This window comes from Telopea speciosissima, chromosome 6 (assembly GCF_018873765.1).
Source record: "Telopea speciosissima isolate NSW1024214 ecotype Mountain lineage chromosome 6, Tspe_v1, whole genome shotgun sequence".
NCBI classification, from domain to species: domain Eukaryota; kingdom Viridiplantae; phylum Streptophyta; class Magnoliopsida; order Proteales; family Proteaceae; genus Telopea; species Telopea speciosissima.
In genome coordinates this window covers 19,281,383-19,353,471 of record NC_057921.1, presented here as the reverse complement: position 1 = coordinate 19,353,471, position 72,089 = coordinate 19,281,383, and the positions used below count along the sequence as shown (strand labels likewise).

Sequence of the window (72,089 nt, the reverse complement as noted above, 5' to 3'; positions counted from 1 at the left end):
GATTACTCGGGAATATCCCTTATGATCTTGTGATATGATGCAATCCTACCATAGATCCTTTGTCATTCAATAGTTCTCAGAGATCAAATTTGAATCATCACAAGGAGACATAATCGAGGACCTCTCAACGATCTACCTTTTTTCTTAATACAGAGTACCTATTGGGAAAATATTTTCCTCTCTCCATAAATGTTTTGATGATAACTAACGAGTTGGCACAAGCCATTATGTTCTATGTCAATAGGTTTGATGGAATAGCAAAGAAGAATAAGTTAAGGCATAAAACACGAGGAAGCTCAACACAAAGCCTGGAGAGATCACTACCTTGAAGACTTTCAAAGATACTACGGCAAAGTAGATCTTGAAGAAAAGATTAATTGAAGATTGAAGAACATCACTTGAAGAAATCAAGTCGAAGACTTAAATGAAGATGCTCGTATGCACACACACATACACACTTACATAATCGTAACTGTAATTGCATACATATAAATGAAATTGCATTTGCACCATATAGAGACTCTAGGAAGGTACTTAAAGATCCTAGAAGTCCATAGCATTCGTTGGGAAAAGATTGGACCAAAGACCGTCAGAGACAGGCTGGCAAAATACCCTAAAAATCTAAACGTTTGGGCAACCGATCGACCGGTTATAGAACCAAACCGACCGCTAGAAATAGTAAGCAATCGGTTTCAGCCGGTTCCCCTAAACAGTCGCACAATCGGTCGACAGGCTATCGACCGCTTGGACAAGTAATGTCCTAACGGATCTATTTTTCCCCAACGGTTATATTTAGCGGCCGACTGGCAGAACCTAGTGGTCGACCGGTTGGGCTAAAAACTAGTTATTTTATAGCCGTTAGAGCAATTTTGACACATGATTTTTGAGCATTAAATGATGCCTATAAATTCTAAACGTGTCAGACCTTTTTACCATCGCTGTAATCCAAAAAGATTACTTTATTGTGAGGTAAAAAAGTCAAATCAAGCTCTTAGTGTTATTATTTCAAGTCAAGAAGAAAGTTTAGTTACTCAAACTTTACATCATTACTCAAGGTCAAGCATCTTCATACTATTTATTGCATATTCAGAATTGCATTGCGAGAAGTAAGTTGGAACACTTCTTGCTATGTAATATTTCTTTTCAATCTCTCTTGTTAATTAATTTTTTACTCTTGAGTCGGGTTGACTCTAGACGAGTAAGGTGTGCTTATATTTTCCTAGACTGTACTTTGATTTTGTAAGGGATTCTCTTATCCTTAAAAGATTGTCGGATACTCTTATCTTTAAAAGATTATAGGATCCTTTTATCCTAGTACAAAGATTTGTAAATGTGTTTTCCCCACCTATTGTATTGAAAAGGAAAAGATTAGTGGAATTCTCTCAACGTTGAGAGAAGCGGATCTAGACTCAAGGTTGAGTAGAACCACTATAAATGCTTGTGTCTCTTTTATTTTAATTTATTTTATATTACACTATCATGAAACTCTAGAATAATTTTAAAAGAGCATAAATTCCACTAAGGTAACCTATTGATCCCCCCTCTAGATTATCCAACATTTGGTATCAGAGCGGGAGCTCATTTTAAGAGTTTAAAAGATCAATGCGATTACATCACCCTATTGCACTTGAAAGACTGAATGTATTAAGGCCACCGTTGTTCAATGGAGATAATTTTTTATACTGAAAAATTAGATTCAAGAATTTCACATGTGCCCACAATCTTGAAGTATGGCATGTGATTGAAAATGGACCACATCTATTCTCTAAAATAGTAGATGGTGAAAGTGTGCCAAAAGACACATCTAAACTAACGCCCTTAGAAAAGGAAAAAATTCAACATAATTATAAAGCTATCACCTTTTTGTAATATGCATTAAATGATTCTGAATTCAATAAGATAGTTATGCATGAGATGACAAAGAAAATTTAAGATACACTTGTGATTTCATATGAAGGAACCTCACAAGTAAAAGAATCCAAAATAGACAAGCTTGTCCATAAATATGAACTGTTCAAAATGTTAAAAAATGATAATATTGCTAGCATATTTTTAAGATTTACTAACATTATTAATAAGCTAGGGTCTTGAAAAATCTTACACCAAATCAGAAAATGTTCGAAAGATCCTCAGATCACTACCCCCAAAGTGAGACCAAAGGTAACTGCAATTAAGGAAGCCAAAGACCTTGAAAAGGTAAGTATAGATGAATTATTAAGTTCTTTACTAACTCATGAAGTTGAGTTGAATGAAGATGAGAAATACGTTAAGACAAAGGAACCTAAGAAGAAAGTCATCGCACTCAAAATATAAAATATATTTGATGACGAAAGTGAAGAGGAAGACAACATCACCTTCTCTAATAAAGAAATGTCCTTGATAACCAAAAAATTCAAAAAAAATTTCAAAAGAAGAGGAGGAAGATCATCCAACAAAGGAAGTTCTTCCAAGGAACAAAAAAAAAAATTCTCATCCAAAGATAAAACTGTATCTACTAACAAAAAGGATATTGTTTGCTTTGAATGTCGAAAGCTAGGCCATTTCAGAACTGAATGTCCAAAGACTAGAGAAAAGAAGAAAACCTATGCTGCAGAAATTTCTTGGGACTCTAGCGAAGAAGAATAAGAAGAGGAGTCCGATGATGAACAAAGTAATCTAGCACTTATGGCACGTACTCAAGTAGAAGACAATGATGAGGTAACTTCTGGATATATCACAGCATCTAAATATAGTGATTTATATGATGATATAGATACTAATAACATTGATAAAAATGACATTGAGAAAGGCTTTGAAACACTATGTGAAACTAGTCAATGACTAGAGATAATCAAAACCAATCTTGAAAAAAAGGTTATGTTATTACATAATAAAGTAGATGACTTACACTCCTATATTGCAAAGCTTGAAGAGGAAACTGAGAAATTGACGATTGCTCTACATATCTTTACCAAACGACAAAAGTCTTTAGATGCTCTTCTTGGTACACCACAAAAAGGACCTCAAGACAAAGAGGGACTACGATATAATGGGAGAATCTCATATCAAGCCAAAGGCAAAGAAAAAATTGTGTATCAAGAAGACAAAAGATTCAATCAAGATCAGACATCAACTTCTCATGATCCCCATTTGAGAAATAGATAAAGGAATCAAAGGTATGAAAAATAGAACAATTATGCCTTTCAATATGCATTTCAAAGAAGGGATAGACCCCAAAGGAACTATGCATCTCAAAGAATCCAAAAGCAATACCACCAACCTCAAGCTTCATACATTATGGAAAAAAGGCCTAGACCTCAACATACTCACTAGTCAGATATAACTTATCATCCTGAATAATACAATTATTATAGACCAAATGCATATCAAAGAACTCAAAGAGGAAGGAGGCCTCAAAGATATTTTGATCATCAAAAGTCACAAAGACAAGTAAGGACATCTTCTCCATTTAATATCTGTGATCCTAGGTATCAACGACCTAAAGGTTATGTTCCAGATAAGAACAATAACTATAAAAAGGTTTGGGTACCTAAAAGAAGATTTGATCCTAACACCGATGTACCTATGAAGCTATGGGGACCAAGTTATAATTTACTTTATTTTGTAGGTATGCTTGAAGAGCAAAAGTGAAATTGAATGGCACATCGACAGTGGTTGCTCCAAGCATATGACGACAAACTCCAAATTATTCACCGAACTAAAGAAGCAAGATGGTGGATGGGTGACTTTTAGAGACAATGCAAAAGAAAAAATCATTGGTATTGGGAACATTAAAATTAGAGGTATAATTATTTCAAATGTTTGTTCAGTAACTAAATTAGCATACAATTTGCTTAGTATTAGTCAACTATGTAGTGTGGGATATAAAGTAAACTTTGATGCATCACACTGTTTGGTAATTAATTCTGAAAATCAACTACTGTTGAAAGAAATTGGAAGAAATAATATTTATACATGCTTGATTGATGAATCTAACCTTAATAATACGTACCTTCTTTCTAGCTCTAAATCTAGTGTATGGTATAGGAAGCTTGGTCATATAAATATAAAACTAATCAAAACTATTGCTTCCAAAAAATTGGTTAGAAATATTTTAAAACTAAATTTTGATACAGATCATTTTGTGATGCATCTCAAAGAGGTAAATAGACCAAGGTATCTCACAAGACTAAAAATACAGTTTCAATCGATAGACCTTTGAAACTATTGCATCTAGACTTATTTGGACCAATCACAATACCTAGTCTTGGTGAAAAATACTATACCTTTGTGATAGTTGATGACTATTCATGATTTACATGGACTTTATTTTGAGTCATAAAAATAATGCCTTTAATGAATGTGCATCCTTGTGCAAAAAAATTCAAAATCAAAAGGGCTATATGATTTCAACTATCCAAAGCGACCATGGAGGGGAATTTGATAACCAAAATCAATTTAAATAGTTTTGTGATGATCAAGAGATTACATATAACTTCTTTGCTCCTAGAACTCTCCAGTCAAAAGGAGTAGTTGAAACGAAAAATAGATCTCTTCAAGAGACTGCTAGAATAATGTTGAATGAATACTCATTACCCGAATACTTCTGGGCTGAAACTGTAAGTACAGTTTGTTATGTACTGAACCGTGTTTCTATTAGAAAAATTCTCTCAAAGACACCATATGAGGTGTATGTTTGAGTTTAAAAATAACCGCAAGCGTACGGGTCAATCGTAGCTAAGGGTCGAACACGAGGAGGTCAACCTTGAATAAATTTCCACTTTTAATTAACGCGAAGTGTACAACTTACCAAATATGGAAACAACCTATATATAGAAACTACTAATTATGGAAACTAACAAATATAGAAGCAACTAAATTACCAAGAGAACAAATTAAAAATAGAAACTAGGGCAACTGCTAAGGGAATGGATGAATTAAAAATAAGAAAGTCACTTGGGAATGAGTTCCACCATGAGAATTAGGGCAGATCAATGACTAGCATATTAGGGCAAAGCATGCATACGGCCTAAGTCTATAAGATATGCGGCACGGCTCATATACGGCTAACATATCCTATGAAAATAGTGCTCATACAACATACAATGTAAACAAAAAAAAATACATGAACATAATGGTGTCACAATGGATACGGCTAACGAACATGTATATAGTTCCCCTTGGAATGACATACAAGCTGTGGGCGGTCATCCATCGTAAATCCAATATTGATCATGTCCATTAATCACATAGACAATGTTAGCCATCAATTCTTCCTTCTCTCATTGTTTCACCCACTCCCAAAAGGAGAGGTTTAGCTAGCCATGAAAGTAATGAAGAGGGAAAGAAGGATTGATGGAGAAAAAGACATAAAAATTATTAAAACTAAAATTTATAAGAAGAAGAACTTAGCTGATTCGAATAACTCCAATGAAGATGATTCCGTCACTTGAATCCCATCACTTGAAGCCGCATCCAATATTGAAGAACAAATTACCAAAGTGCATAATGAAGATTACACATATGATCGAAGGGATGGGGAAATAAAATTTATTCTAACAATGATTCTAAAAAAAAATAAAATTACATATGATAACCTAATTACATAAGATCTAAAAACTAAAAATAAAAAGAAGAGGATGAAAGATCGGGTATAACGAAGAGGAACGGTACTACTGCTATTATCATTCTAGAATAGAAAATTAAAAATGAAAAAAAAAAAACGAAGGACTGAAGGGAGAGAGCCGTTGGAGTGCGGTCAAGATGGGTTTTATATCGGGGGAGAGAGCTCGTGAAAGGGAGATGGGAAGGAGATAGGAGAGATGAGGAAATTTAAGAGGAAGTGGGAGAGAGAAGATATAGAAACCGAATTTACCAAAATAAAAGAAATACAATCCGAGAGAGAATCCGAAAGAGTTAGGAGAGAGATTAGAGAGAAAAGATAATTTTTTCATTTTTTTTATTATATTTTTTTATCTTAAATTCCAACTTCACTAAGAATCGTTTTTGGGCTATATCTTTTTATCCTAGGTCCAGATGGAACTAACCCGAGAATTAAAGTTACACCATTTTAAATTCCAAACAATATGATCCCAATATCCGATATCTTTTGAAAGATTCTTGATTCTCCAAAATTATCGTTATGCCCCTATGCTTGATTTTTCTCTCTTCTTCTTCTTCTAAACTCGAATCGGCTCTAATCAAGTGACTTCTGATGTTGCGCATTGGAAAGCTAACCCGACTGAAGTCTTCAACCTTGTAATCTAGCGTTTGGCGGTCCAATTAGACATGTATTCTCCACTTTGATCAAAATGCCCCTAAACCTGAAAAATGATAAAAAATACCCAAATAGCACTGTTCAATGTGGTAAAATGAATGCTTTATATCCTAAGATTTCACACATAAATGTGCTCATCAGATTCCCCCACACTTGAATGTTACTTGTCCTCAAGTAAACAAAACAAAAACTAATCTAGAATGCAAAAATCCTAACTCACTTTCGTAGGAATCACGGTTGCACTTAGCATGTGCAACAAGCCTTTAAACCCCTAGGTTACCCCTAGTGGACGAGTTGTGTCTCGTGAGTGTTTGCAGTGAATATACACACAAAATTCAATTTGTAAATCCATACTATAGCCAAGATAAGGAATGCAACCCCAAGATAATTTACTTTGAGATTTTCTAGATATTCCCCCACACTTGAACTTTATTATCCCACTCTGAGTTGGAGAATTATCATACATCTAACTTAGGGAGGTTTGGGGTCGGGTGAGTCACACTGTTTTTCCTTGAGATTAGATCGAGTAGGTCATCAAGGCTACAAAAGATTTCAGCTCGGAACCTTGGTAGAACCTTTAAACATATGCACACTTTCAATTTCACTTCGATTTCACTTTGCCATACATTTTCAAGTATTGAACTCAAGTTTCCCTCCACTACAATTGGCTTGAATGACATGCAGGGCTTGCACCAGACACCCAAGTTACTAAGTAGTGTTGGAATAGATTCTCAGTGCATATATCATTTGATTGCCACATTGTGGCTTTAGACATTGATGCAGTATGAGTTCAAACTTCTTTTTTTTTTTTTTCCAGCACATATTACTCCAATCCGTGCAATGTCTTGACTTCTTAAGCTTTCTAGGTGGCTCTTGTAGCGAGCTTTAGGCCAATTACTCTCAAACCAGACGGCTTTAAGGAATTAGGTGTAAAACACCCCTCGGGCTTACTTACTCAAACCAAATAGGCTACAAGCCAAGACTGGATCAAAGAGTAAATAATTTTTTTTTCTTGGCAATCAACTATATCATGCAAGTATATCATGGTTCAACCTTAGCACCTAGCCAAAACTCGTGTAAACAGGATGACTAACAAAATCGGCTCTCTCAGTAGACAGCGTACTTTCAAAGAATTTAAAATCCCTTTGATCGATATATTTTAATTCCCTCCTCAGTGCGGAATTTTTTATTACTTCAAAGTGTAGGGTATTTTGGATGCTCTCAAAGTCTTTTAGAAAAATAAACTAAAGAGGCTACACACTCGCACTCAAACCAAAGTAAAGACTACAATTCAATGAAATCCCCCCATACTTAAATGATGCAGTGTCCTCAATGCATGAAAAAAAAATAAAAATAAGGACAAAGAAGAGGGGGCGTACCGGATATGATCATGGTGGCTCAAAATAAGGAGGTGCATGGAAATCCATGACCTCGTAAGAATGTGGTGAAGAAAGTGGTATGAGAGAGGAATTAAAAGATGTGCTAGAGATTGTAGAGTATGTACCCTTACCTGGATCAAATATTACAGAGCCTCCATTGTGTTGTTGGGACAACACCTCTTGTTCCTTTTCAGGCGGTTCCACTGGTGGTGACTTGGGAAGAGAAGTAGACAGATTACCATCTGGCTCAACAGGTGGTGGCTTGGTCCACAATTTAGAAGGTTCTCCCCCATACTTGGATTGAGGCAAATCCTTTAGACATTAATTAATACCTGTGTTAACAGCAGTTGTAACCAAATCAGGTGGTTCAAAAATTAGATGCACGTCTTCATCTAAGCATGGTTGCTTTCCCAATCGAAAGACATTAAAATCACGAGATGCATTCCCAAAAGACAGCCTCATCAGACCATTCCTACAATTGATCAGAGTATTGCTAGTAGCTAAGAAAGGTCTACCAAGGATAATTGGGATTTGACCTTTGATATTGGTCACATGTTGGGTATCTAGGACTATGAAATCCACGGAAAAAAGAAATTCCCCAACCTTTAAAAACACATCCTCAATTACTCCCTTGGGAGTCTTGACTGATCTATCTGCCAATTGTAATGTGACAGATGTAGGCTTAAGGTCTCCTAACCCTAATTGTTGGTACACTGAATATGGCAATAAATTGACACTAGCTCCTAGATCAAGAAGGGCCTGGTCAATTCTAGTGTTACCAATCATACATGAGATAGTTGGGCAACCAGGATCCTTATACTTAGCCACTATCTGTTGTGACAGAACTGAGCTCACATTGGCAGTCAGGAAGACTTTCTTAGGTACATTGATTTTCCTTTTCTGAGTACACAAGTCCTTCAGGACCTTTGCATAGGTGGGTACCTAGGAAATAGCATCTAAAAGAGGGATGTTAACTTGCACACTTTTTAAGACATTTAAAACTTTTTCAGTTATTGCATCCTTCTTGTTGCTTTTAAGCCTATTGGAAAATGGAGCCTTAGAGACATAATTCTTCTCAGGTGGCTCTTCATGTTTCTCTTCACTAACCACTATAGATTCATCAGACGAACCTTGGACAGGGGGCTGGTCATTCACAACTATGGGAGGGTCATGTGGGGCACTGACAATGGGTGATGGATGGAGAACATTCACAGCATCAATAGGAGGCTCAGAAGTTAAAGGAGTTGGTTGAATTGGAGTCTCTTGTTGGTTCTCACATCCACTCCTCAGAGCATGTATGGCATTACATTGACTAGAGGGTTCTGAGTGGTGTGGACTCTGATGGATAGAGTTCAACTGAGTGTGAGGTGGATAGGGCATAGAGGTCCCAGGGTTTGGATCTGGTTGACTCGCCACCTTACCCTTTTCCCTTTCATGGAGAGTATTGGCCAGTTGAGAGATTTGCCTCTCCATGTTATGTTGGCTGGTTAGGAATGTGCTCATGAGGAGCTCCATACTCTTCTCAAGGGAATTTAACCTGGTAGACTCATCACTATTTTTCAAAAATTTAGGTGGTTGCTGATTCATCATTGGGGTTAGATTATTGGGAGGGGAGACAAATCTAGGGTTAGTCTGCTGGGGAGCAAACTGACCTTGGATTGGAGGCTGGAATGTAGATGAACCAACTTGATTGGGATCTTGGTTCCATGAGAAGTTAGGGTGATTTCTCCACCCAGGATTATAGGTTCCACTATAAGTATTGTTCATTAAATACACACTCTCATAGCTTCCATGCCCACTACACCTATTATGGCACTCATCCATCACATGTGATGAGGATTGGTATCCACTACACAAAGGGGTGGTCTGACAAACCTAATTTATCGGGGAAGGTCCCTTGGTCACTATGGCTTCCAGTCTTCTAATAAGACTATCCAACTGAGCCTCTTTGGCTACAGTTCCCTCTACCAAAAATCCCTCACCGGAGTTTTTATTTTCTTGAGTGGATTCCCACTCTCTGGTCTTGTCCGCTAAGTCAACCAAAAACTCCCAAGCTTGATTTTCATCGGTGAATGATGTGAATCCAGTTGGGCACATGGATTCCACCAACTGCTTGGTTTGATAATCTATACCCTCATAGATGATTTGGCACAGATGCCAAGTATCTAGGCCATGGTGAGGACACTCTTGAAGAAGGTTGTTGAATCTCTCCATGAATTTAGAGAAGGATTCGTTTGGCCTGTGTCTGAACTGCAGAATATCATTCCTAATCCTATTGGTCTTATGCAAGGGAAAGAACTTCTTTAGGAAGACAACTATAAATTGATCCCATGTAGTTATTGAGTCTCTAGGCAAACCATAGAGCCACTTTTCAGCTTGATCCTTAAGTACAAAGGGGATGAATCTTAACTTAACCGCATTATCAGTCAATTGTTGCATTTTAATGAGCACACATACCTCCTCAAACTCCCTAAGAAACAAATATGCATCTTCGTTAGCTACCCCATGAAAGTGAGGCAACATACTAATGAAATTAGATTTAAGCTCATAATTGTTTCCTTGGGCTGCGGGTAAGCGAATGCATGAGGGTTGTGCAGCCCGTGCGGGATAAAAGCGGTCCCTAAGGGTCATAGGTTGCCTCTCTCCTTCCTCACCCATAGTTGGAATCTCAACTCGTTCTATCCGGTTCTTAAAATTCCTCTCCCAAACAAGCATACAAAAGTCACAATCCGAAATTTAAAGCACAAAGCTCTTTTTTTTTTTTTCTTTTGGATTTTTTTTTTTAAATTTTTTTTTTTTTTTTTGAAAACACTACGAATCAATTAAAATTGGAAACTAAACAAGCATCACCTCCCCGGCAACGGCGCCAAAAACTTGTTTGAGTTTAAAAATAACCGCAAGCGTACGAGTCAATCGTAGCTACGGGTCGAACACGAGGAGGTCAACCTTGAATAAATTTCCACTTTTAATTAACGCGAAGTATACAACTTACCAAATATGGAAACAACCTATATATAGAAACTACTAATTATGGAAACTAGCAAATATAGAAGCAACTAAATTACCAAGAGAACAAATTAAAAATAGAAACTAGGGCAACTGCTAAGGGAATGGATGAATTAAAAATAAGAAAGTCACTTGGGAATGCGTTCCACCATGAGAATTAGGGCAGATCAATGACTAGCATATTAGGGCAAAGCATGCATACGGCCTAAGTCTATAAGATATGCGGCACAGCTCATATACGGCTAACATATCCTATGAAAACAGTGCTCATACAACATACAATGTAAACAAAAAAAAATACATGAACATAATGGTGTCACAATGGATATGGCTAACGAACATGTATATAGTTCCCCTTGGAATGACATACAAGCTGTGGGCGGTCATCCATCGTAAATTCAATATTGATCATGTCCATTAATCACATAGACAATGCTAGCCATCAATTCTTCCTTCTCTCATTGTTTCACCCACTCCCAAAAGGAGAGGTTTAGCTAGCCATGAAAGCAATGAAGAGGGAAGGAAGGATTGATGGAGAAAAAGATATAAAAATTATTAAAACTAAAATTTATAAGAAGAAGAACTTAGCTGATTCGAATAACTCCAAAGAAGATGATTCCGTCACTTGAATCCCATCACTTGAAGCCGCATCCAATATTGAAGAACAAATTACCAAAGTGTATAATGAAGATTACACATATGATCGAAGGGATGGGGAAATAAAATTTATTCTAACAATGATTCTAAAAAAAAATAAAATTACATATGATAACCTAATTACATAAGATCTAACAACTAAAAATAAAAAGAAGAGGATGAAAGATCGGGTATAACGAAGAGGAACGGTACTACTGCTATTATCATTCTAGAATAGAAAATTAAAAATGAAAAAAAAAAAACGAAGGACTGAAGGGAGAGAGCCGCTGGAGTGCGGTCAAGATGGGTTTTATATCGGGGGAGAGAGCTCGTGAAAGGGAGATGGTAAGGAGATAGGAGAGATGAGGAAATTTAAGAGGAAGTGGGAGAGAGAAGATATAGAAACCGAATTTACCAAAATAAAAGAAATACAATCCGAGAGAGAATCCGAGAGAGTTAGGAGAGAGATTAGAGAGAAAAGATATTTTTTTCATTTTTTTTATTATATTTTTTTATCTTAAATTCCAACTTCACTAAGAATCGTTTTTGGGCTATATCTTTTTATCCTAGGTCCAGATGGAACTAACCCGAGAATTAAAGTTACACCATTTTAAATTCCAGACAATATGATCCCAATATCCGATATCTTTTGAAAGATTCTTGATTCTCCAAAATTACTGTTATGCCCCTATGCTTGATTTTTCTCTCTTCTTCTTCTAAACTCGAATCGGCTCTAATCAAGTGACTTCCGATGTTGCGCATTGGAAAGCTAACCCGACTGAAGTCTTCAACCTTGTAATCTAGCGTTTGGCGGTCCAATTAGACATGTATTCTCCACTTTGACCAAAATGCCCCTAAACCTGAAAAATGACAAAAAATACCCGAATAGCACTGTTCAATGTGGTAAAATGAATGCTTTATATCCTAAGATTTCACACATAAATGTGCTCATCAGTGTATCATGGAAAAGTTCCCAAAGTTGACTATTTTTAAATTTTTGGCTGTAAATATAATACATTGAATACTAAAGACAAGCATGGGAAATTTGATGAAAAGTCAGACAAAGGCATATTTCTTGGATACTTTTTAAATAGTCGTGCCTATAGGGTATTTAATAGGAGAAACTTGGTTGTTGAAGGATCCATGAATGTTAAATTTGATATTTCTCCACCAAAAGAGAAGTATAGGCCTCTAGATGATGATGATGAAGACTTACTAGTAGAAATCAATAAGAAAACTAAAAATACATATCTTGACAAGCCAAAAGGCCAAACTCAAGAATTGCCTAAAGAAATTATTTCTATAAAAGACTACCCTTTGGAACCAATTATTGAAAATCTTGATATAGGTGTACAAGCTAGATCTAATATCTAGAACACCTGCAATTTCGCTGTTTTTCTATCCAAAATAGAACCCAAAAACATAAAAGAAGCACTCAGTGATAATGATTGGATTTTAGCTATGCAAGAAGAACTACATCAATTCGAAAGAAATGATGTTTGAGAACTAGTATCAAAACCCAAAAGTAAAACAATTATTAGCACTAAGTGGATTTTTAAAAATAAACTTGACGAGGATGGAACAATAGTAAGGAATAAAGCCTAGTTGGTTGCCTAAAGATATAATCAGCAAGAGGGAATAGATTTTGATGAAACCTATGCCCCTGTTGCTAGACTTGAATCCATTAGAATATTACTAGTTTTTGCTTGTCACAATTTAAATTATTTCAAATGGATATCAAAAGTGCATTCTTGAATGGATTCATAACGGAAGAAGTATATGTGGCACATCTCCTGGATTTGAAGATTCAAAATTTTTGTCTCGTGTTTTTAGATTAAAGAAAGCATTATATGCTCTTAAACTGACTCCTCGAGCATGGTATGATAGATTAAGTAAATTCTTGCTTGACAATAATTTTTCTGCGAAAAAAGTAGACACTACATTATTTTTAAAGCACAAGAATTCTGATTTAATCATTGTTTAGATTTATGTGGATGATATAATTTTTGTGTTACAAATGACTCATTATGTGTTGAATTTAGTACCTGTATGAGAAATGAATTTGAAATGAGCTTGAAAGGTGAATTAAATTTCTTTTTAGGACTTCAAATAAAATAAACTTCTAAAGGAATATTTTTGAATCAATCTAAATTTATGAAGGAATTGTTAAAGAAATTTGATATCAACTCACAAAAATCGTCCAGCACTCTAATGAGTACATCTTTAAAGCTATCTAAGGATGAGAATGGCATATCAACTGATGCTAGTCGATATAGAGGAATGATAGGAAGTCTACTAAATTTAAACTATTAGCAGACCTGATATCATGTTTAGTGTCTATGTTTGTGCCAGATTTCAGGCAAATCCTATGCCATCACATGTTAGTATTGTAAAGCAAATTTTCAAATACCTGAAAGGCATGATTGATGTTGGCTTATGGTATCCTATGCATAATGACTTTGATCTTATCAGGTTCTCTGACATTGATTTCGCCTATTGTCACGTTGATCGGAAAAACACTAGCGGTATGTGTCACTTCCTTGGTTCATGTCTTGTTTCCTAGTTTAGCAAGAAACAGAATTCCATTTCTCTCTCCACCACTAAAGCCGAGTATATCGATGCCGATAGGTACTGTGCTCAAGTCCTTTGGATGAGACAAACTCTAATGGACTATGGAATATCCTTCCCACCATCAATAATACAATATGATAACACCAATGTAATAAATCTCAGCAAGAATCCCATTTTTCATTCCCGAGCAAAACACATCGACATCAGACATCATTTCCTAAGGGATACAATTCAAAAAGGTGAGGTGACTCTTAGCTACATAGAAACCAAAAAACAATTAGCCGGTATCTTTACAAAACCCTTACCAGAAGAAGATTTTGTACTCTTAGGAGGGAATTAGGGATTTGCAACCCATTTGAATAGATCTCTTCAAAATTTTCCCAAATAAATCCTAGAATAAATTCTAGGTCTGAAATCTAGAAATTTTGAGTTTTTACTCAAATCGGTCGACCTGTTCAATCGTACCGATCGACCAGTACGCTGAAAATCTCTTGTTAAACCCAACTTGTGGGTCCATTTTCTCACTTGTCTTTTTCTAATTTTCGTCCTCTCCTCTCCCAAAACCCTAGGGCGAGTAAACTAGGGTAAATACTCTTCAAAATCCCTTGATTCCGTTCCTCTATTCCATCCAATCTAATCATCTTCTATCCAAACCCTCTTTTCTTCTTCCAAATGGGTCCCAAAGAAGGTGCTTCCAATCAAAAGAGAAAGACTCTTGACAACAAGAGCAAAACCTCCTTCAATCATGCTCTCTTTTCATCCTTGGAGGTTTCAATCTTTTGGCCTAAGTACTTGGAGAGGAAAGTCATTCAAGAACACCATGTGAGGACTTCGAAACTCCAAACCAGTAATATCTCTAAGAATTACTCTTTTCTAGGTTAGGATGCCACTCTTTATCACAACAATCTTTGTTATCCTAACCTTGCCCAATACTTTTATCGCAATCTTCAAGTTATTCAAGAGGATGATGATATTAGAATTAATTCTCTTGTTAAGGGAACTCCCATCTCTTTTACCTTGGATGATCTTGAAGACATCCTAAATATTAGGGCTTATGGTGAAAAGAAATTCCTCAAGACCAAGCAAAATTTTGATGAATTTATGAATGAGGCTGAAGTGTATGGAAAAATTATGTTGGATTACAATGGAGACTCTCATAACCTCAAGGCTGTCCAACTTCATGACACCCCTAGGATTATGTGTCTAATCAACTGCTACAACACTCTTCCCAAAGGCGGTCATAGGAATGCTGTCAAACCTTTCGAGGCCATTCTTGCCAGGTGTCTTGTCACTGGAAACCAAATTAGTCTTCCTTGTCTCATGATGCAGGTTATGGAGACTGCCTCTCGAAGGACTATCAAGGATAGCTTACCTTATGGCAGATCTCTTACTATTATCTTTCATTGTTTTCAAGTTGATTTTTCTAGTGAAATTCCTGAGGACAAGCCCTATGATATTGATGCCACCACCATCAAGAAGAGGAGCCTTTCTGTGGTTCCTCTCTTTATTGATTCCTCTCTAGCTCAAAGAAAGAGGACTACCCAGAACAATGCCTTCAACACTGAAGATGAAAACTATGATGAAAGCGAAGAGGAGGATGAGGACTACAATCCTGAAATAGGTGAAGGATCTTCTACTGCATCTGGTGACAGGAAATTATGATGGACTACATGGAGAAGACAATTTGGCGGCTCGATGAGTTGGACAAGAAGCTTGACTCCATTGTTTATGATCTCTCTCGCATCACCAACTACTTCAACAGGCCTCCTCCTCGTACCCCTTAGTTTTTATTCTCTCTCTGATGATTCTGAACAATTTTAATTTGGGTTGTAATAATTCTAGCTTTGAACGCTTTACCTTTCTTTCGGTCTGCAGTACTCCCTAAACTTTAAGTATTTTTGCTGAAATGGATATATGTTTTTAATCTTATTTCGGTACCTATATTTGCTATTATTGTTTCATTTTAATGCATATTTTTTGGGGGAGTATGCTTGGATATGCAGGGAAAGCTTCTCTGAAATTCTTTTTTCTATTCACAAAGGGGGAGAAGAATCCTGATTTGGAATGATAAAATTTACAAGGATAAATTACACGTCACCCCCTGGTTTCAAACGAAACTCAGATCACACCTTGGTTTTTGAAAAAACTCAAATCACCCCTTCTATAGTAACGGTGTTAGTCTACTGTTAGTTATTGGTGTGAAATGACTATTTTACTCTAGTACTAAAACATTAGAATTAGATTTACAATACTACCCTTCCTTCATCTTCAACATTGGTCAATGGTAGTTAAGGTGTAATGCCCCCAAAATCACCCTAGCGGTTTAGGGACATTGACGGTCCGCAAGATCGTTTATGTCAAGGAGATATGAACCGGAGTAAAACCAAAACATAAACACATATCTAAAATATATAGATTAAGACTTCAACTAAAGTAGGGTAGTCAAACTAAGCAATTACAACTTTTAAATTAAACTTAAAATTCTGAAATAAAGTTTAAAATATCCAAAATTAATTAAACTCAAATAAATTATAAGTTCTTCTAAAATTGAAAGAAAGTGTAAAGTTTTTAATAGTAGTTGTCATCTTCTACTCCAAATGCTTTGTCCTCTTGGACCTCCTCCTCTAGTACATCCTCACATCCAGGTTCGCATTCATAAAGTAGTTCATCTGAACAGTGGTGACGGTAAGCTTCGGAAAAAGCTTAGCAAGTAAATCCACAACAACTATACAGGTGTGAGAACATGCACAAGTAATACAAAACATAAAGACATACAATAATATGTATATATAAATCCAAAAAAAAACAAAACAAAATGATCATAACCATATTTGCTTATCACCCCTACTGTAATGAAAAGTATATATGACAACAATCAACGAAAGATATATTGAAAGAACATAAAATAACAAACACATCATTCCCTAATGGACTAGTGTGAGCTAGTTACCATACACTGGTCAAGGCCCTCATGAGAGCAGCGTATGAACTCTACCTATGATCAACAACAACACCATTGTCCCCTCTCAATATCAAGAAACTCATGGAGAACTAATGACCAAACTTGCCCCAGACCGAGTCAAAGCCTCCGAAGGTTTTACCAGCAATGCCCTCCTGGAGAGTTTTTTATCATCTCCCTCTTTCTAGTAGTCCATATAGCTGCAATAAGGATAAGCCCATAACTCAAAAACTCACCAACTTATCCTTACCCCAACATATTCACCAATGTCGGTAAGGTAAACGACAAAATAATAATCAAGGGTTTGCTTATAATTTAAAGGAATACATCCAAGTTTGGAACTTAGGGGTCATGACTCCCCAATTCCACCCTAACACATGCTATCAAAAAGAATGAAAACAAAGTTTGTAAATAGTAACTTTCATCAACATATCAATGCATAAAGTGAAGAACAATAATAGGGAAGATTGGGCAAAATCTTCGCAATCACTTATCCAACAATAACATCAATAAAAGTAAAAGATAAACCCTAAACAAAATCAGATATTTATGCATCATGCATTAGATTATAATCATGAAGAATCATTCATAGACCTGAATCATACTATCAACAAATAAACATTGGATTCATCAGTCTATAAACATGACATTATTAAAAATTCTGCACACAAGTATATGAATTAAATCATAAGGAAATCACCATTCCTTGTAAACAATCATGTGTGAACAATTTAATTAAGTAAAAACATGAATGAAATATGTTTTTGGCATGATAAATCTCAATCTAAAACTAAATTCTAGATTTAAAACAATGTTTCAAAACGAATTTTATATGTAAGAAAATATCAAGTATAATGGTTGAAGATCTACTCACCTTGTGTGAAGCAATTAGGGTTTCGATAAGTGACCTCAAATCAATGCTTCAATAATGTTGATATATGTCTTCCTAATTTAGAACCACTTTAATGGAGTCCTATGATTAAGATAATGATGAAATCAACATCACTATATTGCATAAACTCGGATTTGGGAAACATAGATTTTTGACAGAATGATCTGCCTTCAGTAAATCAGTGATATCTCTCTACTCCAATCTCTATTTGGGATGATTCAAGTTGGGTTGCGAAGATAAGAGAAGAGGCTACTTTTTATTGTGAAATAAGATTTTTCCCATTCAACTCTAAATAGGGTTGATGTTGGACGTCAAGTTGCTAGTTCTACACAGTCCGAATCTTCTTCTCCTCCTTCCTCTCTCTCTCTCTCTCAAATTTATGATAAAGGGAATGAGGATTGAGATTTAGCTATGGGGATTTAATCTACAAAAGAAAGAAGGTGGGAAGAGTCTAATTTTGTCTCTAACTACATCTATTTACTTGCCCTCTAATGAAAATATTTTAAAAGGAATCTTGACTTAAGATTTTTAAATTAAAATTTTAGATTAAGTAATTTAATTTTAGCTAAATTTTTTTTTTGTTAGGATTTTATTTTATGAAGACTGACTCCCAAGTTCGAATCATGGAAGCCCATCCTAAGGCCTATAAAATTATAAAAAAAAATAAAATATTTAATTGTTCCTCTAAAGAATAAAACCTTAGACCTCTAACAAATTGAATTAAATATCTAAGCACTAGGCTAGGTTACTAACTATGAACTATTTTCCAAATAAAGTTATATATGTTATAAATAATACCCTAATTTTATACTTAGGCAAGGAATAAACTCAAAATGAGGGTGTTACACTAGGACACACTACTTACCATGCATGCATGTGTGCACCTCCAGCTAGTCCAAGTCCCTACACTTCGGCTTGCCCTAATCCTGTATTAGGTTAAAAGACCAAATTACCCCTAGTCCAAAATCAGGGTATTATAATTCTTCATCCCTTGACAAAATTTTATCCTCGAAATTTATATATTTGGATCTCCCCATTATGTCGGGATATTACAATCCACCCTCCTTAAAGAAATTTCGTCCTCGAAATTTAAATATCTAGACCTCTAAACAGTTATGGATACTTGTAATGCATATCATCTCCTTTTTCCCACAAAGCCTCTTGAATCTCATGATTCCTCTAAAGAATTATCACAAATGAAATGCTGCGATTATATAGGACTTGTCCCTTGCAATCCAAAGCAAATAGATGTTTCCTCGAAATCTGAGTCACTTTCTCTGACTGCCCATAAATTATTGGTTAAGACATTATGTTTAGAAATTTAATCAATTTATCAAATCAGACTCCCAAAATTCAACTTTGGTCATACTAAATTTATTGACTGATATAAATAATATCCAACGTGGTAACTTGGTTCTTGGTTAAAATGTTGTATCACTAAACTGAACCAAAATCAATCTTATTATTCTTGAACCATTGATGAAATATGCAAATCCGACCAAATAAAACTTTAAGCTTCTTGGACGTTATCTTTATACCTTTATTTATTCAATCATAGCCTATAACAGAGGTCCAAAGTAAACTTTGCTATAACTGAATCACTCCCACTTGAATTGGACTAATTAATAAATTGACCCATAATTGACTTGGTCCTCAACCATTCGACATTTATCCATATAGAATCATTCAAGCGCAAACCATTCAAGTTCTTTTGTGTGAACCAACCATAAATCCCCTAATCTCGCATACATACACCCCACAATATATGTCAAATTGTTTTTACCTTAGCATGTTCCACTAATAAGTTTTCAAAAAAATTTTCAGGGTATCACATCCTCCTCTCCTTTAAAAATATTTCGTCTTTGAAATTATGTGTTCCTCAATCTTGGAGGGTCTCAAAAGTCTAGGTCTTAACTTGTCCTCTGTACCAAACAAAATTGTTCCCTCAAAATAATAAACACTAGCATAGTAGGAGGATAATCAATTCATGTCAAGTACGACATCAAAATCCGTCACTTAAAAAAAAAGGATCAAATCTGCCGACATAACTCCACCTTCTATCTATACTTGACAAGACAAATATACAGTGTCTTCCACAAAAGTCTCCTCAAATGGTAAAGAAAATATACCACTCCCACTCCAAAGTTCAAGTCCACTACAAAATACCAAAGAGTTTCAGCCTATGCTTAATGTCTCTATGCTTAAGATCCTATGCCACCAGTTTCTAAGTTCAGGATTCACTAAAAGTCATCTCCAATAATTCTCATGTGGTTTCATAATCAATGTTCATCCTTAGTTGGTCATAATGGAGGATTTTCATCACTTTGTCTTGCTCTTTACGGAAGCATTATGGTCAAATACAAAAGATCAACAACTCACACCCAAATTCCAACTCATTAAAATTTTTGTCTTCTCCAATTCTGTCCGTTCATAGAAGAAATTAGGAAAATAATATGATGACCACATTTATGTGTGAAATATTAGGGCATAAAACATACATTTTACCACATTGGACAGAGTTACTTTGGTGCTTTCTTGTGTTTTTCAGGTTTTGGGCTATTTTGGGCTATTCTGGACTATCGGGAGCTGCATGTCCCAAGTTACATATAAAGTTGCCATTTTTCTTTCCATGACTGTAAAGAGGACTAAATTTGGAGCAAGTTGAACGTGGCAGAACGCAAGTACGCATTCGTCTAGCCCACCATACAATTGATTATTCTTTTCAGCCCAAGAAAGGATAATGGGTCAGAAAGGAGTTATAGTGCAAGCCTATAGTCATTCTACCACTAGCCAAGGACATTTTTTACGTTGTAGAAGATACTTCTAAGCAATGGTGGAGATCTACTGCAAGTACAGGGTCATTTTGGTAATTTCTCATTTTTAAAGAGAGAGAAGGAAGCACCACATGGAGGGACCCACACTACCACTAGATTCCATAGTTTTAAAGGCCCACAAGGTGTCCACGATTTTTTTGGGCTGCACTTAATGCCCCACGATTTTTAGAGGATACATTGAGGATTTTGTTATTTGGTTGAGTGGAATCCTAGTCATCACTATCCTAGTCATCACCCTTGCTCTCTCTTTCCTCCAACTTTCCAAGGGCACTTTTGGAATTCTACTTGGGATAGATTTATTTTGAAAGATATTCTCTCACCAATGGAAGGTTGAAAAGTCAAAGATGCTTTGATCTCATTGCTTGGAGAAGATATCTACAAAGAAAAAGAAGCACTTGTTAGAATTAGAAATTTACTTTTTTAGAAATAGAAGGTTCATGTAGCTAGGATTTTTTGTATTTTCTTCTTCATATTTTTTTTCTTTTTCTTAGGAGCCAAGGCATTGTAAAGGAGAAAGGAGAAGGGAATATTCCCAATTTTTGGATCCTCTTCTCCCTCTCTCTCTCCCCTTCACAATTTTTAGAAGGAGAGAGCCCCCAAAATCGTGGAGGCTTCTCTCCCTCTTTCCTTTTCTCTCTTCTTCTCCCCTTTCCCCTATAAATACCCCCAACCTCTCTTGTAAAAGGGGCTCATTCATTAGTGAAATTTCTTCTCTTCTTTTCCTTCTAAATTGTGATTTTTGGCTTTCTAGTTTTTAGTTTTGATTTCACAAGATTAGTTCTTTCAAGTTCTGAGTTTTGATTTCAAGTTCTTAGTTTTAATTTCAGGTTCTTAGTTTTTATTTCATAAGTCTAGTTTAATCATTGTAATAGCTTTAGTTTAAAACTTCCTAGTCTAAGTTCCTATGTTGATGACAAGACTTGGAGATTTAGAAGAAGAAACCATGGTAAGTTTATTCAAGTATTCATACAAGCAAGTTCAATCCGGTTCAAGTACATCAAGGTATCTCATTCTCTAAACCCTTAATCTCATTATCCCTCTCCTCTATCTCTCTCTATCTTCTTCTTCTTCTCCCTCTATTTTTTTTTTTATATGGTTGTGGTTTGTGGATGCACTTTTATCCCCTTATTCCTTTTTATGTGGTTATTATGTGTGGCTGCATTTTTATTCCTTTCAATTTGCGTTAGTTTGATAGGTTAGATGCTTATGTGTTAGGACGCCAACTTAATCCCTTAATTTTGTTAGCTGCTTATGAGTTAGGATGCATTAATTTTCATTAGTTTAATTAGTTTAATTTAACACTTTAATTCGGTTCACTTTGCATTACTTTTAAGTTAGTTAAATAGAGTGGCATATATCTCCTCGTGTTCGATCCGTAGCTGCGATTGACCCATACGCTTGCGGTATTATTTTAACTCAAACATACTTCTGAGATTTGAGACCTGATGAAACCAAATTTCTAAGAAACCTAACTTAGAATTTTAAAACATATCTAAAAATTTTCTTAAGAATGTTTTCCTAACCTAAGTTTCTAGTCTTTCCAAAATCAGGTTTCCAAATCTGGCAGATTCTGACCAAACCTTGATAAACAATGTGTAAAGTACTCTCCCCGAATCTAATAGATTCCAATCTTTTTAGAGTAGAAAGTATCTCATTAAGGAAACTACTGTAAAATTTTCAAATTAAAATTCCACTTCTAAGTCTCTCTACTAACACCATCTTTCTCAGTTTCTAGGTTTTCATAGCAACTGTACGGTCTGAAATACAATATTTATTTGACCTAGAAAAACAACCACAATTTAGCTGAGATTTTGTAGAGTTTCCCTAGGCATATCTAAATATTTACAGTAAACATTTTAGGTGTAATTTCAATTTCTAAGTGTGTCTAAAATGTTATGTAATTTCGGATTCCTACATAGTGAATTCTATAATTTTCCTGCTAGTGTTCAAATCCAAAGTTTCAGTGTTTCTAAGTTCTTATGTGTTTGAGTTTAGTATCCAAGGTTCATGTTTCTAGTTCATATCCTATCCTAAGTCAAACCTAGTGTGCTCTGATACCACTTTGTTATGCCCCCAAAACCACCCTAGCTGTTTAGGGACATTGACGGTCCACAAGATCGTTTATGTCAAGAAGATATGAACCGGAGTAGAACCAAAACACAAACACATGTTTAAAATATATAGATTAAGACTTCAACTAAAGTAGGGTAGTCAAACTAAGCTATTACAACTTTCAAATTAAACTTAAAATTCTAAAATAAAAGTTACAATCTCCAAAATTAATTAAACTCAAACAAATTATAAATTCTTCTAAAATTGAAAGAAAGTATAAAGTTTCTAATAGTAGTTGTCATCTTCTACTCCAAATGCTTCGTCTTCTTGGACCTCATCCTCTAGTACATCCTCACATCTAGGTTCGCATTCATAAGGTTGTTCATCTGAAAAGTTGTGAGGGTAAGCTTCAGAAAAAGCTTAGCAAAGAAATCCACAATAACTATACAGGTGTGAAAACATGCACAAGTAATACAAAATATAAAGACATACAATAATATGTATATATAAATTTTAAAAAAACAAAACAAAATGATCATAATCATATTTGCTTATCACCACCACTGTAATAAAAAGTATATATGACAACAATCAACGAAAGATATATCGAAAGAACATAAAATAACAAACACATCACTCCCTAATGGACTAGTGTGAGCTAGTTATAATACACTGGTCAAGGCCCTCATGATAGCGGCGTATGCACTCCAGTTATGATCAACTACAACACCACTGTCCCCTCTCAACATAAAAAAACTAACGGAGAACTAGTAACCAAACTTGCCCCAAATCGAGTCAAAGGCCCCGAAGGTTTTACCAGCAATGCCCTCCTATAGAGTTTTTGATCATCTCCCTCTTTCTCGAAGTCCATAAAGCTTTAATAAGGGTAAGCCCGTAGCTAAAAAACTAGTCAACTTATCCTTACCCCAACATATTCACCAATGTCGATAAGGTAAACGACAAAATAACAATCAAGGGTTTGCTTATAATTTAAAACTACACATCCAAGTTCGGAATTTAGGATTCATGATTCCCCAATTCCACCCTAACATATGCTATCTAAAAGAATGAAAACAAAGTTTGAAAATAGTAATTTTCATCAACATATCAATGCATAAAGTGAAGAACAATAATAGGGAAAATTGAGCAAAATCTTCGCAATCACTTATCCAACAATAACATCAATGAAAGTAAAAAGTAAACCCTAAACAAAATCAGATTTTTATGCATCATCCAAAAACATCATGCATTAGGTTATAATCATGAATAATCATTCATAGATTTTCATCATACTATCAACAAATAAGCATTGGATTCATCAGTCTATAAACATGACATTATTAAAAATTCTGCACACACATATGTGAATTAAATCATAAGGAAATCACCATTCCTTGCAAGCAATCATGTGTAAACAATTTAATTGAGTAAAAGCATGAATGAAATATATTTTTTGCATGATAAATCTCAATCTAAAACTAAATTTTAAATTTAAAACAATGTTTCAAAATAAATTTTATATGTAAGAAAATATCAAGTATAATGGTCGAAGATCTACTCACCTTATGTGAAGCAATTAGGGTTTCTATAAGTGAACTCAAATCAATGGTTCAATAATGTTGATATATGTCTTCTTAATTCAGAACCACTTTAATGGAGTCCTATGATTAAGATAATGATGAAATCAACATCACTATATTGCATAAACTCGGATTTGGGAAACACAGATTTTTGACAGAATGAACTACCTTCAGTAAATCAACGATATCTCTCTGTTCTAATCTCTGTTTGGGCTGGTTCAAGTTGGGTTGCAAAGATAAGAGATGAGGCTACGTTTTATTGTGAAATAAGATTTTTTCCATTCGACCCTAAAAATGATCAAAATTGGACGTTAAGTTGCTGATTCTGCACAGTCCTAATCTCCTTCTTTTCTTTCTTCTTCTCTCTTCTTCTTCTTCTCTTCCTCTAAATAGTCAATGAATTTTCCTCTCTTCCTCTCTCTCTCTCTCAAATTTATGATAAAGGGAATGAGGATTGAGATTTAGGCCTGATTTGGTATGATTTCTATTTCAATTTCAGGAGGTGATTTATATTTCTGAAATTGTTTGGTTTGATTTTTGCACCTTATTTCAGTGAAATATATATCAAGTGGAATAGAAATTCTGAAATAGCTGAGGAGCTATTTCAGAATTTCTATTTCATTTGATTTAGGCATTTAGCACTCTTGCTCTTGAATGAGCACATGATTAATTTCATGGGTAAAATGATAATTTCATCTTAAAAATAAAACACCACCCTTCTTCTCCTAATGGTCTCACTACCACCACCCCACTCCCATCATTGCCACCGTCACCACCACCACTACCCCGCTACCACCACCACCATGTCGTTGCCACCGCTACCGCTACCGTAGCCACCACCACCACCTCCACCTCCACCGCCACCACCATTGCCATTGCCACAGCCACCACCGCCACTACTTCCACGTCACCACTACCCTGCCACCATCGTCACCACCACCACCACCGCCACTACCCCGCTGCCACCACCACCATCCTTCCCAAAGAAATATAGAGAATCTATTCTCAGAATTTGAATTATCAAATGGATTTTTTTTATTCTTGAAATATTTCATATTAATTCAATCAAAACTATTTTTATTTTTTGACCAAATATCTATTTGTTGATTATTTCAAGAAATCAATCCAAAATTGAAATAGAAATCATACCAAATCAGACCTTAGTTGTGGGAATTTAATCCTAACAAGAAAGGTGGGAAGAATCCAATTTTGTCTCTAACTACATCTATTTACTTGCCCTCCAATGAAAATATTTTAAAAGGAATCTTGACTTAAGATTTTTAAATTAAAATTTTAGATGAGGTAATTTAATTTTAGCTAAAATTCTTTTTTTGTTAGGATTTTATTTTATAAAGACTCCCAAGTTAGAATCGTGGAAGCCCCATAAAATTATAAAAAAAATAAAATATTTAATTGCTCCTCTAAAGAACAGAACCTTAGTCCTCTAACAAATTGAAATAAATATCTAAGTACTAGGCTAGGTTACTAACTATGAATTATTTTTCAAATCAAATTATGTATGTTATAAATAAAACCCTAATTCTATACTTAGGCAAGGAATAAACTCAAAATGAGGGTGTTACACTAGGACACACTACTTACCATGCATGCATGTGTGCACCTCCAGCTAGTCCAAGTTCCTACACTTCGGCTTGCCCTAATCCTGTATTAGGTTAAAGATCAAATTACCCCTAGTCCAAAATCAGGGTATTACATAAGGATTTAAATTTATTTAACTGGTTGACATCATTACTTAACAGCATAAAACTAATGGTAGGAACTAATTTGTCATATTGGGGTCTAGACTAGAGGATGATTTAAGTTTTTTTCAAAAATCAGGGGGTGATCTGAGTTTCGTTTAAAAACCAAGGGGTGACATGTAATTTACCCAATTTATAATGTTTAAGATTTAAAATTATAATTATGATGCATGAGTTGCTTGTCTTATTATCCTTGCATTATATCTGTGATAGCCAAATCATATATTTGTCATCATTAAAAAGGGGGAGATTGTTGAAAAAATATTTCTCTCTCTCCATAAATGTTTTGATGATAACAAACAAATTGGCACAAACCATTGTGTTCGATTATGTCAATAGGTTTGATGGAATAACAAAGAAGAACAAGTCACAGCATAAAACACAAGGAAGCTAAAGACAAAGCCTGGAGAGATCAAGACCTTGAAGACTTACCAAGATACTCCAACAAAGTAGATCTAGAAGAAAAAAATAATTCAAGATTGAAGAATATCACTTGAAGAAATCAAGTCGAAGACTTAAATGAAGATGCTCGTATGCACACACACATACACACTTGCATAATTGTAATTGTAATTGCATGCATATAAATGAAATCGTATTTGCATCATATAGAAACTTTAGGAAGGTACTTAAAGATCCTAGAAGTCCTTAACATTCGTTGGGTAAAGATTGGACCAAAGATCGTCAGAGATAGGCTGGCAAAATGCCCTAAAAGTCCAAACAGTCAGGCAACCGATCGACCGACTGCAGAGCTAAATCGACTATTGGAAATAGTAAGCAACTAGTTTCAACCGGAGAGTAATTTTGGCACATGATTTTTGAGCATTAAATGATGCCTTAAATACTAAACGTGTCAGACCTTTTTATCATCACTGCAATCCAAAAAGATTACTTTATTATGAGGTGAAAAAGTCAATTCAAGCTTTTAATGTTATTATTTCAAGTCAAGAAGAAATTTTAGTTACTCAAGCTTGACATCATTACTCAAGGCCTTATCTTCTTCTAGCATAAAGCTCAAAGGTTAAACATCTTCATACTATTCATTGCATATTCACAATTGCATTGCTAGAAATAAGTTGGAACACTTCTTGCTTAGGTAACGTTTTTTTTCAATCTCCCTGAATTAATTTTTTACTCTTGAGTTAGGTTGACTTTAGATGAGTAAGGTGTGCTTACATTTTCCTAGACTGTACTTATTATAAGGGATTCTCTTATCCTTACAAGATTGTGGGATTCTCTTATCCTTAAAAGATTGTAGGATCCTCTTATCTTGGTAAAAAAAATTGTAAAGGTGTTTTCCCCACCTATTGTACTGAAATGAAAAAGATTAGTGAAATTCTCTCAAGGTTGAGAGGAGTGGATGTAAACTCAAGGTTGAGTCAAACCACTATAAATGCTTGTGTCTCTCTTGTTTTAATTTACTTTATATTACATTGTCGTAAAACCCTAGTATAATTTTAAAAGAGCAAAAATTCCACTAATGTAACCTATTCACCCCCCTCTAGGTTATCCAACAGTACCTCTCATCAGAATTCTATCATTGTCGCATCATTTAGACAGTGTATCTCTCTCCGAGGGACAATCGAGGCTACATTTTTTGATACACTGATCCAAATGAATATGTGACATGTATCGAGGGACCTTTGAGGGACAGAGAGAAGGTATACTGATGAGAACTCCACTTTCGGGCTTGAAAAGCTATGAGGTTAGTCTGTGGTATATCCTAGTTGTATATAGTCTACTTTCCTATATGTTGCATGCAATGGATAGGCTAATAGGATAGAACAAAGTCGCCCTTGACAGGACTGATATACCTATCGCTCGTGATAGCGAATTGCGGGTATGTGGTTCTTTTGGGTCATATGATCTCAAAGTAATCAATCTAGTGCCCTTTTGAGTAGCAGAATACCCCACGACACACTAGTGAATACCCTCATCTGTGATTCTAGACCCATACAGTAAATATCAAGGGGCTGTGGCTTCACCACGAATTACCCATGACTACATATGGGGTCCAACGACTAACTACGAGGTTGTGCGTTCCCATGAAGTGTTGTGTGTGCATGATAGTGGTGCAGGAAGCGGGTATCATCTGATCTCAGAGTACTTAGAATGATGTGCCCCACCTCCCCGAGGGTAGAGGCACAATAGAAAGTATCCTCGTCGTTTGATTTCACTTCGAACATGATGCATGATGTAGTTAATACAACTAAAGGGGTTAGCCAAACATGTTATCAATCAAATAATATAGAAGGGAAAAACTTCTTACGTTCAACGGTAGCATCTAGTATTGAAAGCTTGACTGTCCCCAGTGGAGTCGCCACTATGAGGATCCATTTTTTCGGTGGCACTCTATGTGCGCAGAGGGGGTAAACCTCTACTAGGCTGGAGAGAGAAGGAATGCGTGTTCTCAGGGGTCAATGATTATTAAGATTTATTAGGGGATGGGGTCATAAAATAATTTAAAATGGAGTAGCCACCTAGGGTTAGGGCCTAGGACCCATTGGTGTAGGCCTAGGACCCATTGGTGTAGTCCTGGAAGGGCTACGAGACTTCGGTTGGTCTAGTCAGAGATTCAAGGTAAGTGGTCAAGTTATGAGAGTGCAAAGTTGTTAGGCACCCACCTTGCTTGGGTAAACCGGTCTTTCTACTAGATGTTTGTTTTTTAATATTCTCCATTTATGAATGTCCTATATCCACATACTTGGCTAAATGATGATGCATAAATTATTTAAATAAATTAAACTATATTATACTAACTACTTTACACTAAGCAAGAATACTTAAAAGGACTACATTGTGCCAGAATTAAAAGTTAACAGAAGAAATGTATACTTGTATGGTTTAAACAAATGCAACTATGCAAGACGAATGGAGTCCCCTGCTCAGGTGCAGGCAAAAGACTGGCTTTGTCCTTTGTCGAACAAAGTAACGGCTTACTGATATTGGATCTTAAGATCTCGAGCAGAATAACGGTGTTGCAAGGTTTTGAAAATTGGATGCTTAGATATTGGGCAGAATGGCTAGGCCATGGGAGATTCCTGGGACTAGGACAAAAAGTGGTCGAAGAAGTCGGATTCGGATAATTCGTGCTTCAGACAAGAAAACAAGGCCCAAAGACTCGAAATCGGGTTGGGGAAGGGCCTCGGAACAAGGAAACTAGGAAAAACTAGAAAACAGAAGCTCAAGGGGTGCCCCCTCTCCCACAAACTTCAAATGTTCAAAGGACCCCCCTTTTTATAAGCAAATTTTGGGTTCGGCAGCGTTGCAGTGGTTGTGCGGGGCCACACGACGGGGCAGCAGAAAGTGGAAAAAAGGGGAAAAATGGAATCTGGGTGTCGCGAGGCTGCCTGACAGGGCCATAGAGCTCGTACGGTGCCACATGGCAGGGCTACACCGGCGCGCGTAGCGTTACCTTGTGGGGCTGCGCAGCGCACGGTGCTGCCTTGCAGGGCTGCACAGACCGCATGCAGCATTGCCTTGCGGGACCACGCAGCATGGGGCTCTACCTTACGGGGTTGCGTAGGCTGCATGCGGTGTTGCCTTGCGGGGCTACACAGTGCGAGTACGGCGTTGCCTTGTGAGGTTGCACAGACTTTGATGCTGCCTGGTAGGGCTGCGTCTTGTCCATGGGGCTGCCATGCATACAATGGACGTCTCATAGGGTGAGCGGGAGCACTTTTGGGCTATGCAGTGCTGGAAGGTAGGTATTCAGAGACATTGCCATTCATTTATGTCCAATTGTCGTCATCCTTGGGGGGTGGGCAAAATTCAAGGTCTACAATTGGGTCCAAGGTTTCTTCATAAGAAATGAAGTTCTTTTAAGTCCAATTTACAATGCAACTTAAATCGTGTCAATACGATATGTATAGACAAAGTTATGGCCAAAACAGTGAGCAGGGGTTGAGTGCTTAACAATTACGAGTAGGTGCAGATGCAAGGGTGGTTTCACGCAAGATTTGCATCCGGCCTTGCATCCGATCGCACCCAGAACACAATTTTCTTCCCCAAAACTCAACCAAATCGATCCCCAAGGCCCTTAATGGCTCCAAGGCCTTATAGGGATGGTTTCTAAAGTTTATTAGGGTCCTATTAACCCTAACGGCATAATGAATCAAGGCATCTATGGTCCATGCTCGATTACCCAACCTAAACTTGGGTTTTGGGTGTAAAACCCTAGGTTTTCATGGCTTGGTTAGGAGGCACTACAATGGGAGGTGTAAGGGCATCCCAAGGGACTACAATCATGTCCCCAAATAAGAGCATTGGGTCCCAAGTGGAACCCAAGGATATTCCCAACTCCAAAATCCAAAATCCTAATCTAACAATTAGAGCAATGGAGAGGGAGAGTTGGGAAGATCAGTCACCACCAATGGAGGGAGCAAGAACCAAGGCTAGGTGAGCCCCTTTGACCTCCTTACTTCTCCTCATCCTTTCTTTCCTTTTCTTCTTCTCCTTCTTCCTTTGCTTCTCCATGATTTGGTCTTTGGAGAAATGAGGAAGAGCTAAAGAGCTCACCCCATCTTCTTCTCTTCTTTCCCTCCTTCCATGATTTTGTTTGGATGAGAAATGAAATAAGTTTTGAACTCAATTCCCCTTTTTATAACATGAAATGGGCCTTAGGGTCTATTTGGATGATAGCCCAAGGCTCCAAAACTCATTAAAGCTTTAAATGAGCCATGTGGGTCCACCTACTTGACCCCACATGGTATGGAAGGATGGGGATGGGGTCCACCATGCCAAGAAATGCCAATGCAATGTTCGAGACATGGGGCAAATAGGTCACACACGAAACCTACACCAAAAGAGGTTTAACAGTACTAGCAGATGCAAGGCCGAGTGCAATAGCAGTCTTGCAACTGCCCTTTCATCCGCCCATGAATAATGGCTTTTCACTCCACGTTTGGCTACAGGCTTGGACCCACACTTCAAGAACTTTAAGGGGGTATGTATACATAACATCTAGGGTTAAAGCTCACCTCATTGACCATAAAGGCAAAATTCCATCATTTGATCAAGCTTTCCCCTTGACTGCCATGGCCCAAGGTCACAGGTGTCTACCGTTGGCACCGTTGCCACACTTACCAATGAAAATTCAACTTAGCTCAAAAAATTAAGGCGTACTTTGGATGCGGGTATAACACATCCACTCGGTGATCTCGGCTTGACAACAACGTGTCGCTTACAAAGAGACAAGAGAAGCCACCACAAGCGACAATACTTGCTCAACGTACAAATCTCCTAAGTTATAAAAGAGAAACCTCCACACTTTTGTTTCGATCTTCTTCTACTAGGTAGGTTCTTCTTTTTCTTTAACTTGTTTAATTCATGTTGTTTTCACTTTATTTCGCTTTGCATCTTCGGAAAGAAGTGATCCCATCTCTCTAGATGCCGATGGTGATCACATATACTCCTTGTTGTCCTTATTTCTTTTATGTTGTAGTTTGTCTCCATGCATGCATATCTCCATGATCCCCATCTCCTGTAGTCTAAGACTCCCTCATGCATACATGCCATGCACACATGCTTTCGTGTTTTACTTTCAATTTCCATGCTTCTCCATGCACATTCATCAAACTATTGTCTTTGTTCTCATATGTTCATTTTATCATGTTTAGTTCAGTGTTAACCAGCTTAGGTCCCATAGGTAGTTGAGTCCTTTCTTTACTTTTCATGAATACTTACCCTTGCCTTGCAGCTGAACCTTCGGGTATGTGTTTGCCTTGTATTTTACCTTCTTATAGTTTTCTTTCACTTTATATCCTCTTCAAAAGCATGTTACAATCCAACTATGCCTAGTAATAGAAAGACCAGCAAGTCCGGGCGGACTGGGGTGCCTAATACCTTCCCCAGACCATAACTTGACCCATACCCAGTCCAACGGACCATTTGTCCCCAAAAAGGCGTAGCATGAGAGTCATTACAGTACAATTTTTGGGCCCTAGACCCTCCTCTAAATGGTAACCCAACACTCAATTTACCTCTCTCTTTCACCCACAAAGAGGGATGAGGTGGAGGACAAGTGGTGATCTCCCACCATGTCATTTGTCCTCACAAAGGGGTGTTCAGATGTTGAGCACATTTCTTTCCTTGTACAGGTAGCCCCCAAGGCACAGGAAAAACATAATAAGAAGGTGCGAAAGATGAAGACCAAAATAGCAGTGAACAGAGTTTGGAGAGAAAAGAGCAAGTTAATAGCAGATGACAGTTCATTGGTGGCATAGGTAGACTTCATAAAAGCAGGTACATCAGTTGGCATGGCAATAGTGAAGTCTAAAGTGGGTAAACTTGTTTAGAAACATAATAAGAAGCAACATCAGAGGTAGAGTAAGAAAGTTGTGCAAAGGCACGACAAGGAATCTAGGCATTACCTATCGAGGATCCAAATCCTAGGACCATTATACTTGTAATTCTACAGTAAGGAAGCCAAGCATTACCTACCAAGGATACAAATCCTCGAATCATTATGCTCATACACTACGACAATAAAGTTGTGCTCCAGTCTCTAAGGTTCTATAGGAATGTATACCATGTTTTCATACCTACCTAGATGCCAAATATTATTTTGGGGAAATAATTTTGCAATTTAAAAATAGAGAAATATCTTTGTTTGTCTATATGTTTCCTCCCTATGAATTTGTAGTTCAACTTTAGAAGAAAAGGATTGAGAAGATACAGGCACATTGAAATACCCACTTTTCATTTTACTCCCTTATACCACTTCTGTGATAAAGGGAGTAAGGGTCATCTGATACACACAAAATATACCTAAACATGTGGAGGGACGACATGGAAGCTCTGATAGCTAAGTAGGACCCAGTGGGACCCTTGCCACATAATGCGTTTGAGATATTAAGTCTTCTACTCACTTCCAACCAAGTGAGTCATTCCAACTGACCCAACCCTGTGGGGCTGTAGCAACTCACCATCCATCCAAGTGGGTTGTTGCTCAATCGACCCAAAGTATAAAAGGATCAGTGACAGACAGGGGTAGGTAATCAAATTTATTACTCTTACCATATTTCACTCTTACTTAACTATTGCTCGGATCTAACTTTATCATCGAAGATCAACCACAAGTTAACCTCGGGTTCATCAATCCACTATCTATCCCTCTTTGCAGGTCATCTACCTCAGTCTGGTCGGAGTCTAGCAGCAGCAAAACCGATCATTAATAAGTCAGTTACAGTCCCAACCATTAGAGTGATTTATCTTTTAGAGTTAGAACTGGACCGAATCTATTAATTGGTTAGAACTAATCAAGAACCCTGTGGGTACCGATTATGGGAGTTATATATGGGTGTTTAGGTTTTTCAATAACTCTTCACTCTATTGAACCAAACATTCTCTTATTAAAATAAACCACTAAGTCCATTCATTTATACTTATACATTTTATATAATTATATCATAAATTGAGGGACCAAATTTTCCCACACCCACAGTCAAGGGATTCATGGGTTCGGATGTTGTTCATAAGGTATAGGGGAACAATGGAGGTTATTATCGACCATTCATATATAGGGAGCAGACATTTTGGTCTTCGGACCGATTAAAATTTTGGACTATCAGCCACTATTGAGTTTCCTTGTGTAACAGGAAACTCAATATTTGAGTTCCATATTATACAAGGAAACTCAATATTGGTTGATAGGGACCAATTAGGAAATGGAACCAGACCATCCCATTATTAATCGGTACTTTAGTTCCAAGGTTTGGAATTAATTAGTTAGGTAGAACGTTTGTGGTCCGAGCTCAACAAAAGTAAAACCTAATAACACTCGTTCCAATTGACATCCCTAGCCGACCACATCATTTATTAGCATTGGAGGGGGAAAAATCCCACAATAAAATTTCATACTATATTTCCCCCCACCTAAGTGAAGAATTTTATTATTAATACAAAAACTAGGAGCTCATATATATATGTACACATCAAAAAGCTTGGCAAACAAATCCATACCATAAGACACCTGAGATATATGGGTAGCTGCAAGTGAACTACCCATACTATTTTTGTGAATACATACAAAAGGAAATTGAAAAGATGATAAAAGAGTCTTTAACTTCTAAGTGACTAGGTTGAATAAATTGAAAAGAGGATAAAAGCCTATCCTTTGTATCAGAATCCACCAGTTGCTCATCACTTTTCATGCTTTTATCTTGCTGCAATCCTTATTGAAGAGCCCTAATTTCCATTTTTTACAACTGATCTTAAACCTGCACATTGATATCCACATACTGCACAGCCACAAAAAAAGCTCAAGTGAATTCTTGTGATCCAATTTATGATGCCATAGTTTTTCAAAACCTTCGGAAGCCCCATCAAAATTTAGATTGTCTTTTGTCCACATTCTTCAAATAGATTCGTAGTCAAGAATGCATTTTGAATTGAGAAAATAGAGAAGCATTGGGGTTTAGAATGAACTCTAGACCCAAAATCTATTCCGAGAATGCATACCAAACATAACCTCAACATAATCTTGTTTGAGGGGCTCCCATGGGCTAACAATATCAGGCTTGTTGTTTATTATACTCTTAGGATTAAAACTTGCTTTTGTAAGAACTACTTTATTCTTAGCTCTCCATTTGTAATAACATCCATTGCAACATGGATAAGCATGCTTCAAATCAATTTTTTTTTTCAACTTTAGAGAGATGATGACGTATAAGTAACAAAGAATGATTTCAGTTTTGAAATCTAATAATGCGTAAGAGAATACAATTTTAACCCATTCACATTCAAATATTCAATAAACATGTCATAGTCATTTCTTGCAAGAGCTACAAATCGTAGGACTATAGTTAGCCATTATCATCAAATGCTTGAAAGGGTGGCATGATCAGATAACAAAATTCTTAAAATAATCCTATAAAAATGTCTAAATCTTAAGGGGGAGTATGGAGCTCTAGATAAGAGATAATGCTTCTAATTTTAGCTTTGCCTTCTTAAGCTCCCCCTAAAAAAAGTTTTGAATATAGTTATTTTTCTAGGAACTAATACAACCTTGACATAGATTGGGTTCAAGTAAGATTGAAGTTGGGTGTTAAACTCTTCCAATAGATCTGTATCGGGGTCAGCCTAATACTGATAATAGCCCGGTCTTGTATCAATGGAACAATTCTAATTAAGGGGAAATTTGTCCAGAAAATGATTCTTTTAATGAAAATTGGGGGTAGAACTGTCCTAATAGATATAAAATAACTTTATATAAGCCTACCTCTACTGCATGCTCTAAAACTTTCTTTTCACCAATTAATTCGAGAGCATTAAGCATCCAAGACAACACTAGAACTACAAAGGTAATAAAGTTAGAATCACCTTCTAATCATGCGAAGTTGCTCTATATTGAGAGCGCTTCAAGAAATTTCTCTTGATTAAATGTAGTTCCCCCACAACATCTTTCATGTAAATACGGTCTCTTGGCGATTCCATGGAGCACTGGAGTGCAATTTCAATTATTGAAGTTATGCAATCTTGCAATTTATCTGTCGTATGACTAGGACCTTCTGTTCTATTTGTTGCATCTTCTTCACTTTCTTCCTCGTTTACTTCATTGGGTAGGAAGAGTGTTGGATCTAAAATTTGCATGATGTGTACAGGTAAAGATGCCTTTGCAAAGTTATGAAGATTCATGTCGTCAATAAACATCTGATCTGTTGGCCTTTTTCCTGTGAACATCTCTAATAAAAGGATCCCATAGCTGAATACGTCCCCTTGTATAGTAGCGCTTCCACCCATGCCATATTCTGAAATTTATAATCCTCTTGCTATTAATATAACAATAGGTGATTATCATATTTTTCATATAATAAAAGAAATTACAATCTCAAATATGGAAACTGTGAACATAGTATTCAAAGTAGCAAGTTATATGGTCATTTCTTCACTTTGGGAACCATGATTCTTTTCATTATGTTAATAGGAATCCAATCTAAATTTGGTCAAATTCGATACTAAGTCCAATGCGTTCATAGTATAACCAATTCCTACTTGAAGTGAATATGGATAAAACTGTGGTCCACTCTAATTAAGATATAAAAGTGTGTTGATATACTAAATCAACTACCCATAACAAGATTTATATATCCAACAATAGTTAGATTGGAATACTAAACCTAATAAACATGATCTTTAGATCTAGACCCTATTATTAAATCATCATTTGGGTCATGTTTAACACCCTACAATGGATTCTGATTCGAATAGAGATACAAAAACTTAGGAAAGGGAATTTGGATCTACATAATCAAAATTTAAAATATAGACTGATAATTTAAAATAAAATTGTATTGTTTGTTTGTTACCTGGAGCAGCATAGCCAACAGATCCTTTTATCCCAATGGACCTGATCTGGGCCTGGAATGAATTGTCGTTAGGTTCTAAAAGTAGTCTAGCCAAACCAAAATCACTGACATGTGCAGTCATATCATTGTCAAGTAGAATATTGCTTGGTTTCAAGTCACAATGAACAATTGTTGCATAACAGTGGTAATGAAGGTAATCCAGTGCAGAAGCAACATCAATTGCGATGTTTAATCTTTGAAGAAGGCTTAAACTCCTTGAATGATTATTTTCCTCCATCGGCAGATGCAACCAATCATCTAGACTCCCATTGGGCATGAACTCGTAAACAAGGGCTTTGAAATCTTTGCCTTTTGAATCAAGACTTGAACAGGAAGTTAAAATCTTGACAAGATTTCGATGTCGAATGTGTCTTAATGCTTCGCATTCAGCCGTAAAACTCTTGATAGCTCTTGGATTTTGAAGGTTGAGTACCTTGATTGCAACAATGGTTTCATCTTGGTGGATAATCCCTTTGTGTACAGAGCCAAAACTATCGGAACCTATGAAATTAGCTGAAGAAAATCCTCCAGTAGCTTGAGAGAGCTCTTTGTAAGAAAGTTGTAAGAACTGATCACCGATTAATGGTATGGATAGAGGTTTATTTTTTGATCTTCTTGTCCAATAAAGGATAAGAAAGGAAGATATCAAAAGAAAACCAAGAACCACACCAGTTATCATCAAAACTATTCTGGAAGCATTGGACTTTTCTTGTTTCGTAGATCCATATTTTGTGCATGTAGGTAGATGTAACTCCACAATTCCCCCACAAAGCTTATCATTTCCATTCATTAAAATTGCACTTGCATTTCCAAAGATTCCTTTTGTTGGTACTTCCCCCTCAAGATTATTGAAGGATAAATTCAAGCTCCGCAATGTTAAAAGATTCTGTAGATCTTTTGGGATTTGTCTTGATAAGTTGTTTTGTGAGAGATCTAAATCTTAAAGCCCCTTCAATAGAGTCAAAGACTGAGGAATAGTTCCTTCAAAGAAATTACCCCCCATATAAAGATGTTCCAAACTAATACAATCACCCATGGAGGAAGGGATTTCTTTAGAAAATCTGTTTTTGGACAAATTTATAGTAGAAAGAATCTTCAAGTTACTGATTTCAATTGGTACGGAACCGACTAGAGAATTAGAAGATAAGTCGAGAGATATTGATAAGGAGGAAATAAGTAAGATTTGTTTAGGTACTGGGCCTTCAAGGCTATTATTATCAGGGGTTAGGTACTGTAGCTATTTACAATTTCCAATGTTGGAAGGAATACTTCCATTCAAGTTGTTGGAACCTAAATGGAGTTCATACAAAAGATTGAGATTGCCTAGAGAGGAAGGTATCTATCCTAAAAGTCTATTTGCATCCAAGTATATTCTTTGAAGGTTTGAAAGTTCCCCTATAACAGATGGAATATTACCTTCGAGAAAGTTTCCCTCCAAGGCCAAATCGGTCAAGTTGACAAGGTTCTCAATCCCAGCAGGAATGGTTCCAGATATTTGATTCCGTCCCAAAAGAAGTTGTAAGAGTTGTGTCGAAAGATTGGCTTTAAAGTTTGGTATAGGACCCACAAAACCATTAGCTTGTAGGTCCAAAAGCCATAGATTTGTACAATTGACCAAATCATTTAGAAAATTTAAATCACCAGCTTCCCCTCCAAATTGATTTCCAGCCATAAAGAATAATAGAAGATTTTGAAGATCTCCCAAGTTGTTAGGGACTGATCCAACAAAATTGTTTCCATCGAGATCAATCACTTGGAGTGTTGAAATATTGGAGATGGAATTCGGAATGCTCCTTGAGAAAAGGTTTCTTCCAAATCCTAGTTGTTGGAGATTTGGAAGAGTGAGCCCTATGTCTTGTGGAAGGCTCCCATGCAGTTGGTTGTATACGAGAGATATAAGTTGAAGAGATGAGATATTGTATATTGAAAGAGGGACAATACCAGATAGGTTGTTTACATGAAGTGCTAGAGCGTATAAGTTTGTTAGCTGGCCCAAGGATTCTGGAATGCTCCCCTGCAGTTCATTTACACCCAAAGAGATAACTCGGACGGAGGAAATGTTCCCAATAGAAGCTGGTATTTCTCCTGTTAATCCATTAGAATTAATGGAAATAAGCTCCAGATTTGACGAAGACGTAAATAGTTCAACCGGAATCTTCCCCGAAAGATTGTTATTGGAGAAGTGAATTTCTCTTAGAAGAGTGCAGTTGGCTAAGCTGATAGGAAGTTCTCCTCCAAGAGTGTTGTTTTCAAAATAAATGACTTGTAGTCGAAACAAATTTCCGATCTCTTGGGGGATTTTGCCATGGAAGCTATTGTTTGCAATGTTGAGGGAATGCAGAAAAGTAAGATTTCCTATGGAAGGAGATATGTTTCCTCCCAAACCCTTCTCTTGTAAATTCAAGCTGATAACCCGTTGTTGATGAAGATGACCACATGTGATCCCAACCCAGTTGCAGAAATGGATGGAATCGTTCCAAGAACTTAGTACTCCACATGGATCATCATAAATTTGTTGTTTGAATTCCAACAAAGCAAGTTGATCTATTTCGTTCCCTATGATAATTCCACTGGCTGCAGTGATCGATTCTAGCAGCCTCAATGAACTCCCAAAGAGGATAAGAATGAAAACTAGAAATTGAAATGCCATCAGAATCAAATTTTGGGACCCAAATGCATAAACCAAGAATGCAGTTTTGAGTGAGTTGCTATAGGGGTAGCTACTCGATCTGTTGATGAATTTGAGAGAAAGTATCCTATTTAAATTAAAAAAGATAGTGCTGTAATATTATTACTTAATTAGTCCATTAATTAGTTAAGCCGCCGAGTACTGCATGAGATAGGCAGACAGCTTTGCGTGGTTCAACAAGTGTTAATTTAATTTTTTTTAATTGAAAGTCTATGCATAAATACTGGACCTGTATTAGATAGTTTTAAGTAAAAATTTATTTGTCTTCAATAATTGACACGTGAAAATTAATTAATTAAATAATTAATGATTAATGGATAAATCTCTGACAATAAACATGCACGTTCCCACGATGTTGTCTTTCACCAAACCAACCTTGGAGCTTGATTAGGGCCTTAAGGGGTGGGGTGGGGGCAAGGGTGTCAATTGGGACGGTTCCCGGTACTTGGGACGGGACGGTATCGGTATTGGTACCAAAAGTGTCAATCCCAGTACCGTCCCATTTACTAAACGGGACCAAACTAGATCCCAATCCCGATTACTAGCGGGACGAGACTGTACCGGTTCCTAAACGGTTCTAGGCACTGTAGAAAAAAGAAGAAGTTTAATTGTTCCTAATGGGAAAATCCGATTGTGTTTTCCTCTTTGATTTCCCAAACAAAACCTTATTATCACACATGTTACTGTCACATGGTACTACTGAGTGGAAAAAAGAAAAACTTGGTACATGAAGTTGCTTGCAGGAAGAGAGAGTAGCATTGAACCGGGATTTTGAGAGGCGAGACTTCAAGAGCTGTGGCTGTCCCGTCCTTAATGCATCATAAATATAATTCTTATACCCTATTTTTTCTCCCAAAAAAAAAAAGATCTTATATATTTTTTCTTTTTTAAACGGTACTAGTATGTTCGGTACCATTCCGGTACCTTATTGGTATTACGGTACTGGTACCGTTGGGAATCTCGTCCCAGAATCGTTCCGTCCCATTTATCATTCGGTACCAAAATCAAATACCAATATCGTCCCATTTACTAATAGGACGATACAATATCAGATTTTAGCGGGACGTTATTGAGATGGTTCTTGGTTCCGATCCCAAATTGACACCCTTAGGTGGGGGACCGGGACTGGGTCTGGGGAGTCCCTCTCATGGATAAATTTCTGACAATAAACTTGCACGTTCCCACATATCTTCTCGTTTTCTTTTTAGGGTCATTCTAAGTGTGGTATCGATTACATGTAGCTGTCACCGCCAAATTACACAAACGGTTTTACCTTTCCTTTTATTTGACCTCCATACAATAGGGGAGTTAAGGTGTTCTGACTAAACCAGATGCGTCAGGCTTACATGTCTGTTCAATAATACTGCTATCCTTTTTTTATTGCCACATACACGATGACAACTCCTTGTAACCAGACATGCATGATTAAGTCAAGATTGACAGCTCTTTTGAGTTTAATGAATAACCTCAGTGCAGAATGTTAAGGAAAAGGAAATGAAATAAGAAACCTACTATTGAAGACAAGCTAAGGTTGCAATTGGTACCATTTTCTGCTCTGAGAATGCCGTTCTTTGCAAGAATCATCTACTTGTGTTTTTGGTGTGGAACTGTCCTTAGCTCTAAAAATAGCGTTTGGTAAACCAGTTCCAGAATTTGGTTTTAGAACAAAACAAGAATAGCCAACCGCATTTGGTTAAACTTGTTTTGGAATAATTTTTAACAATGTTGTTTTTTACCAAAATGCCCTTACTATCATGACTAATCCAAATCTTTCCAGTTTTGTTAAATAATATAGAAAATATCATTACATGTATGAAAATTGAAAATTGAAAATTTCTAAACATGTGATGTATGCATGTGACTCCAGTTACTAGTTTACAATTCACACATGTAAGCAAAAACATTTCAGCATATCACAGACCACATTATCCACATTGTCCATAGGTCAAAAAAATTTTTTTTTTTTTGGTAGAAGATGTAACTATTACAAAAAACGGATTACACTCCTGTGAAACAGAGATCGGAGTTGGGCCAAACAGTCCCATCCGTAAGAGACTGGGCCCTCCTGGCCAAGGTATCTGCTATAGCTTTAGCATTCCTTGAAATACAAGAAAATTGACAGTCATCAAAATAGGAAATTAGATGTCTAATATCATTTAAAATTGGTTGAAGTGCCAAAGATTCAGTTTTGCAAGCAAGAAACAACTTCAAGATTGTTGCTCTCCACCTGTAAGTTGTATGTCCCTTCCGTAAGCACTTCCAACATTCCCTCCCTAATAGCGAACGCCTCACCAATCAACGCCGATGAGATATTACAGGGGTCTGAAACTGCTACTCTAGTCTGCCCCAGATTGTCTCTAATAATGATGCCCAAACTTCGATTAATATTCGGATTATAGGATGCATCGGTGTTTAGCTTGAAAAAGCCAGTACCAAGACACAATAGTGGGAGAACAAACTACTGGAGTGGAAGCTATCATAGGTCACACTGCCGAGAAGAACTCGCAACACGCCTGATGTGCTGCAGCTACAACCTCCAAGGGGGTCCATGTCCTTCTCCCAAACACCAGGTCGTTACATGCACACCAAAGGAACCATCCTATAAATGCACATCGAGATGCTAGCTCTCTCGCTAATTGCTTACCCAAAACAGAGAAAGAGGACCACCTAGTGATCCATTTGCATAGTCCATTCCACTCCATTGTTGGAATCGAATAGGAGAGGCTAGAGCCTAATGGCTTGAATATATTTCCTTGATTTTGATTTATCTCAATGGAGAAAATATAAAAAATACAAGTGGTGAGATCCTAGCTGATCTAAGCTAGGAAAGAAATATAGAGAATATTGTGTTTATATGTACAAGAGATTGTATCAATATAGGGAAAGATTTTATCATCACATGTGAAGATTTATTATCACATGTGATAAACTAAGAAAGGAAAGATATATGATACGGTTGGTTCTTTCTCTAAATACACCCCGTCAAGGTGGAGAATCGGTAGGCCGAATCTTCAACTTGTCCCTTAGGAATGCAAAGTGCATCGAAGCAAGAGGCTTAGTAAGAGTGTTGCAAGCTGATCTTGTGTAAAGATAAATTGAACCTACGATTGCCGTTTGGACACACGATCACGAACAAAATGGAAATCTATTTCCACGTGCTTGGTGCGCGCATGAAACACTGGATTAGCAGAGAGATAGGTGGCACTAATATTGTCACACCATAACATCGGTGGACCAGCCAAGGGGTAATTAAGCTCACGCATAAGGGACTCCAATCAGACTAGCTCGGCCGATGCATCTGCCACGGCTTTGTACTCGGCCTTGGTGGAGGAGTGTGCCACAGTTCTTTGTTTCCTAGAGGTCCAAGAAATTAAATTGGGACCAATAAAGATTGCAAATCCCCCTGTGGACTTGCGATCAGCAGTGTCACCAGCCTAATCAAATTTAGAAAAGGCCTGAAGAGAGCGAACAAGAGAGCGCTCAATAAGAAGTCCATGTGACCGGGTACTACTGAGATAACGAAGAATACGTTTGACAAGTTGCCAGTGGTCCTCCATGGGAGCATGCATAACTTGACAAGCCCATTTGACTGAAAAGCTAACATCTGGTCGAGTGAGGGTGACATATTGAAGAGCACCAACAACAGACCGATATTTAGTGGGGTCAGACATGAGAGCACCCCCTGAATCCGAAGGCTTAACTGATGTGGCCATAGGTGTCTTGACCGACTTGCAATCAACCATACCAGTGCGCTTTAAGAGATTAGAAATATATCGAGATTGGGTCAAGACTAGCCCATGGGAATGAGGAACAACTTTAATACCCAAGAAAAAATGGAGCTTGCCAAGATCTTTGATGGAGAATTCCTCAGATAGTTGTTGGAGGAGAGATGTAACCATGTCAGTGTCACTGCCTGTTATTATAATATCATCAACTTAGATAAGAATATAGCAGACATGACTGCCCGTATGTCGAATAAATAGTGAAGTGTCAGTCTTGGAGCCATGAGAACCAAGACGAAGAAGAAAGTCAGACAAGCGGGCAAACCAGGCACGAGGCACCTGTTTCAATCCATAAAGTGATTTATGCAATTTGCAAATAGACTGGGGATGAGATGCATCAATAAAACCCGGGGGCTGAGTCATGTAAACCTCCTCAGTCAATAAACTGTGCAGAAAAGCATTGCTAACATCAAGCTGTCTGATGGACCATCCTTGGGACACAGTTATAGAGAGAACCAGGCGAATGGTAGTGGGCTTAATAACAGGGCTAAAAGTTTCTCCATAATCAAGCCCGTGCTATTCGTGAAAACCCTTTGCTACTAACTGCACTTTATAGCGCTCAAGAGACCCATCAGCCTTTCTTTTAATACGGTACACCGATTTGCAACCAATAATATTCATATGGGGTGACCTTGGAACAAGCGACCAAGTCCGGTTTCGAAGTAAAGCATTAACCTGCCATTTTAGAATCTTATTTGCCTGTAAAAAACAACTCGGTTCAGTATGAACAGTAATTGCGTTGAGAGCATGTGGCCTGGACCTCAGCTGCATGGGATGGCAGGTGTGAGGTTAGGACGGTTGGGGTGCAGCCGGGGTGGGAATGGTTAGGGGTGGGTAAAGCTCATGAAGGGGACGGGTTTTAAGGAGTGGGGAGTCAAGAAAAGAGGTAGGACTAGGGACGGCTAGGGAAGGCTCATCCAAAGGGGATACGAGTGTAGGGCTGGTATCCCCCCACTGAGGATAAGGGTGCCTGGAGTTGCAGGACTGGTAATGGCGTGGGCATGGGAGGAGGTGGGGAAGGAATCAAAATAGGAGCAAAGGCCCACGGTGTAGAGATAATGGGAGAAGAGGGTGGGGGTCCTAGAATTGAGACAGAAAAGGGGAAGGACCCCTCATCAAACCCAACGTGTCGTGCAATGATAATTCGGTTAGTGGTAAGATTGAGACAGCGATACCCAAAATGAGACGGGCTGTAGCCTAGGAACACACACGACAATGAGAGATAATCCATTTTATGCTTATTAGAAGGACGTAAGTATGGAAAACAGAGGCAGCCAAAAACTTTAAGAAAAGAATAATCCGGACTACGATGAAAAACAAGTTGAAAGGGAGAGATTCTAAGAGAGATCGGAGTAGGCATGCGATTAATCAAGTAAACAGCCGTTTCAAAGGCCAAGTGCCAATATATGTGAGGAACATACCCATGAGCTAAAAGAGAGAGTCCTGTCTCAACGTGTGTCTGTGACAACGTTCAACAGAACCTTGGTACTCATGAGTGTGGGGGCAGAAATACGATAAGAAATTCCAAGTTTTGAAAAATAAGCAGGTAAAGTGCGGTATTCGCCACCCCAATTAGTCTGAATGGCTATTATTTTATGACTAAACAGACGTTCAACAAGAGCTTGAAACTTCAAAAGGACATAAAAAACATCAAATTTATGAAGAAGAGAATAAACCAAATAAATTTAGTGTTATCGTCCACAAAAATTACATAAAAATGATCTCCATCAATAGAGGCAGTAGGGGAGGGACCCCAAACATCACTAAAAATAAGTTAAAAGGGAAATAAACTCCTATGATGCATTGTAGGTAAAGACAAATGACTCGCTTTGCCCAATTGGAAAGCCTTACAAAGACTCACATCTATCCACCATTAATTACACCTTGGGTACCTAAGTGGGTCCCACAGGCCTGCAACCCCGCCAAAGAGATGGTTCAACTACACTGCTGACCTAGGGACTGAATTATGGGGCTATCAAGACCTTGTACTATGTATTACATTGGTAAAATACCATACCTGACCTGAACCACATTCTCCGGATGATGCACCAGGACATGGGCCCAAAGGCCAGTGCAAGACCCAGAGAATTTCAAGTGATACTAGACTGAGCATCGAGTCAGACCAGTGAGCCTAGACCAACACTAGGACATCCAAAAATAGTTTGAATATTAAATAACACATTTCTGATTTAATACTTTAGGATTTGATCCCGCACTCAAGCTGCACTGCCAGACACCGGCTGAAACTAAAACAACAACTAAACCCGTAGTACCAGACCAAGGTGAGTGGAATGTCATCGCGTATGTAGATGTAACATAAATGCTATGCTGAATTTAATTTTATAATAATGATACTGTGATACATATTTAATTCATATGTCTTAAAATTTAATATAACACTGTGTTGGCTGCTGGAAACTATGTTTGAATACTTTATGCTGATTGTAAATGCTAGACTAGATGCCGTAGCCGGCTTGGAAATGAGGCGTGTGGTAGCCCATAGAATGGGATACGGTTGACACCGTCTGACTCATACGATGCCATATAGACATGGGGTTAGAGTTTCATCACCCGTTCTACCCACCCTTACCAACAGGGGTTAAGGTGTTGGATGCCTGTGGGAGTGACCATATATATGAGGAAAGAAAAGAAAAGAAATACGATTGCACCAGAATGGTGATTATGGGCTATATGCCGGGTTATAAGCCAGAAAAGAAAAGAAAAGAGAAAAAGGGATGGATGCCTCACAGGTTAATCATAGAGGGCTGGTCAGGCAGACCTTGGTGAATGAATGTGGGAGCTAACTGGTCCTCTCCGACAACTCAATGGGTGTATCACAGGAAGGGGTTAAAAGCCCGCACCAAGTATACATGTATTGGGGATTGTAGTAGCACTGACCTGCCTTAGTTGTGTTAATAGGTGGCTAATAAATAATTTGATCTGCACATTATGTAGGATTATGTGATTGTGGTTGCATATACATGCATGATGATATGTTTCATTCACAGGCTCAGTGGGGCTCACACTGTGTTATATATGTTTTTCTATTATATGATTCTGTAGGTAGATGTCACTGTGGCGGGGAGGCTTATTACTCGGAGGAGAGCCATGGTGGTTATGATGATATTGGTATGGACCCCGACGGAGGTCATACCATTGATGCGAGTATTCTCAGTGGTTATTGAAGATGACCCATGAGGGGTGTTGTTGATGCTTTTTGTTTTGGGGACTCCCTTTTGTTTTTGACAAGAGTTTATCCCCGTTCTGCTTTTGGTTTTCTTCTTTCTTTTTGGTGCTTGAGCTACCTCGCCCTGTGTATATTTTTCTTTTGTTTCAGCTGATGTATATAATAGTTTTTACTGTTATGTTTGTGGGAGTGAGAGAGGGAGTGATCAGACCTATTTATGTATATAACATCATTTCCTATACTGCTATGCTTCTCGTATCTTTTAATGTAAATATAGTTTTCTGCAACCCTCTGGGTTGTACTTATTGTATTACGATGGATGTGTGTCTGTGAATGGATTAACTGCTTCTTGATCCGTGGGATTTGGTGGATTGTTGTTATGCGATTCGGGTCACCTACCTAATCGTCCCAAGGGGTGGTTTGGGGTGTGACATATCCACATACGATTTTGTGATGACCTACAAGACCATATGTGGATATCTATTTTGGGGATTTTAAACCCTAGGTTCGATTTACATGTGTACATCAAGACTTCAGTCTATAGTCATGTATTTGAAATGTAAAATGGTTAGTTACAATACTTGTAAATCACTTGACTCACTGAAATGGAGCAGACGAGGAAGATCAACTTCTCCTTCAGTTTGCCATTAGGTCGTAAATTTTGGGGAAAAAAAAAAGGGGTTTCTTAGCTATAGTTTATGAAGACGAAGAAGAAGACAAGGTTACAAAAGAAGAAGGGAGAGATTACCTGTTGCATGAGAGGAAGTTGTGAGTGTAGGAGGAACACATAACTCATGGAAGGTAGGAGAGTTCTAGGGAGGTATATATAGGCAGGCAGTAGGGAAGGCATTTGAACCTTTGATACGATTGGAAGAACTCACCCTCATAAACCGGTCTACAAGGGGAGGGATCCCAATATTATAGATGCTCACATCCAATCCCTTACGGGACCGATGTGGGACTATTGTACATAACATTACCCCACCCTTTAATGGCCGACGTCCTCGTCGTCCCACTCCGGATCAGGTAACCCTTCCTAGTTGGCTCCACCCTGCTCCAGGACCCTTTCCCTGCAATAGGTAGCCCTTTCCTAGCGGCTCGTACTCTGGCACCCGGTTGTGTAGGTTGATCCTACGGTCCATGGGATCATGGTGGTTCACCTTGGTAAACTAATAAAATTATATTTTTGAGTTCCCTATTTTAGGGAACTCCAGGGTTGTCCCTAGGGAACCCTAGGGTTGCCCTAGGGCACCCTAATCTGGCTTGGGCATCCTATTTTCAATTTTAGGGTTTTCCATGGTCGCCCATGGTGCCCTACTGTAACCCTATTAAGGTTTCGTATAACAAACCAATGCCCAGTCCGTCTCTTTGACGTCCTATAAAATAATTGGGATCCATGTCATAGAGAATAGTCATCCCTATTCCATCTCATGGGTAGGGGGCCTACATTAACGACCCCACCATTCCCGCTCTCTTCGTCCTTCCCTCAATATTGGGTAATTTACACATACCACCCCTGAGGTTTGACAAAAGTATGATTTTACCCCCCAGTTTTGGAAAATTCTGCGTACCCCCCTGAGGTTTGCAAACAGTAACAAATAAACCCATTCCGTCAGTTCATCACTAACTGCATTAAATTTTTTATTTGAACTGACAGAATTGTCCTTACAAGAAAAAAAAAATAAAACCTGCAACTCGTCTTCCCCAAAATCGATTGGGGAAGATGAGTTGCAGGTATGGAACCAACTACCAATACCCTGTTTGTGTCAGGCTCCGATAATCAAATCCCGGAAACCCAACCCACACAGGAAGAGATCCGTCCCTACCCTCGCAAATGGGAGACGAGCATCATGACCGGAATCATAGAACCCACCGTCACCTCTGCTCTGGCATCCGCCTCCGCCCCCATCCCCATCTACAAAATCCGTCACTTAGGTTCGACACTCATATTCAGCGCAAGTCATTGATCTCCATAATTTTGCACTTCTCGACCACCTCAAACCAATGTATGATTTCCCAACTTGCAGAGGCACTGATGGAATATTCTATGTTTTCCATCTGAATTCCTACCGATATATGATTTAGGGTTTTCTCATCTCTAAATTGCTGATACACATGCATACGGTTAGGGTTTTTTACTATTTGAATCTACTAAGTACGCTGAGCTGCTTCTGCAATTAAGCCGCCACCCAATCGTCAATCTCGATGGCACCACCGATACCCACTGCTTCCCATTGGCCACAGTCTTCATCTTCTCTTTCTTTGCCGTAGTTTTCTGATTTTTGATGATTTTAATTTTCTCTAATTTGCAAATTGTCATTGCATAAATTCAATGAAAGGGTTGACTGGAATCAATTGCCTTGCTTGATCATGGTATGAAATTTAGATTGGTTGCCTTGTTTGAAATTTTAAATTGCATGCTTCCAATCTGGTCTGCTACCTCTCCTTTTTGTCCAACTTTTTTAATAATTTCTTTTCTTTTCTTCAACTCACTTCCAACTTTTGATATGTTTTAGGGTACTGCATTACTGAAACAAAGTGCTCTGCTGCAGATGAATGCTTGGCAGAAGATAATGAAATTTGTAGCCCATGCCTTTATCATCCCATTTTTGGTTTATACTGATCTTTGGTGAACTTTAAAGTTTGAAGCGCCAAGTCTCTAGTGGGAGAAAGAATGACAGCCCTAACTCCACCTTGAGGGACATGCTGCTTTAACCGCTCAAGCATCGGTACAAGGAAAGCAGCAGTCTTACCAGAGCTAGTCCTAGCCATGGCATCATCTTCTGCACCAGCGAGTATAAGAGGCATGGTCTTCCGCTATATGGGTGTGGGGACCGGGACCCTGTAACCCTTGCATTTGATGCCTCAGAAGACATTAAGGCTTAGGCCCAGGGATTCGAATCCCCCAGACTTGGCTTTCTTCTTCTCCTTCTCCCTTCTTTTCAGTTCTATTTGGAGCTAACACAAATATTTTTTTCCTCCACCATGACCAAGATTGGATGACTTCTGCTTGAACCGAGCAGTGGATGGCGAGAGGGTATTGGTAGTTGGTTCCATACCTGCAACTCATCTTCCCCACGCGATTTTGGGGAAGATGAGTTCCAGGTGTTTTTTTTTTTTTTTCCTTGTAAGGGCAATTCTGTCAGTTCCAATCAAAATTTTAATGCAGTTAGTGATGAACTGACGAGATGGGTTTATTTGTTACCATTTGCAAACCTCAGGGGGGTACGCAGAATTTTCCAAAACTGGGGGGTAAAATCATACTTTTGTCAAACCTCAGGGGTGGTATGTGTAAATTATCCTTTAATATTAGTTTATTATTTTTTTATAGAATGACTGGACTGGATGAAAGGAGATCGATTCTACTATATGATATTTCTTGATTTTGGTAAGAATTCTCTAGTAATTATGATTTTACTTGTGTTAAAATGGGTCATGGGTTTATTCTTGATTAATGGCTAGGTATGGGCCTTATGATGTTTTCTTTTGAGGCCCATAGTTTTTATTTGATTTATGGGCCTAGTTTATAATGTGTTTTATTTTGGGTTCATTTGTGAATTAGGGTTCATTTTGGTTTGGTTTGAGTTAATTTAAGTGAATTTTAACCTAGCAATAGAACTAAGGGTATTCTAGTAAAAGACTTTAGCTAGATATTTTTTTTTATCTTTGAGCACTATTGGATGTTAAGATTAGGGCATAGACTTTAGGCCTGATTTTTTGGAAAATTCTAAGAGGAGACCTGTTATTTACAAAAGTGTCATGGACTATAAATAATTCTTATGGGAAGCTAAGTCATACAATTGAAGATTCTCTTGGCTTTTCTAAAGAAGGGAAAGAAGGGGAAAAAGCTTGTGTTTGAAATTTTGAAGAATGATTTGATGAAATTGAGGGTTATAGAAGCAAGATTAAAGGGGTAATTGAAGGATTTGAGCCTTGGTATGAATGGGTAATTTCCTACTTGGGATTTGAAGGTAAGAAAGCTTGTTTTAGTTCTTGTATTTAAATGATGGATCGATAAAATTGAAGGTTTAATTCTCTTGCTTAGGTTTCAAAGAGGTTAAATCCATGTGGAGTTGAAGGGACTCCATGATTTGATAGAGGATTTGAAGGAAGAACACTTGAATTGGGGGTTTTTCCTTGAAAATGAAGGTATTCCCTTTGTAAGCCTTCAATTGATTAATTAAGAAGTTATTTTATATTTCCAAGGGACTTTAGAGCATCTTTTTTAGGGGTTTCAGTAGGATTATTCAAGTATGGAAGCTAGGAGATGAAATCTTCAAAGTTTGGAGTGTTTTCTTAAATTTTTAGAAGTATCGGATTTTTCTGCAACATGGACCAATAGACCGGTCCATGCTGGCAGGGACCAACCGATCGATCGGTCCCCTAGGTAGAAAGGTCCTCAAAAAATGAATTTTTATTTTTTTTAAAAAAATTGTATGGCTTTGTTCTATAAACTGGTCAGTCCTTGGATGCCAAAAATGACATATAAATGGGGTGTTATAATGACCCTTAGGGCCACCCGAAGATCTGTTATAAAGTTGGAAGTATTGGAAGCATCAAACGGTAAGTAACGATACACGATCATACTAAAATTTAAGGTTATAAAATGAATGTATTTTTGAATGATCAAATGAACAAATGAATGAGTGTTATATGCAACTTATAAGTTTTATATGCATAGTATATGAAGATATGTATGTTAGAATGGAAGTAAACGTTTTATTTAAATATAGAGGAAAATGATAATTAGCATTATAAATACGATCGAGAATATGATTGATGCATGATGATGGTTTATGAACTGTGCATGTGAATTGAATATTTATGCTTATGTTATGCCTCGTAACTATGTTATGCTCCTATGTATTACTCACATGTTTAAGATAGGGCTAAGAGTGATTAAAGGAAAGGTATACATATACATAATGGAAGTCAAATGTTTGAGAAATGATGTAAAATGTAGCTTAAGTAAATGGACGACTCGGAATGGTAATTAATGGTGTTTTGAGAGGCATTGAGGCTAAGGCCAAGACATGACCCGACGCAAAAAGCATAGAGAGGCGTTGAGGCTTTAGCCAAGACACGGCCTGACATGAAAGGAAACCATCTCTAATGAGGAGTTGAGATTAAGGCTAAGAATGTTAAACGGGTATCGTGCAAATGATAGAAAGAAAAGTGAAAATAATAAAAGATGTATGTTACCTTAGTTTTGATTAAAATAAAGAGTATATTTGATTATGAATGATTGTTTATCTTGCTTACTGGACTGTCAAGCTCATTCCATTATCATAAATGTTTTTACAGAGAAATGAGCCAAAGACAAAGGAAAGGGAATTGTGATCAAACAGGATCATTCGGATTGAAGGGAACCTTGCTATTCTTGGAAGTTTAGCTAAGGTCTATGATATGCATGTGTAAACATTTCATTATAGATGTTTAAGAAATGTACTTCTTAAGGATGATTAGGGATAGATACCAACAGTGTTACCACTTAATGAATGGGTATAAGTTTTAATGGTTTTATTTGCATGAACCCCAGTTAGATCCGGTGTCATGGGCCCCACCAGGTCTAGTCATTCTAGGGGTGTGACAAATACAATCCATACTACAAACCCTTGCCAACAAGGGTTAAGGTGTTGGATACCACAATTGTGTGAGGTTAATGTCCTTAAGGAGGCTTTGGTCGTTCAGTAGACTCATCGGGTCATTAGGACAGGTGATGTTGATTGATCCATCCGCCAATAGGGCTGGTGGAAGCACAATGATAACTTAGAGGGCTGGTTGAACTGACCTTAGGAAGGGATGCTAGAGCCGACTAGTCTTCTCCCTCAACTCAATGGGTGTATCGCGGGAAGGGGTTAGAAGCCCGCACCAGGGATACATGTATTGGGGATTGTAGTAGTACCTTCTTACCTGGACTTAGTTTTATTGTTAGGTGGATTAATTAATATAAATGAATCTCATGCATATAGACTCATGATTGTATTTACGTGTGCATGCATGGTTTATATTTCATTCACGGGCTCGGTGGAGTTCACACTCGTGGAATCTCTCTTTTTAGATGATTTTGCAGGTACTGGTTTGCCAATGGACGATGAAGCTGTTGATGGAGCTGCAAATCTTCCTTATGTTGCAGATCTGTAACAATTTTATGATATCTTAGTTTCTTTCTTCCAAGAAGTGTAACTATCAGAATATTGTACTTTTGAGCATAAATGGATATGCATATGGTATAACATAGGTATTTGAAATTTTTCTATCAATGATATAAACCAACTATGGGTAGTTCAAGTCTTCCACTGCACTCTAATATTATTATCTTTCTACCCTCATTGTGTGGTTTGTGATATGTAAGTACTGCTTCTGGATCCTGGAGGATTGGCAGATATCGTGGGAAATCCGGGTTACTTGCCCAAATCTTCCCAGGGGGTGGTTTGGGGCATGACACTAACATTATATCCTACGTATGTATATATGAATATGTATATACCTGGAAGTATCCCTCTACCTATAAGCCCTTAAAGTCACCACTACATTAAGAAAACCATGAGATTCACATACAGCTTTTCACACACACACACATACAATAACATCATTCTATCAGTGAGATCAAGAATTGAATCACACACCTGTTAATATGCATCACATTACATACAACATCCAAGACAACTGTTTACAATCAGACAAGTAGTTCAACCAATAGCCATTCCTCCATACCTTTGGCATATTAATCACCTATCATGAATAAAGAGGGAAAATCATAGCTAGACTCTAATTTATTTTAATCACTTGGAACCATCATACACAATCGTAATGTAATAAATAATGCATCATACAAAACAATAGTCAAACAAGCACACCATCACATAAATTAGAGAGAAATTCTAAAGTAGAGTCCACTCACCATGGTGCAGAATAAGTGGTGACATGAATCAACTTGGCATATACGTAAGTTGCAACAATAAACTAGAGGGCTTCCTTTCTTCATGATTGGATCATCAATAGGTGTCGACTTTGCATGAGTTCACACCCCAAACCACCCCTGGGAGGATTAGGTAGGTGACCCGAATTGCATAACCGCAATCCGCCAAATCCCACGAATCTAGAAGCAGTTATTACATTCACGGTCCCACATTCATCACTTTACCATAAGCAAGATCAGGGTGCTGTAGATAAACTACAATTATAATAACAAAGGGAAAGCGTAGCGGTACAGGAAATGATGATAATATATACATACATATGTTTGATTTGATACATTCCCCATACAACCCACAAACTGAGAAGTAAAGCTGACAAAACAAAAGCCAAAGAAAATACATACATATATATATATACAAGGTGAGATAACTCAACCCCAAAAAGAAAAGAAAACTAAGACTGCACCACAAGTAAGACGGGGATAAACTCCTAACAAAGATAAAAAGCATCAAGTACACTCCTCAACGGTCTTCATCAATGACCATCGAGAATGAACGCATCATCACCAAGACCTCCATCAGGGTCCACACCAATATCATCATAATAACCAGGGCTCTCCTCCTCGTAATGAGCCTCCATGCCACAACGGCATCCACCTGTAGAATCATCTAAAAGAAAAACATGTATAACAGAGTGTGAGCCCCACTGAGCTCGTGAGCGAAACATATCATCATGCATGCACATGCAACCACAATCCATATGATCCTACATGATACGCAAGTCCAGATTAATTATTAGCCACCTAACAATACAGCTAAGTCAGGTTAGTGCTACTACAATCCCCAATACATGTATCCCTGGTGTGGGCTTAGTTACCCCTTCCCGCGATACACCCATTGAGTTGTCGGAGAAGATCAGCTGGCTCCAGCATCTCCCTACCCAGGTCAGCCCGACCGATCCTCTGAATTAACTCCTGTGAGGTAACCGACTCAATATCAATTCACCTAAACCGGTGCATAATCATAATATGTGGCATTCTGCCAAAAATTCACCTTTCGGTGCTTCCCGAGCTTATAGGCCCGAGGCTTCCCAGCAAATCTGCCTTGGGGCATCCCAACTGTGCTGGGGCTTCCCAGCGTAAACGCCTCTAGGGTTTTACGGTAGTCCTCACAGTTATCCAACACCTTAACCCTTGTTGGCAAGGGTGCGTAGCACGAGTGATGAAACTCTAGCCCCATGTCTATATGACATCGTATGAGTCGGGTGGTGTCAACCGTATCCCATACTACGGGCTACCATCGGCCTCATTTTCAAGCCAACTACGACATCTAGTCTAACATTCACAATCATCAAATAAGAATCACAGTATTGATCAACAGACAATCATTGTGTAGTAATTTGAGTAATTGAACAAAATTAAATAACATAGCATTTATAATTTAAGAAATTTAATTACCGGCATAGCAATACAGTTATATATGCATATATGATAATACTTCACTCACTTGGGTCTGGCTCTAAGAACTCAATTGCAAATTCAGTTTCGGCTGTTGTCTGGCTGTAGGCCTCGAGCACGGGATCAAATCCTAGATATAAATCAGAATTTGTCATTTTAATATTCCAACCTATTTCTGGAGGTCCTAGGGTTGATCTAAGCTCACTAGGTTGACTCAGTGTTTAATTTGTCTTCACTTGGAATTCTCTGGGCCTTGCACTGGGCCTTAGGCCTATGTCCCGGTGCATCATCCATAGATGGTGGCCTAGGGGTAAAATGGTCATTTATAGTGTTGGTACCTGACCCTAGGTTACAATAGGCTTACAGTGCTGTCCCCAACTTGACAGTACTGCAGAACCAATCATAGGAAGGGTTTCCAAGTCCTGCGGGGCCCACTTGGGTTCCCAAGCATTTATTCCAATGAACAGACATGGGAAAGGGCATTTAGGTCATTTTCCACCTTCCCACATAATTTCATGGTCAATGGGTGAGGTCCCCCAAGTTAGAACAGCAAAACTGTCAAATTCCATTCAGTGGGCGATGTCTCTGGGTGATGTCTACACCACCCAGTGCATCGCCCAGAGATTTCAAAAATGAAATCTGGCCGAGTTTCCAAGGTTGCTGGCCATGGGTAGTGACCAAACCTTTTCCCCATGCATGTTAGGGTATCATGTACCCCCAGGGGTGATCTTCACTCTGGTCCAAGTGGATTTTCAACTGGGTCCACCATTTGGCTGCTAGAGGCTGCCTAGACATCCCAATGAATAGTAACCACGATTTCTTCAACTTCCCAGACTTGGTTTCAGCTACATGCAAGGTTGATTATAGGTGTAATACACTGATTCAAGTCTGCCATCACATAGGGTTTGGTCCCATGCAGTCAGGACAAGGATCCAGGACTCCAAATAGCCAGTTTTCAGAGCAGCTGGGCAGTGCAGCCATGGACAGCCAGGTTCGGTTCCAAATCAGTAAAACAGATCTGATAAATCTCATAAAATCTCCAGATCTTCTATGCATCATACTTGCATGGCAGATCTGGGACAGTCCATAGCAGTTCCCAGTAGTTCTGGGCTGCCAGAGGTCAGATAATCATCAAGAACACTAAGGAATCAAGCAAGGGATAGCAGCAGTACATGTACAGTATGTCAAAGGTCAGATTTTATACCTGCAAAGGTATATGGTTGCTCAATTCCAGACCTTGGATGCAAGGCAGCCTACCCTCTCTTCCTTCTTCTCTTTCTTCTTCTTCTTCCTCTTCTTCTTTCTCTCTTTTCTCTCTTCTTTTCTCTCCCACGATTTGAACAGTACCAAGAGCTCTAAATGAGCCTATGGTACCCCTATTTATAGGCCCAGCCTTGACTAAGGCCTATTTGGCTGCTAAGGCCCATTTCCAAAATGCATTTTTGATTGCATTCTCAGCCATTCTGGGCACACTGGTGGGGTCCACAGTGGTCCAGGGGTATGAGGTGGTCCCTCAGACTCCCCTCAACCTATGGAGGGTGCCCATGTCCAATATGGGTGGTCCCCACAAATCAAATCATTAAAATAATGCTATTTTGCACTCTGGGCGATGTCTCTGGGTGATGTCTGCATCGCCCAATGCATTGCCCAGAGAATTCAGCAAGGCTGAATCTCTGTGGCCTTGCATAGGGGTTTGACCCAGGGTCAGGGCCTTGTCCCCACACGTCATTTAGGGTCTTTTGCACACATTTCCAGGGGTGGGTTCCACAGTTGTGAAGAGGAGAGAGAATCCTTGGAGTCCAGGCAGTACATTATGCTGTGAGTTGTGCAATTCCAAGGGTCAATGACCCATCTACTGACAGGTATATAGGATGATCCACACAAGGTTTCTTCGTCAATCTCAATCACTGGAGTGATACTCCACAGTGCTCTTGGAGGCCATGCCTGAAATTCCTGTCCTTCAGTCAAGATTCCTGTCAGTCAGGGGCAAGGTTTGACAAGTCTCCATTCAAAGTATTGTGACGAGGTTGTAAATAATCAGCCCAAATGATCAATAGACAAGGCGCAATTAAAAGGTGTCAAGTTCTGAACACATCAATAGAGGTGTCATTTAGACACTCCCTATTAATAGTAGTGACAAAGAAGGATTCCTTTCAGGACTAGCTTTTGAATCGCATAAGCAGGGTACCCTAGGAAAGAAGACAAAGCATATACATGTTCGGCAACAAGCAATAGCTACTGTAGTCGCAATAGCAAGACAAGAATGAGAAGGGATGAGGTTGAAAATTATATATACTGCGATCTTTTATTTATTCATTTTTTTTTTTTTTTTGTATTGATTTTATCTAGTAATGCAAGCAATTAATTTCTGCAAATTAAATTAGACATCCAAAAGGCATATGATAACTTATTGAGGGAGTTCTTATTTGAAGTGTTGAGAAAATTTGGGTTCAGCTCTATATGGATTTCCTAGTTGCATAAGATTTTTCTATCTACCAGAATTTTTGTACTTTTAAATGGAGGACCAGCGGGTTTCTTTGGTGTAGTGAGGGGCTTTAGGTAAGGTGACCCGTTATCTTCAATTTGTTTAAATTGTTAAAGGAGCTTCTTTGTAAAGGGCTGAAACTATTAGTGATGGAAAACAAAATTCAGCCTCTAAAAGGCCCCAGGGGTTGCGGTATTCCTACTCATCTCTTATTTGTTGACAATGTTTGCTTATTTATGGATACCTCTTTCAGGTACATCCGAAATCTAAAGGAGTTTCTCTCTCAATGTGAAAGCTTTTCGGGTCAAAAAATCAACTTGGAGAAAAGTAATCTCTTTATGGGTTCTATTCCACCTTTGTGTAGGCAATGACTTGTAGAGCTACTGCAGATTCTTGTCTGCAAATTTCCTACTCGCTACTTGGGAATAGAAATATTCAATAGAAGGGTCAAGAAGGACGTATTGTTGCTTGACAAATTAAAGAAGAGATTAGCGTCCTGGAAAGGCAAACTCTTATTTATTGTGGGTCGTGCGGAACTAATTAGATCGGTAATCTTAGATATTCCCATTCATTATGTCTATATGTACTGGTGGCCGGCCATCATCTTTGATAAAATCTATGGAGATATGGATGAGGAATTTTCTTTGGACTAGTAATGTTGAGGCTGGGAGGGGACATGAGACTCTGTCTCAGGAAGCGAGGTCTCGTGATCAAACCTTCGTCGCTGCATAATTTCTTGGGGCCACCTGCCTGAGGCTCACTAGGGCCCAGAAGTTCCCGGTTCGTGCGTGGTGCGGGGGTCATGTACGAACCTAGGGGGGATTTAGTCGGCCTAAAGTCGGATACCCCTCCTATCTCCAAAAAAAAAAAATGTAGAGGCTGGGAAATCTACTGTAGAAAAATGGGATGTGGTTTGTAAACCGAAATTGGAAGGGGATCTTGGTATTCGTAGACTTTCGGATGTCAATAAAGCACTTCTATGCAAGCTTATCTAGCAGATTAAACATCAAGACTCTACTTTTAGTCGTTTATTTAGAGCAAGGGTTGTGAACGTGAACGGTAACATGAAAAGGAGTTATAAATCTTCATCGATCTGGCCGGGTATTCGTAGAGTGTAGAATTATTGGAGCAAAGAAAAGATGGGTTATAGAAAAATGATCCAACATTAATTTTTGGTAATCAATCTATTGCTTCTGCATCTGGTCTTGATCCATTTATGTTTGCTTTCATGAATCAAAATTTTTTTTTTTTTTTTTGTGAGGTTAGAACAGTGCCATTACCTTCATTCTCTTCAGAAGATTTTGCTATTAGAAATTTACTCCATCTAGTAGATTCACAGTTAAATCTGTTGAGTTTAATATTTTCCACACACTTTATTGACTTTGAAATGTATATATCGGTTACAAGAACTTGTAACAGACTGAGAAGCTTCTAGAGCTAAGACAATAATGACATGTAACTGCTGGACAAAATACAAGTATAGATAATCATAGGACACGTGTCATGAGTCACTTCTCCTTAACAAAATCAACCTAGGAGGAATTATGGATAATAAATCTAAAGATTCGATGGTATTCAACTGTATAGGGAAATCATTTGCTGCCAAGACATTCTTTATTTGGTTGGAGACTAGCTCATGAGAAATTACCTGGTGATGATCAAATTTGTAGAATAGGTGTGCTTCTGGCATCTGTATGTGAATTATGCTTTGAAGAGATAGACTCGGTTAGGAAAATTAGGCATTGTTTCTTGGATTGTTTTGGGGTTAATTTTTCCCAACATCAATATTGGATCTATTACAATAATGGTGTTTGGATTCCTGGAGTGATGTTAATTCTGTACCATATTTGGATGGAAAGAAATGCACGAAGATTTGATGGCGTGAGAGGAAGATTGCTTCAATTATTTTTAAATTGGTGCTAAAAGTTATGTGTGAGTTGGGATGTAAATTCAAAGATTCGGTCAGATCTGTTTCAGACCTTCTATGTGTTACATATTTGAATATTCCAGTAGTTTCCCCTTCTCCGCAGCGGATTATTAAGTTGGGTGGTGTACGCCAGATCCAGGAGGTATTAAATTAAATATCTATGGGTGTTCTCTTAGAAATCCAGGAAGAGCAAGGGCTGGTGGAGTTTTCGTGATGATAAAGAAAAAGTGATTTTTTCTTTTTTACTAAGGATCAGAAAGAATTGTATTAAAATTAAAGAAATATTACAGGATGACAATTGGGCATACCCAGAAGAAAAAGAAATACAAAAAGTGATGGTTGGAACCCACCTTCGGCAGTGCCATAATAGGTGCAACCAACCCACAACATTAATTACAAAATCTAAACCTTGAGATTCCCAAGCTATCTCTTATAATTTCCTTTAAAATATGAGAAGAAAATTCAATAAAATTTGAAGAAGAGCCTGTTTTTGCTGCTTCCTTGGAGAGAAAATATGCTATAGTGTTTGATTCCCTAAAGCAATGGGTGATTTTGAAACTGATGGAAGATAAGTACCGGAGAAGATCACTCCAATTCTGCCAAGTGAAGCATGGACAACATTTGGATTGAAGCTTCAAGTGATTTTTTCTTTCAACATATATCTAGGTGTTGGTATGCACTATGCTGCTGAAAGGCAGAATCTAGTCCAAGGTTTCGCATTTGCTAAACAAATGGGAGTGCGCTACATGTGGATAGAGAGTGATTCTTCAGCTACGGTATGTGCTGTTTATAAGAAATCAATTCCATGATTTGTTAGTCAATCTTAAATGTATGTCAAAGATTTCTTGGATTCCATACCGTGGAAAATAACACATTGTTACAGAGAAGCTATTCCGGTAGCAGACTTTCTAGCAAAGGATGCAGCTAAAAAAGATTCCTCCTCTACTTCGATTGTTTCCCTTCTCTAGTTAAATTTTTTTTTTCTTTGTCAGCGTGAGTTGTTCCCTGCTGATGGCATTGCCGAAGGTGGAGCTTCTCAGGCGTCTGGATATGCCTGGATGTTAACTCTGTAACTCTTCTTCATTTTAATCTATACTTGCTAACCTTTAGCCAAAAAAAATAAAAAATCTATATATGCAAATTAAGAAAATATATGCCACTACATACCTACAAAAAAAGAAAAAAAATCGATATTTTTCCCAAAAGTATATAGCAAGTGAAGCTGATCAAATTTAAAATTGTGAGCATTATATATTAATTTAAGCCATTATACCTTTGAACTCTTCCTAATATAGAAATCCACCACAGTAGCTAAGGCCTCGAATGGCTTGGTAGTAATCAATTCAACATTGGAGAGAAACTGTTTTTCAATCTCATACTCGATAGTTGTCTTTACAATGGATTTATTGGCTGCTTTCTCTATCACTTCATAAGAAACCCGATACGATTGAAAACCCATGTCAAGAAAACCTCCTTCGATCACCTCAGTCACCTTAAGCCGCTTTTCATTGTCAATCTTTGTGACTCTCTGTAGAAATCCAGGAACTCCTAAAATTTAAATTCAAAACCGCCCCAAAATTATATTGAGACTGGAAAATTATATATATAGCTTGAAGTATGTACTATATACGTACATACCTGATGGAAATGTGGCCTTAAATACACTACCCTCACCGCCATCGCCTTGGATAGCATCTACCTTTACGAACCAGGAAAGTGTTTTAGTGGCGAGGTTTGCTAGTTTGACGGTGCTGTAAATATCCCAAACCTTGTTTGCTGGTGCCCTCACCTTGGCTTCATGAAAGACTTTGCCTTGCATTTCTTCTTTCTTCTTGGGAACTTATTCTAAATTGATCTAAGCAAATCAAGAATGGAAAATTAATTTTAAGTGATATAACCATAAAATATACCAAGAAAGAAAAGAATGACGGATAAAGAGAAAGAGAAACAGATAAAAGAGAGACATAGGGAGAGACATGGGCTGTGGAGGACTCATAAAAAGAAAGAGAGGTTGCGGCTATCCAATAATTCCGGTCAAATCTCTTGAATTCGGATTTGCTTGGACTTTTTCTGTTATCTGTGTAAGGAGCTAGGGAGAATTTTCTCCACTTTTATCGGATCATCCATCGGATGTTTTTCAAAATTTTCCTCAATAACTTCCCAATTTCTAAATATGGGAACTTCAATTTTGGCATTTGAAAAAGGTTACAATTGACTGACAGTGGTAATGGAAATTTTTTTTTTTTATGAAAGAGTGGAAAAATGGATTTTTTATTTTTTATTTTTTATGAAAGAGTAGCAAATGAATCGAATAGGACACTATTCGTATTCGAATCCGTTTAAGAAAACTAATATTCGTATTCGGTTCACTATCCGGTGGAAATGTAAAATGTCTATTCGAATTTGTTTCTAGTTATATAACGGATAGACAGAGAGGATATAGGAACAGAACAATCTCCTCAGAGAGAACCCCACGATGAAACATACATCTCCTTCCCTCAAAAAAGATCAATCAAAATTCCGTTTTCATGCTAACTGCAATGAAATAAATTGAGATTGAGAATATGAACAATATAACATTACTCTTTTGCACTTCCTGAACTGTTTTTCGCTGCCTGTAAATGATTATTGGACTGAACCAATAAGCAAGAAGATACAGGAGAGAGAGAGAGAGAGAGAGAGAGAGAGAGAGAGAGAGAGAGAGAGATTCCAGTATTCTTCTTGCCTTATCCCTTTTGATTTGTCTATTTTATCTGTTAGGGTTTAGGGTTTAAGCACAAGGTTGCTTAAAGCATTACACCCTGAGTATCTAGTTTGGAATACTCGGACTGCTGCCTCCAACTAGTATTTTAGGAAACTAGGGTTTAGGTTAGAGGGCTAATTACTAGATTGCCCCTCACAGCCTGAGTATTAATACAAGTAGGATTATATTAGAACATATGAAGGGATATTACATAAATACCCTTACATTATCTTGTCTGCATCTCAAATTTGGATCGCAAAGAAACAACAAAGAGGCAAGATGTAGATCGAAGAAGCTGAAAGAACATCAAAGAGGCAAGATGCAGATCGAAGTAGCCAAAGGAACAAAGAGTCCATCATCAGAATCAAGACACCAAAACCTCAACACCTATTATGGTATTCAATATAGTTTTACCTTACCTGCTACTTAAAATATGAGAGAAGAGAATTCCTCTTTACAACTACTACAAAAGATAGTATTAGCTCCTATTGGAATGAAATATATAGGAGAGAAGAGATTACACCTTTGAGTATATATAGGAGAGAGGATTCCACATTTTTTGGAAACTCAATCTCCTAATTCCAAAATATAGCTATTACTATATGGAGAGAGTTCACATACTGTACGAAGAGAGGTTGAGAGAGATTGCATGCTTGGTGCTCAAGATAGAGCAAATATGGAAAATCTTATCGTACCGAGTCCCTTGGTCATAATATCCGCGATTTGATCTTTTGTGGAAATAAAGCAGACTTGAAGATCGCGTTTGGCAACTTTATCTCGCACAAAATGGAAATCAATTTCCACATACTTGGTACGTGAGTTAAAGACGGGATTGGCCGAGAGGTACGTAGCGCCGATTGTCACACCATAACACGGGGGCTTGAGATGTAGAGAGACCAAGCTCACCAAACAGAGATCGAAGCCAGGTCAGCTCAGTACAGGCATCGGCGAGGGCCTTATATTCTGATTCAGTAGAGAACCATGCAATCATCTTTTGCTTCTTGGATGCCCAAGAGATTAAATTCTGTCCCATGTAGATGGCATATCCACTGGTTGACTTTCGATCATCACCATCACCAGCCCAATTGGCATTCGAGAAAGTTTGTAGGTCTCGAGAGGGGGACTTGGTGATGTGTAGCCCATATGCAATTGTATATTTGAGGTAGCGTAGAATATGCTTCACCATCGACCAATGGTTTTCAGTAGGGCAATGCATGTATTGACAAGCACAATTCATAGAAAAGGCCACATTTGGACGGGTGAGGGTAATATACTGTAAGGCACCCTCTATAGATCGGTATTTTGTGGGGTCAAAAGAAGGCACACCCCCTGCAGAAGATGTTTCGAATGTGGTTGTCATGGGGGTAAGAACCGGCTTACAATCAGAAATGCCGGCCCATTGCAGGAGATCAGTAATGTAGAGTGACTGAGATAGAGTGAGACCATCAGACTTGTATGTTGCCTTGATCCCCAAGAAGAAACTTAATCGACCAAGATCCTTTATAGAAAGCTCCGATGCAAGCTGTTGAAGGAGAGTAGCAATATGCATGGGCTGATTCCTAGTAATGAGGATGTCATCCACATAACCAAGGACATACAAGGCCGTGGAGCCTTGAGTGCAGATAAATAATGACGGATCGGTTTGGGATGACCAAAAATCAGACTGAATCAAGAATTGTGACAAGCGGCTGAACCAGACACAAGGGGCTTGTTTGAAGCCATATAGGGACTTGTGCTGTCAACCTGCCCCTGACTGGCTGGAATTTTTTATTGAAGGACAGGAACCCCTGACATGGCATCCAAGCACACTGTGGAGTATCACTCCAGTGATTGAATTTAATGGAGAACCCCCGAGGATGTCCTCCTATATACCTATCAGAAGATGGATTGTTGATCGTTGTAGTTGCACTGCCCACAACATAATGTACTGCTTGGACACCATGTATTCTCTCTCCTCTCCATGAATGTGGGTCCCACACCTGAAAATGGGTGCAAAAGGCCCTGAGTGACATGTAGGTGCAAGGCCCCAACTCTGGGTCAAACCCCTGTGCAAGCCCAAGGTGAAACAGCCTTACTGTATTCTCTAGGCGATGCACACATCACCTAGAGACATCACCCAAAGTGGAAAAATGCAGTATTTTAATATGCAGATGTTTGGGGACCACCCATACTGACCATGGACACCCCCATAGGTTGAAGGGAGTCTGGGGAACCACCTCATACCCTTGGACCCCTGTGGACCCCACCTGAGTGCCCAGAATGACTGAAAATCAGTCTGAAAATGCATTCCTAAAAGGGGCCTAAGCAGGCAAACAGGCCTTGGTAGAGGGCTGGCCTATATATAGGGCGAGCTTTAGCTCATTTAGAACTCTAAATTCCTTTTGAAATCGTGGAGAGAAAAGAGAGGAAGAGAAGGAAAGAGAGAAGAAGGAAGGAGAGAGAGGAAGGATAGAGCTTACCTGTGCATCAGATTAGCTCCAGCAGCCATTCTCAGCTGTTCTCAGGTATAAAGTTATACCTATGCCTGCTACCTTGCTGCTGCTACTATTTTTCTCCTTAGCTCTTTGTGTTTTTTATGTATATCTGGCCATTGGCAACCCAGATCAGCTGGGGGCTGCCATGAACCACCTCAGATCCAACATGCAAACATGATTCATGGAGGATTTGAGATTTTTAATGTTGTTTTGGTTGCTGTTGTATACCTGAGACTGAAATCCATGCATGTGCTAGACTGCACTGCACTGTTACACCAAGAACAGGCAGTCTGGGCTCAGATCTGTGTACATTGGCTGCATCTAGCCTAGCCATGTGTTGCAGCAACCCTAGATTACCCTAACATACGTGGGACAGCCCTTGCATGCAGCCAAATCCATGGTCTGCAGCTGTATCCCTGCTGAGTTACTATTCAGTAGGCTGCCTGGCAGCTCCTGGCAGGGAAGAGGTGGGCCCAGATCAAAATCCAAGTGGACTAGTCCAAACTACACCCCATGAGGTCCATAATTACCTAACATGCATGAGGGATTGATTACGGTACTGCTCATGATGAGAAACCTTGGAATTGAAGCCTGTTCACGTTCTAAACTGGCTATGGGCGATTCACACATCACCCAGAGACATTGCCCAGAGAATTAAAAAGGGTAATTCTACAGATCTATTTTGGGGGCTTCCACTATGGTACTGTAAGTAGTGTAAGGAGGTGGTAAATGACCCAAATACCCCTCCTCACATTTGTTCATATATAATTGTACCTCGGGTACCCCAGTGGGCCCCATAGGACTTGGAAACCCTACCTGTGTTGGTCCTGCAGCACTGTTGACTTAGGGACAGTGTTGTAAGGCTATTGTGACCTAGAATCATGTACTACAGTGGTAGATTACCATTCTGACCCAAGACCATATTCTCCGGATGATGCACCGGGACTTGGACCTGAAGCCCAATGCAAGGCCCAGAGAATACCAAGTGATGAGCGACTGTACACCGAGTCAAACTAGTGAGCCTAGATCAACCCTAGGACATCCAAAAATAGCTTGGACTATTAAGTGACATAATTCTGATTTATATTTAGGGTTTGATCCCGCGCTCGAGATATACTGCCAGACCGCAGCCGAAACTGAAACAACAGCTGATCTCGTAGAACCAGACCTAAGTGAGTGAAATGTTATCATGTATGTACGTGTAACATTATTATTAATATGTTGGCAATTGATTTTATAATTATAATGTTGTGTTACTTAATCAAATTAAATTTCATAATTATTACACATCGTGTGACTGTTGATCAACTCTGTTTGAATATATCGTGATGATTGTGAATGATAGACTAAATGTCGTAGCCGGCTTGGAAATGAGGCCTGTGGTAGCCCGTAGAATGGGATACAGTTGACACCGCCTGACTCATACAATGCCATATAGACATGGGGTTAGAGATTCATCACCCGTGCTACGCTCCCTTGCCAACAGGGGTTAAGGTGTTGGATGCCTGTGAGGACTACTGTAAAACCTTGGGCGAATACGCCGGGAAGCCTCGACAACATGCTGGGATGCCTCGGGCTATATGCCGGGAAGCCTCAAGCTATATGCTTGGGAAGCACTGAATGGTGAATTATGGCTATATGCCAAACTGAGTAAATCCTTGAGCTACATGCTGGGAAGCACCAAAAGGGTGAATTACGATACTGAGTCGGTTACCTCACAGGTTTAATCACAGAGGGCTGGTCAGGCTGACCAAGGGTATGTACGTTGGAGCTAACTGGTCCTCTCCGACAACTCAATGGGTATATCGCGGGAAGGGGTTTCAAGCCCGCACCGGGGATACATGTATTGGGGATTCTAGTAGCACTAACCTGCCTTAGTTGTATTGATAGGTGGCTAATAAATAACTGGACTTGCATAACATGTAGGATCATGTGGAATGTGGTTGCATATACATGCATAATGATATGTTTTACTCACGGGCTCAGTGGGGCTCACACTCTATTATATATGTTTTTCTATTAGATGAATTTACAGGTGGATGCCGTTGTGGCGTGGAGGCTCATTACTCGAAGGAGAGCCTTGGTGGTTATGATGATATTGGTATGGACCCTGATGGAGGTCGTGCCGATGATGTGAGCGTTCTCAGTGGTTATTGATGAACACCAGTGAAGGGTGCTCTTGATGCTTTTTGTCTTGGAGACTCCTTTTTTATTTTTGTTAGGAGTTTATCCCCGTTCTTGTTTCTTGTTTTAGCTTCTTCCTTTCTTTTTTTTTTTGGGTTGAGTTATCTCGCCCTGTACATATTTACTTTTATTTTCGCTTATGTATATGTCAGATCTTACTGCTCGGTTTGTGGGTTGTATGGGGGAGATGAACAACTTTACTTATGCAAATATATCACAATCATTTCCCATATCAGTACGCTTTCTCTTTCTTCCTTTATAATTGTAGAATATCTGCAACACTATGATTTTACTTATGGTAATGTTATGGATGTGTGTCTGTGGGTGTATTAATTGCTTCTAGATCCGTGGGATTTGACGGATTGCCGTTATGCAATTTGGGTCACTTACCTAATCCTCCCAGGGGGTGGTTTGGGGTGTGACAGAGCTTGGTATCAGAGCATGAGGCTCTTTCTACATTCACAGATGGCAGAATAGGAATAATAAGCTACCAATAATAAAACATGCTATAAAGTAAATGCTACAGAGGAGGTAAATGTAATTAAAAGACAAAGTGCATATTACATTGATGTAAAGATAATTATGGCTGAGCCACTACATGAAGTTTGATTGAAAGTACTACTTTCAATTTACATAACCTGACAAAGAAAAAAGTACATAAATCATGATAAAAAAAAAAAAAGACAGAAGTCAGAACTACATTAAGTCAGGTCAGGCTAAACATAAAGAAGCTCAAGCTGGAGTGCTACTCTGGTGGAGGTAAATTACCCGATGGAGGCTGGGTTTGTCGTGAGTCGACGTGATAATATGTATCCCAGAAGTCCAAGCGTCGCTCTACTGATCCCACTCTACTCTCCAAGGACGAGAAGCCCCGATCCATCCTAGTAGATATGTCAATGAGCTGGCTGCGGAGGCTCTGGAACTGCGACATCATGTTAAACCACCCTTAGGACTCTGGCACCTGTGAACTAGTGGCACCGGTCACCTCATATGTGGGCAAGTTAGTGAACTGTGCACCAATCCCCTCTAAGTAGCCCTGCTCCTCTCCCTACTCCATCTGATCTCCTTCCTCTGGATCACTTTCTGGCTCCCCTGGCACCTTCATCTTTAGGATCGAGGTCTTATTGATGGGTCTAGACTTGTCCCTATCCATATACTCACCATCCAAGGGAACATCAAAGTATCGAAACACTAAGGTTGGGAACTTCCCATATAGAAGGTTCCCATCAGAAGGGTTTTGGGTGTGATACAACATGGCCTGTAGAAGAAGATATGGGAGGTTGATGACTGGACCCCCCTTGCCCGCTCCCAACAGGCAGTAAGTGATGTAGGCTCTCAACATAGAAATGCTACCTCTATTCCCGCCCTTCGGGTAGATGTTATACGAAACACACCTACTAATGATCCGGGCACTAGGCTTATAGGCAGCCTCAGACTCAGAAGTCCTCTCCGAACCTGTCAATGCTTTGAAGACCCTCCTCCTAGTCTCCAAGGAAAACATATCTGAGATGTCTATCCTGAGCTTGTAATAGCATCTCTCACCTGTGTTTGGCAGCTCAAGGATCTCTGCCAAGGTAGCAGTGGTAAGTTTAATATCCACTCCCTTTACCTTGCTCTCCAACCCGAACTCATGTGCCCCAGATGGCACTAGGTTACAATAGAAGTACCGAACCAAGTTGGGGTAACATGGCTCAGTGGGCGACAACATGGATGCCCAACCTAAGATATTGAACCTAGAGTACAAGTTGTACTGATGGAAGTCATCCACCTGTACCACCCTCCCATTCACTATGCTTTCGGACCTAAACTTGTCCCAATCCTTGGAGTACTCATACCTAGAAAATAAGAACCGGTTGAAATCCAGCTCCTCGGAAGAAGAATCCTCTCTCGATGAGGTGGGTGGCACAGAAGAAAGTGAGGAATGCTCAGAATCAGACCGTAACCTCTTGCGTGCTACGGATTTCCTCGCCGTACTGTGTCTCATGGACATAGTGCTGCAAAAAGAGAAGGAATAGAAGAAGTTAGGGCAAGAAAATTTGGTAAAACCCAAGCCAAGACAAGAAAACCGTGGAAATAACCCAAAACCAGAGAAAAAGTTAGAGAATCTTACCCTAGATCGTGTAGGATCGCGGGGGACCCGTGAAAATGGGTGGATATGGTGTAGAAGTAGTCACACTAGGCTTTGGAGCTCTGCCCTAGGTGTTTAGGAAGCTGTAGAGAACAAATGAAATGAAAAGGACTAGTCTCAGACTGTTATAAACTGGGCCCCAATTCTCTAGGCGATAGCACTGGGCGATGTGTCCAACACCCAGAGACAACGCCCAAAGAATGGAACTTTGCTGTTTTTGCATAAAAACTTGTGAATTTGTGAGTTTTGCCTGGAAATGGCATAATAAACATAAAAACATAAATTATACAAATATGTGAATATAAAGGAAATAATATAACAATAATAAAATTTTAAATTAAAATATTTAATTAATGACACACTTATGGATAGATAAAATAATACATGTGGGTAGACAAGGTAGAATAGAATGCATAGGGATATTAGGATTTCCTCTATTTATTTAGATAATTTAGAGTAAATAGACATGCTTATATCTATAAATAAATAGAGTGTACTCAATATTAAATATTATATGCCTATTGTCATGCATGTACGAACCATGATTGAGTGATGATGTGCAAACTTGAACATAGGTATGTAGGTATGTTGTATTATATGTATGGGATTTTTAGGGAGTATAGACCTCACCGTACCCACAACCCAGTTCAACTAGGAATAGGTTCTGATAGGCTGTCCAATTGAAGTTGAACCCCGTAGGTGCTAAGATACCTCAAGCCAACCCATTTCTTTCTCCTACTCATGAATACTTAAATTCCTATAGCCATGTACTTAATTCTTTTAATTAAGTATTCATAGTGACTTGATGCTTAGAACCTCTTCATGGTAGGACCTTACTACGTTATTCAGGCCTGGAGACCCCAGCAATATGCGATACATTAGGCAACTGAGGAGAAGACTGATTAGGATACAAGAGTTATTACCCCGTGTCGAGAACCAGTTGGTTTTCTTCTTGGGACTTGCAGCTAATAGTGGACCGGAGGATCGAGTTATTTACCTATCCTTAGCTGAAGAAGTTAGGAGTGACATAGGACACCTGCAAGTGTTAAAATTTATGATTGGGAAGAGACTGGAACTACTTGCCTGCTAGGCCCAGGTACATAACTAAGAGAATTATTGTTAAAATTTAAAATTCAGGTGAACATCATGCATAACATGACACAAAATAAGTAAAAAGAAATAAGAACAGCATAAATAAGCAAATAAAGCACATCCTGCTGGAATGACTACATGAATTCACTGGAACTATGGAATAGGTATGTACATGTGTTAACTAGGATTTGTTTGTTGACCTCGGTAAGGCTCTTTCCAGAAAAGCAACCATGGTCAACACAAGAAGTACTCGAGGTGGCTGTCGAGGAAGACGCCCTCACATTATTCCGGAGGTTGAGCTGCCAAATGGAACCCAGACCCAAAATTTGGAAGCATCGGCTATTTCGCCAAGGGCACGAATGGCTGCTCAAGCCACTACTGTGGCACCTCAGCCGGGTATCGTAGCCTGTGAGGTGAATGCGTTCATGACTACTATGATGCGGACTATGCAGCAATAACAAGAATTGCTGGGCCAAATGTCTACACAATTTGCGGCCATGATGCAAGAGCGCGCAGCAGCACCCCCTCCACCCAACCAGCCTGTACTTTTCCCACCACCTGTACCTCAACACTTAGTGGAAAACTCTACCGCTAAGGTAATGGAGAGATTCAAGAAACTCCAACCACCCGTGTTTTCCAAGCTAAATACCGAGGCGATGCAGCCAGAACGGTGGATTAGTGCCTTAGAGAAGGCATTTGATGTGCTCGAGTGTATGGATGCATAAAAGCTGATATGTGCGGGTTATCAGCTACAGAATGAGGCTGAAGCCTGGTGGAAGGCTACCTAGCCAAATCTTGAAGCTACTCATCTGAATCCCACGTGGGAGCAATTTAAAGAAGTCTTCTTCAAGAACTACTTCCCAGAGAGCTTTAGGGACAGGAAAGAAGCTGAGTTCTCCGCATTGGTGCAAGGAACCAAGTCAATGTTGGATTATCAGCAATGGTTCGAAGATCTGTTCCATTTCGCTCCAAAGCACCTGAAAGGGGAAGTCAGTAAGACGAAAAAGTTTAAGAAGGGACTTAAACCTAAGATCGGGTCTATTCTATCGATTATGGATATTCGGGATTATGCTCAGATGGTCGACAAGGCGAAGACTATGGAAGACAGATTTAAAGAGAAAGAAAAAGAGAAGGCTACAACATCGTCTAGGTCGGGCAAAAGGCTAAGTAATTTCCAGACTTTTGGTTGGCCAAACAAGGTTTTTCTAGGAACCAATTCAAGCCCCAATCCAACTCCGTACCATAATCCAAATGTGGCTTAGAACCCTTTCCACCCCACTTTCAATCGACCTACTCAACCGGCTATGAGTCAAGTGACAACAGCAGCTTTGCCAGCCCGACTAGCCACAAGTCAAGTGAGCCAAGCCTCAACACCATCTGTTCCACCCTATAAGTGTTACGTGTGCAATAAAGAAGGGCACATGGCCAAAGAATGTAGGCAGCGCGGATACAACAATAACTCGCCAAATCAGTCCTACGCTAGACCTTTTCAGCCACGGGACAATCGAATGCGAGGAAAGGTGTTTGCGTTAACAAACGAAGACACTGAGGCGAACCCTGATGTAATGATAGGTAAGTCCACTGAACACTACTAAGTTATAGGGAATTACCGGTGTATATTTGTAACCTAAACTATATACAAACCCTAGGTACCCTGAGTGTCTCAACCATTCCTACACGAGTGTTATTCGACTCGGGTGCATCCCACTCTTTCATTTCCACCACCTTTGCGAGTAGGATGGAAGATCAATCGAGAGACATTGGACACGATTTAGTAGTCAGTACACCGACGGGTAGTGTCGTGAGCTTGAAGGAAGTCTACGACCCCTGTCAAGTAGAAATTTGTGGGAGAAACTTGATCGCACGACTAATAAAGCTCGATATGAAGGACTTTGACATGATATTAGGCATGGATTGGCTATCTGCCTATGGAGCAAACGTCATGTGTGCGGAGAAGAAGATAATATTCAAGTTGGAAGATGGGTCAGTTTTCACCTATCAAAGTGAACCAAAGAAGGAACCTAGAAGGATAACCTTATCCGCCCTCCAGGCGTGAAAGTTGCTGGATGAAGGATGTCAAGGCTTTTTGCCCACTATGATGGACACCGAGGCAAAGATAAGCCCTTGGAGCAACTCGACATCTTCAGAGAATTTCCTAATGTTTTTCCGAAAGATCTGACCCAGCTACCTCCTGATCGTGAGACAGAGTTCGTGATTGATCTAATTCTTGGTGTAGTACCGGTATCCAAGGCACCATATCGAATGGGACCTATCGAATTGAAGGATTTTCAGGTCCAATTATAAGACCTGCTGAAGAAAGGTTTTATACGACCTAGCGTGTCTCCCTGGGGAGCACCCGTGCTATTTGTAAGGAAGAAGGATGGTAGCATGCGGCTGTGTATCGACTACCGTGAGTTAAATAAGCTAACCATCAAGAATTGATACTCGTTGCCGCACATTGACGACCTATTTGATCAGCTATAGGGAGCGAGGGTCTTCTCCAAGATTGATCTTAGGTCCAGATATCACCAATTAAAGATCAAGAGCGACGATATTCACCAGATGGCATTTAGAACTCGATACGGACATTATGAATTCTTAGTCTTATCATTCGGGTTAACTAACTCCCCGACGGCATTCATGGATATGATGAATAGAGTATTCCATGACGTGTTGGATAAATTTGTCATCGTGTTTATTGATGACATTCTGGTGTACTCCAAGAGTGAAGAAGAGCACGCTCGATACCT

General features: G+C 38.6%; 2 protein-coding genes and 1 long non-coding RNA gene across 3 annotated transcripts; 1 reads left to right on the top strand and 2 right to left on the bottom strand.

The window, feature by feature from the left end:
- Positions 1 to 37,610: 37,610 nt before the first annotated feature.
- Positions 37,611 to 38,921, bottom strand: LOC122665496 (putative receptor-like protein kinase At3g47110). Its single transcript, XM_043861651.1, has one exon. The coding sequence runs from the start codon at positions 38,919 to 38,921 to the stop codon at positions 37,611 to 37,613; it is 1,311 nt and encodes a 436-aa protein (XP_043717586.1).
- A 153-nt stretch (positions 38,922 to 39,074) lies between these two features.
- LOC122663591 lies at positions 39,075 to 48,515 on the top strand. Its single transcript, XR_006333197.1, has 3 exons — positions 39,075 to 39,085; positions 42,153 to 42,158; positions 48,446 to 48,515. It is a non-coding gene; the product is annotated as an uncharacterized LOC122663591 (long non-coding RNA).
- Positions 48,516 to 62,281: 13,766 nt separating this feature from the next.
- LOC122665495 (uncharacterized mitochondrial protein AtMg00810-like) lies at positions 62,282 to 63,010 on the bottom strand. The gene has a single exon (XM_043861650.1). It carries the CDS (start codon positions 63,008 to 63,010, stop codon positions 62,282 to 62,284), a length of 729 nt encoding a protein of 242 aa, XP_043717585.1.
- Positions 63,011 to 72,089: the final 9,079 nt, after the last annotated feature.

What these genes read in the sequence shown, in the direction of transcription:
- LOC122665495 (XM_043861650.1), bottom strand. Translation starts at nt 63,010, where the DNA reads ATGCATATTGCTACTCTCCTTCAACAGCTTGCATCGGAGCTTTCTATA.
- LOC122665496 (XM_043861651.1), bottom strand. Translation starts at nt 38,921, where the DNA reads ATGGCATTTCAATTTCTAGTTTTCATTCTTATCCTCTTTGGGAGTTCA.